Raw genomic sequence first — 72089 nt, forward strand, 5'->3', positions numbered from 1 at the left:
AACTTGTCAACCACCTTGAGCCATCTTACTTTTATGTACCAGGGTATTTCACCATCTTTAAACCTTTCAATGGCAGTAATTGAATCTGATTGAATGATTATCTTGGAGCATTCCATATAAGCAGCCCATTCAAGAGCACACAATACAACATATTCACCTGCAATGGAAGTGGGAGAAACACCAATGCCACCTATGAGGGTACCAAGTACCTGACTTTTGCAATCTCTGGCAATAACTCCAATACCAGCTTTTCCTGGATCTCCAAAGGATATTCCAGCACAACAAAACAGAATACAATCAGTTTCAGGAGCAGTCCAAGAAATCTCTTTGATGCAGTTATATCTTATTCTTCTATCACCAATTTTGAAGAATGACAAAACATGATTATCATAATCTTGACTCCATTTGTTGCCTTTCATTCTGTAGCTACCTTCTATTCTGTAGCTACCTTCTTGTATTGTTTTGTATATCCTGCACTTAAAGGCATTGTAATTTGGCTTAACTTCCTCAAAAAACTATTTATTTATTTGAAATCACAGATCTTTCATTGTTGCACAAGCTGCTGTCATCCAAATTTCTTTTATAATGGGGCTTTTATTTTTGGCAGCTACATGGATGTCTTCAAAAGATTTAGGATTTTTAAAACCAAAAATGGATCCAAGCCAAGACCATATCTCCAAATTGAATTTGCACTGTCAAAATGTATGAATCATATTATCCAGTTGTTCTTGACAGATGCAACATCTTGAAACCATGTCATAACCTATCTTCATCATTTCCTCATCATCCATATACACACCTTGCTGTAGCTTCCAGATGTTACTAGCTATACTAGGATGTAAAAAAGATTTCCAAATGTGATCAGGCCATGCTAGCTTTGGTTCTTTTTCTCTTACTCTCTCTACTGAAGCTGCAAGTACAAACTTTCCACTTTTGTGCCCAGTCCATATCATCTGATCTTCACCATTACCAATTTCAGGTAAACAAGAAGTGGGTAAGAGTTGTTGTAGCTCAGTAGGTATGCACCAAGTTTTTCCATTTAATAATTGTGCCACTTTCATCCTTGTATTATTCTGAACCAATTCAGAGAAACCAATTCGAACTTAGGTCATTTGTATTGTCACACAATGGCTTCTCCTTGTTTTTAATCGATTATCGTGGTTCCCTCTGAACATATTAACTGATGTGTCATTTATGATTCGTAGGTGTTCCTTAGTGACCCTTCATTTCGCAATTTGGTTTAAGTCCATCTACTATTTTTTTTTGCTTTTTCGTTTTAGTTTTGAAGTATGTGATTTATTTTTTTTGGTTACCCATGGAATCATAATTTGCAAAAAAATTTTGGAAGTTACTTATATTGAAACATGGCTTTTTAATAAAGTGGCCAACTTTTTGTGGTATAATTAAGAAAGTGGCCGTATTTTTGAATCATTGGCAGAGTTTGACATTTTTCATCCCGTTTTTTCCAAAAAACGGCTAACACCAGTTAAATGTGGCAGTTATCCTTCTTGGTAAAAGACTTTAAAGTCCCTCTAATCGACTAACTAGCTAAACTATTATCAGTGAAGATCCCTAATTAAAACACCCAGGTTCATCTTCTTCCCCAGTTATGAACTTCAATTGATAACACAAGAATAAAATAGAGACGCAAATTAACACCTGAGGTCAAATCCCTGCAGCAAATTAACACTTGAAATCAAACCTTACTGAAATCAACATACATAAATTCTAATCAATTCTTATTTCTACAGAAAAAAAAAGAAGAAAGAATGGCCATTGAAATCAAATCTATGCAACAACAATTACAATAGGAAAACCAATCATGGGAACAAATACCCAATTAAAAGCTTACCATACCAAATCCTCACTGATTCAAACCCAAATTCTTTTCTTATCTCAACTTCTAAAAACCCATTGTTCCCTCAAACCTTCTTAAACATTCACCATTAATCATTAGCTTTGTAATATTTGAGTTGTTAATTCCATAAAGTAGTGTGATTAAGGAAAACAAATATTTGGATAAAATTTGATATTTCAAATATGCATTTGAAGGGATTCTAAAGTTTCAGACACAATTGACACCTTCGCCAACCATCAATTGTTTTAATGGTTGGTAGGCTCTCTCCCGCTCCACCACGGAGATAGGAGTTCGAACCCCATAATTGCAAGAAAATAACTTCTTTAAGAGTAAAAAATGTAGTCCAAAGCCATTGTTCTACGCCTCCAAGGCCATTGTTCCACGCCATCAAAAAAGAATCACAACCGATCATTCAGAAATATAAACAGTATAATGCAAAAATGGTTGATTGTGATGCTCTTAGATAAAAAATAAAGGGCAGTCCTCTCCCGCACGGTCGAGCGTGGAGGCTTTATAAGCTAGCGGGTCAACAGCCGTTGGACGATGATCCATATATTCTCTTATCCGTTCAGATGAATATACAGCTGGATCATTTTTTGAAGTAACCATAGTGATGGAAATATTAACATGCATTGTATCAGCAGCAGCCGGCCGGGAGAAACCCCTCGCCTTTCTCAATCACTATGTGTATTAGTTTGGGATCTTGAACGGTTTAGGATACACTGTGGATAACTTCTGCTCTCAAATCTTGCCATAACTGTTCAAGTTCCTAACAGAACCAAAAAAAAGTCTGAAAATCTTGAACAACTCCACATGTATATTTGAAATCATATGAAGAAAAAATGGCTATTAACAAAAACCTGCGTCCCCAGACATTTTGATCAGTGAGTTGTTTTAGAGAAGAAAATAATGTTTTTGGAGAGGGAAGAAAGACTCATAGGCTACTTATAGGCTGCCGCGGCAATGATGGCATGATTTACCTAACATCTTAAACTATGAGGTGCGCTGTTTGCATGAACTACCATAATCTCTCTCGTTCTCCTTTCTCGATGATATTCGTTGGATGGGCAAGGGGTGTCGTGGAGCACGTTATAAGACGCCTACGATTTAGCGGATGAGAAGTTCAAGCTCGCCATGTCACTATGTAATGATAGACTGGAATTGATGGTGGGAAACTTATGTGCACTTCAGTATGTTGGAGGTGGAACAATCATAATTTGGGCATTCAAATACAAGGATATTGCGGCCGAGAGTAACAAAAACAAAGTACTGCGACTACAATTGGAGTTGGAGTAAGGAAATTAGTATAGCAATATCGCAGACCCATATAAGTATAAGTACAGGCCATTTGCAATTACAAAGAGCAATGAAGTTTTATTATGGCATGAAAATGAACATAGGAAACTATATTGCTACAACAAAGATACATCAACTCTAACTAAGCTTTGGGACAGCGAAGGTAAAAGAATGTCATGGGTTGAAGCAATTCCTCACATGAATACCCTTCGTTTCTTTAAAACATCTAGCAAAACGCTATGACAATAGTACCTCAAGTTTAACAAAGCTTGGAATGGTAATCGTTTTTCATGCCTTCAAGCAATTCCTCACATGAATACCCTTGTTTCCTTGGTATAGATCTGGCGCCTTTTGTTAATTAGTATAGATCGTCATTTTATGTGAATCCAATGTGATTTAGCTTTATTGTTCATCCGTTAAAGATTATAGTTTTTGTCTACTTTGTGTTCTTGAAAGGTCAGTGAATTTGTGATATCTTTGTTTGACTTGGGATAATGGTAAGAGTTCGGGGAGTAAGATATCATAACAGCGTAAAAAGAGGAAATGCCAACACCATACAGTGTTGAACAACCATTGAGCTATTTTGTTAGTACTGTATAAGATTGTCATTTACTACGTGTTTTTGTCTACTTTCTGTCTTATTGAAACGTCAAGAAAATGCTTATTCAGGACCACAACAGTAATACCGCTCTCTTCACTCTGCGGTTGTATATGGCTGGTTCTTGTAATTCTTTTTTTCCGGAGATGGCTATGGTTGCGGTGAAGGATGCGGAAATGAATGCCTATTGTGAAGGATGCGGAAATGGATGCGTGTTGTGGTGGTGGTGTACCGTACTGTTGATTATCCGTCAATTTTCCTTTCTGAATCCAACTTTACTTTACTTGCATCTTCAACCAATCGAAAATGTGGAGAGTCCAACTTTGTGCACCCCCTCAAAACCGGGGTGCACATTCCGTCCCTTGTCATTCGTCTGTTTTAGTCTTGTCTGGTTTTCTAAAACCAGCTTTGCTTATTATGTTCGTGTTTAAAATACCGTCGGGAATATAGGAAAATAAAAGCTGCGCACTTTTTTAGGATCCCATTAACTGCTCATTCTCCTTTTTTTCTCGGTCTTCCTATGAACAAAAAAGAATATGAAGAGTCGACTCAGGCAGGGATGAGAACTTAAACTCAAACAAGCAGCACTTAACTGTTGATAATGCTCGCTGATGCTGGAGGTTAGTTTGTCTTCTTAATAGGCTTCTTTTATTTTTGATTCTGCCAGTTTGCCGCGAACAACTACTGGTTTTGTGTAAATATCTAATTCAAATAGCTAGTTAATTTGTAGGCATTACTTTGGGCCACCCCAAAGGATTTAGGGGCCATCAATTTATACCCAGCCAAAGACTCTAGTTAAGGGGTACCCTATATGATATTGAAGTTACATAAATGCCCTTCTGGTAAAACTGTATAAAAACCAAATCAAAAATAATTCTACTCATTTCAACTCTTCTTCTTCCAGTTTCATATTATCTTCCGATTGTGGAAGAAAAAAAAATTTTCCTCGTTCAACCGAAACATCGCCGCGAATCGTAAAATCAAAACATCGTCGATTCGATTATAAAACAATGGATAAGAGAAATGAAACCCACAGACCTAGAACCAAAAATGTTGCTCGGGGTATCGATCCAAACATTGGAATTTTAGCAAGAAATAAAGAAATTCTTGCTGCAAATGAAGAAGAACGCGAAGAACAAGTACCCGACAATGTAGTCGGTGGTGGCGATTCCGAGACTCAAACACTTCGTCAACTTCAAATGGCCCCAATTAGGTAAGAATCTATCATTTTTGGGGTTTATTTCGCTTTAATTCGTCGAATCGAGAAAAAAAAAATTCTAGGGTTTTCGGTTATTTATCCAGATTCGGACGACATGCATGCTCATTTACTTCCGAATGTAGTCGTGTTCTTCATTTTTCAAGAACATCGACAGTATTTGGGAGAAAGATTTGATGATTATCTGCCGAATATTGGTGGCCATATCTTCCTGGATACAAACTGCTAATAATCGGTAGTTTAATGAATTTTTTGGCTACCGAATATATTTAAGTAGACACAAAGTATTCGGAAGAACACTCACTACCGAATGTATATATTGAAAAAATCTCAAAATTTATGATATAGGAAAAATCCCATTTTGGGGCCAGTATTTATTCGGAAGACAATATAATGTTTTATACCTCCGATTGTGTAGGATAAAATTTTAGAGTTTCTGAACTCCAGTTGATGAATATTCGGTTGTAAACGTGTTTAGTTATATTCCGATTGTTTTTCATTCGGAAAAAATATGTGTCTTCTTACTTCCGAATTTGCACATTCGGGTTATAGAGGTGCACTTTTTCTTCCGGTTGTGTAGGATGAAAAATTTACAGCTTCTGAACTCCAATTGATGTATATTCGGTTGCAAATATGTTTAGTTAGCTTCCGATTGTTTTGTATTCGGGAACAATATGTGTCTTCTTACGTCCGAATGTGTACATTCGGGTTATATTTCCATACTTTGTCTTCCGATTGTATAGTTTGTAAATATTGTTCCTTTCTTTGTTGTTTAGACAAAGTCGAGAAGGGAGGAAGAAAGTGACAGCTAGTGCTAGGAGGGAAAGGAGTGCCAAAGATAATTCAGGTGCTCAACAAAGCGAACAAGAACAAAGCAGTCAACAAGGAGTGCAACCAACTGTTGAACAACAAGGCAGTGAACAAGGGGTGCGACCAAGTGTTGAACAAGCCGCTCAACAAAGTGCAGGACCAAGTGTTGAACCAGTTGATCCAGTGGAAAGAGTAGAAGAAGAAGGACAACCAAGTGGTACCCAAAGACGGGTAAAAGAACTCGAGCTTCATCGAGCGCTGAAGCTGCTCCAACTGAAGCTGCTCAAACTGAAGGTGCTCAAACCCGTGGTCGTGCAGGACTGGGAGGTAGTCACGGTCGTAAAGTAAAGAAGAGCAGATAAATGACAATGATTTTTGTTGTACATTCGGAAATTTGTTTGGGTAACTAAGTTAGACAAGTTCAAATGACAATGATTTGTGTGGTATATTCGGAAGTTTTGGTAACTAATTTAACTTCCGATTATTTCAAAGACAAAATTTGAAAAGTATAAGTTTTTCCAAATTCTGATTTTTGGGCCATCGTACATTCGGAACTTTATAAAAAACCTATCCTCCGAATATCACAAGTTCAAAACAAACCACGCCATGGCTCCAGGTGGTTCCAAGGGCCAATATTGAAGGTTAGACATCCCATATTCGGAAGTTTTGGTAACTAATTTAACTTCCGATTATTTCAAAGACAAAATTTGAAAAGTATAAGTTTTTCCAAATTCTGATTTTTGGGCCATCGTACATTCGGAAATTTATAAAAAACCTATCCTCCGAATATCACAAGTTCAAAACAAACTGTTTCCTGGAACCAAACAACACCATAATCGGAAAGAAAGTTGACTCATAAAATAACCGAATATTACAATCGGTAGGTTGTTTAACAAAATAATCTACCGATTTCGTATAATCGGCTAGTTTTTATATTAATAATACTCCGATTACATCCATTACATAAAGTTCAAACGGCCTTAACCTTACAATTTCGTCAAAAGCACCTAAATCCATACTCCTAATTGACCATAAAAGTATTAAAACAGATCATAACTTCCAGTGACCATAGAAATTGTCCCTCTTGATTTTGTAGCATCCTTCATGTTCAAATCGTTTCCCGTAGAGGTCCACATACCGGCGATCCGCAAGATTTCTCTGAAATTACGAATGAGTAACAAGTTAGTACTAACTTTTGTTAATGTGAGTTGGAGTTACAGAGATACTTACTCGTTTTTCATACGTCCACCAAGGAAAAGCGTTCCTAACAAACCGTTCCTCATCTTCAAGTTTGTCAATCTCCTTATCGAGCGCATTCTTTCTCATCTTAATGTCATTGGATGATCTTCGAATTCGATTACCATCTAAGGCCTCAAATACCATTAAGATACGATTCCATATCTGCTCTTCGGATTCCGATTTGTGGAGCTTGTGAACACGATCATGAGCAGTTACCACAACCCACGCTCTATAAATAGCACAATCTTCTTCTTCGGCAAAAGCAATATCCATGTTTTTTGTTATGAAAATTAAAACTGAAGAGAGGAAAGAGTTTGGTGCAATTGGGGTGATAGATATGAGTTTCTTCATATAGTTTAGGGTCCAACGGCTCTTTTTGTTTTTCCCAAAAACTCCAACGGCTAATTTGACGAAAGTTGAATGTGGAGAAACCAATAATCGATAGGTATTGTATTTAGCATATCTACCGATTATGGTAGCTTTCAAAATTTGAATTTGGGGCAACTTATAATCGGTAGGTTTTGTAATATATTTAACTCCCGATTAACGCTGCATCCAAAACACGAACCAAGTGGTTATGGCTGGCTGTGTACACTCAAAACCTATGGAATATGGCAAGGGTTCGATCTGTGGCTCCTTATAATCGGTAGGTTGTTAAGTTGTATTCCCTTCCGATTATAACAGGTTTCAAAATTTAATACATGAAGGATTTTAGAAAAAACTCATTTTGGGGAAACTTATAATCGGTAGTCATATAAGTTGGATAACCTACTGATTATAAAAGGAATTATTAGCCGAAGAATCTATACTATAATCGTGGGTACAGTTTCAATTTAAGCTACCGATTCACCTCTAACCTACCGATTATGGTGTAGGCTCCCGATTATATAAGGGCATATCGGCCATTTCGAAAAATCAGAGATAAGGGGTAGCTTAGAATTATGTTTGGGTGACATTTTTTTATCTTTTAGTACGTGTCGTCCCTAATTCCTTTTGGGTCGTCCCTAAAAATGTGAGGATTTTTTTTTGAGATTGTTTGCCTAGCGTTTTTAGGGGCCATCCCAAAGGATTTAGGGGCCATCAATTTATACCCAGCCAAAGACTCTAGTTAAGGGGTACCCTATATGATATTGAAGTTACATAAATGCCCTTCTGGTAAAACTGTATAAAAACCAAATCAAAAACAATTCTACTCATTTCAACTCTTCTTCTTCCAGTTTCATATTATCTTCCGATTGTGGAAGAAATTTTTTTTTCCTCGTTCAACCGAAACATCGCCGCGAATCGTAAAATCAAAACATCGTCGATTCGATTATAAAACAATGGATAAGAGAAATGAAACCCACAGACCTAGAACCAAAAATGTTGCTCGGGGTATCGATCCAAACATTGGAATTTTAGCAAGAAATAAAGAAATTCTTGCTGCAAATGAAGAAGAACGCGAAGAACAAGTACCCGACAATGTAGTCGGTGGTGGCGATTCCGAGACTCAAACACTTCGTCAACTTCAAATGGCCCCAATTAGGTAAGAATCTATCATTTTTGGGGTTTATTTCGCTTTAATTCGTCGAATCGAGAAAAATATTTTCTAGGGTTTTCGGTTATTTATCCAGATTCGGACGATATGCATGCTCATTTACTTCTGAATGTAGTCGTGTTCTTCATTTTTCAAGAACATCGACAGTATTCGGGAGAAATATTTGATGATTATCTGCCGAATATTGGTGGCCATATCTTCCTGGATACAAACTCCTAATAATCGGTAGTTTAATGAATTTTTTGGCTACCGAATATATTTAAGTAGACACAAAGTATTTGAAAGAACACTCACTACCGAATGTATATATTGAAAAAATCTCAAAATTTCTGATATAGGAAAAATCCCATTTTGGGGCCAGTATTCATTCGGAAGACAATATAATGTTTTATACCTCCGATTGTGTAGGATAAAATTTTAGAGTTTCTGAACTCCAGTTGATGAATATTCGGTTGTAAACATGTTTAGTTATATTCCGATTGTTTTTCATTCGAAAAAAATATGTGTCTTCTTACTTCCGAATTTGTACATTCGGGTTATAGATGTGCACTTTGTCTTCCGATTGTGTAGGATGAAAAATTTACAGCTTCTGAACTCCAATTGATGTATATTCGGTTGCAAATATGTTTAGTTAGCTTCCGATTGTTGTGTATTCGGGAACAATATGTGTCTTCTTACGTCCGAATGTGTACATTCGGGTTATATTTCCATACTTTGTCTTCCGATTGTATAGTTTGTAAATATTGTTCCTTTCTTTGTTGTTTAGACAAAGTCGAGAAGGGAGGAAGAAAGTGACAGCTAGTGCTAGGAGGGAAAGGAGTGCCAAAGATAATTCAGGTGCTCAACAAAGCGAACAAGAACAAAGCAGTCAACAAGGAGTGCAACCAACTGTTGAACAACAAGGCAGTGAACAAGGGGTGCGACCAAGTGTTGAACAAGCCGCTCAACAAAGTGCAGGACCAAGTGTTGAACCAGTTGATCCATTGGCAAGAGTAGAAGAAGAAGGACAACCAAGTGGTACCCAAAAAGCCAAAAAAGGAAAAGATGTTGTAAGGAAGGATATTGCTAAGAAAGCATCACATCTTGTCCCTCAGCACTTGAAGAAGAAGGGTATTCCAGCAGGCACAATCCTTGGACTACCAGCGGATGGAGGAAAATTGCTATTTGGATACAAAAACTCATGGGCCAGAGGAATATATGAAACCGAGGTAATAAAATTACTATTTTTTATTAATGTATTTTCTATGTGTTATATCGTAATACTTGTATTAAGGATTTTTTTATGTACTTTAATAGGATCATCAAGATGCGGTCTGTCTACTCAAACCTACCGCCGCACCAACAAAAATGCTTGCGTGGCCTTTATCCGGTGAATGTGAAAGGTTCAAGACAATTGTTGCCAACTCGGGGTTAGCTAATGCCACCGAGAATTCATTGCTGGAACATGATCGTGTGGCCATATCGGCGTTCGTGGAGAGAATGTATCCTGAGACCGATACTTTCCATATGACGTTTGGGGAGATGACGATCACCCCGGATGATGTTGTGCAGATTCTTAACCTTCCCGACCAAGGCACAGCTATGAAGTTTAACTACACAAAGCAGTTAAGTTGGGCACAACTTTATTCTCTAACTAACAAATGCTTATGTTGGGATGAAGAGACAACAACAGAAGAGTTTAGGAGGCATGCCAGTTATAGAACAAGACAGATCAACATTACAGCTTTGATGAATATGTTCCGAGGCACCTTGGAGAAGGAAAAGAATGGAACGTTAACTGATGAGCAAGTGAACCACGCTGCCACTACATATCTCCTATGTGTATTGGGATGTGTCATATTCCCCAATACTTCTGGCAACCGGATCGACGCCAACCTTATACAACTTGTGGATCCTCTCCATGAAGTCGGTGACTATTCTTGGGGCACGACATGCCTAGCATTCTTGATGGAAGAGTTGAGAAAGGCGTCGAGGCTAGGAACCTGCCAAGTTGCCGGGAACGTGGCTCTATTGCAGGTTTTTTCTTTAACTCTATAACTCACTCTATAGTTATTCGGTAGACAATACATATGATGCATATTCATAACTCCAAAGGACGCATATTCATAACTCCAAAGGACGCATATTCGGTAGGAATTGATCCATCTTATTTTCCGAATGTTTGTTATTCGGTGGCTAGGTACTTAGTTTTATTTACGATTATATATAATCGGAAATATGTTTTTGATATTACTACCGAATATACAGGCCAGAAAAACTAGAGGTTACTGAACTCCAAAGGACGCATATTCGGTAGGAATTGATCCATCTTATTTTCCGAATGTTTGTTATTCGGTGGCTAGGTACTTAGTTGTATTTCCGATTATATATAATCGTAAATAAAGTTTGGAAATTACTACCGAATATACAGGCCAGAAAAACTATAGGTTACTGAACTCCAAATGACTCATATTCGGTAGGAAATGATCCATCTCTATTTCCGAACGTTTGGTATTCGGCGGATAGGTATTCAGTTTTATTTCCGATTATATATAATCGGAAATAAAGTTTGGAAATTACTACCGAATATACACAATCTATTTACTAAAACTTGGTTTCTTATGTATATAGGCATGGATCTATGACCACTTCCCTATCCTGAAGTTGGCCGGAGAGAACCCGGGGTGGTGCAAAGGTACTCCTAGAGGAACAAAGTATATATTTGAAGACAACCGTTATAGGACAAAATAGCAGCAGTTGATTCGCATGAGGGAGATTTTGGACCAATTGAAGGCCTCGGACGTATGCTTTGATCCATACAAGGAAGATCGATCCATTGGGAATATAAATGTTCGGTCGGACTTGTCCCTTTATTTTGGACCGTTGTGGCACCCCACAGGATATGTGATGTATAACCCCTCTAGGGTGATGCGACAACACGGGTATATACAACAACAACCTGTGGAGAAAATGGGGGATTACTACAAATTGGAGTTGGAGTTGTGCTCTTCTAGTGGTGATAATCTCACGATTGTTCACACAGGCCCACCTACTGTTCTTGATAACTGGGATAAGAGGAATGACTTCATTATCGACACTGGTAGACGAACCACCCGAGGTGATGAAAATTCTCCAGACTATATGAGTTGGTATAACAAGGTATCACATTCTTTGGTTATCCGTGAAATCAAATCCAACACTACTGCGGCGGGTTCAAGTTATAATTGTATCATCAAAGACAAACCAGCTGGTTATGATAGACTGGTGCGTGTTCTTATATTTTTGTTCATTTATATTATTCCTATAAATCTTAGGTAATTACCGTTTGATGTTATGTCATTACGTATAAAAAACAGGTGAATAGGTTCAAGCGTGTTTCCAAAATGTTAACTGCATGCCTGAAGAGCGGAGATCCCATGCCAGCTGAGAAGATCAAAGAGGCTAGAGATCTAGTTGATAATATGGAAAACGAAGATTATGCTTCCCAGTTTGGGGAGAAAGTCACGAAGAGGCATCAGCCTAAGGTGGCAGTATCAAAGACGGGTAAAAGAACTCGAGCTTCATCGAGCGCTGAAGCTCCTCCAACTGAAGCTGCTCCAACTGAAGGTGCTCAAACCCGTGGTCGTGCAGGACTGGGAGGTAGTCACGGTCGTAAAGTAAAGAAGAGCAGATAAATGACAATGATTTTTGTTGTACATTCGGAAATTTGTTTGGGTAACTAAGTTAGACAAGTTCAAATGACAATGATTTGTGTGGTATATTCGGAAGTTTTGGTAACTAATTTAACTTCCGATTATTTCAAAGACAAAATTTGAAAAGTATAAGTTTTTCCAAATTCTGATTTTTGGGCCATCGTACATTCGGAACTTTACAAAAAACCTATCCTCCGAATATCACAAGTTCAAAACAAACCACGCCATGGCTCCAGGTGGTTCTAAGGGCCAATATTGAAGGTTAGACAGCCCATATTCGGAATTTTTGGTAACTAATTTAACTTCCGATTATTTCAAAGACAAAATTTGAAAAGTATAAGTTTTTCCAAATTCTGATTTTTGGGCCATCGTACATTCAGAACTTTACAAAAAACCTATCCTCCGAATATCACAAGTTCAAAAAAAATTGTTTCCTGGAACCAAACAACGCCATAATCGGAAAGAAAGTTGACTCATAACATAACCGAATATTACAATCGATAGGTTGTTTAACAAAATATTCTTCCGATTTCGTATAATCGGCTAGTTTTTATATTAATAATACTCCGATTACATCCATTACATAAAGTTCAAACGGCCTTAACCTTACAATTTCGTCAAAAGCACCTAAATCCATACTCCTAATTGACCATAAAAATATTAAAACAGATCATAACTTCCAGTGACCATAGAAATTGTCCCTCTTGATTTTGTAGCATCCTTCATGTTCAAATCGTTTCCCGTAGAGGTCCACATACCGGCGATCCGCAAGATTTCTCTGAAATTACGAATGAGTAACAAGTTAGTACTAACTTTTGTTAATGTGAGTTGGAGTTACAGAGATACTTACTCGTTTTTCATACGTCCACCAAGGAAAAGCGTTCCTAACAAACCGTTCCTCATCTTCAAGTTTGTCAATCTCCTTATCGAGCGCATTCTTTCTCATCTTAATGTCATTGAATGATCTTCGAATTCGATTACCATCTAAGGCCTCAAATACCATTAAGATACGATTCCATATCTGCTCTTCGGATTCCGATTTGTGGAGCTTGTGAACACGATCATGAGCAGTTACCACAACCCACGCTCTATAAATAGCACAATCTTCTTCTTCGGCAAAAGCAATATCCATGTTTTTTGTTATGAAAATTAAAACTGAAGAGAGGAAAGAGTTTGGTGCAATTGGGGTGATAGATATGAGTTTCTTCATATAGGTTTAGGGTCCAACGGCTCTTTTTGTTTTTCCCAAAAACTCCAACGGCTAATTTGACGAAAGTTGAATGTGGAGAAACCAATAATCGGTAGGTATTGGATTTAGCATATCTACCGATTATGGTAGCTTTCAAAATTTGAATTTGCGGCAACTTGTAATCGGTAGGTTTTATAATATATTTAACTCCCGATTAACGCTGAATCCAAAACACGAACCAAGAAATACTGCACCGACTACAATCGGATGTATGGGAAATATTTTGGCTTCCGATTTCATTCGGAGGGTAACAATGTTATCATATCCTCCGAATATATAAGGGTAATTTCGCCATTACGAATTACGCGAGATAAGAACTGGCTACATTTTCCCTTTGGGTGACCTTTTTTGTTTTATTGTTGGCCCCTAAATCTTTTTGAGTGGCCCCTAAAAACGCGAGGTTTGTTAGCCTGTCTTGATGTGATATTTTGTTTTGTGTAGATGCATGATGACATTTTTGCATACTAAGTAAGAAGGTGTGCGGGGAGAAATTCTATGGCGACGCCGATAATGGTTAAAGGAATGCCTGCAGCTTTTCTTTTCCGGCACAATCAAGGATTATTTTGTATCCGCTGTTGCTGCTAACACTTCACGTCTCATTGTAGCCTTTTATTGCAGGTTTTTATTTTTATTTTTTTTTGTTCCAATTAGCTCTTTATCTAGTTTTTTTTGTCTTTGTTTAGTCATTTGTACCCTGTTAAATATTTACATAAGCTGAATATTCATACATGACTATGGGCAGTATTCACAGTGATACCACCACAATCTTTTCAAAGCAAACAAAAAGAAATGTGGAAGAAGATACAAAGATATCGACTAACTGAGTCTAGACATTGGCAATTGTTCAAAGATCATAAGTACTCGGTTCCATCACCAAGATTTTTTGTCTTCTTTAACAATCGAAAACCCATTCGTTATCGACTTTCATTATCATCTTTAGGTTTCCTAAGAGCTCCCCTTAATCCCAGCACAATGACTAGGAACTTGTTTGTTTGCAGCTGAGTCGGCGTCTGAATCTGAGTCAACCCCTGACTCGGACCGAGTCAGCAGTCAGACCGTTTGTTTTCCATTTTGAGTCAGATCTGACTCGCTCTCCGACTCAGACATAACCCCTGATTCGGACTCATTTGAGTCAGGTAACAAAATACCCCTGACTCATGGGACCAAACCACTGACTCACTTATTTCTGAGTCAGATGAGTCAGATCTGACTCAAAACAAACATATCGACTCAGATCCAGATGAGTCAGGTGATTTCACTCAGATCCAGATGATTCAGATCCAGACGACTCAGATGAGTCAGGAGTAAACAAACATGGTGTAAAACAGGAATGACGAAATGTGCACCCCGGACGGGAGGAAAAATCTTTATTTGAATATCGACCTCCTCAAAACTTTATTTGAATATCGACCTCCTCTTCCTTTGCTCAACGGATATTGTCATCGTTTTGAAGGTTCAGAGTTTGGATCTTTGATTGGCATCACCATCACCATCACCATCAATTGGAGGTGGAGAGTTCTGACACTATCAGTAATCTCAAACATATGGGATTTTGCTTTACCTTCATGTTCGTGTGTGGCAAACATATGGGATCTTGCTTATCAGAAAATTACTGTAACATAATTACATGATCCAACAACTCATGCATGACTAACCAGGATCCAAATATTCTATGATTAGCAAAAGAAAAATTGCATAAAGGTTCGACTCTGGCCTAGTAGCTTGTTTCCTGTCTGAGTTAAAAATGCGAAAAGTCCCGCTAGTTTTGCTAATACAGGATCTAATCTGATCTCATCTCATCTCATCTCATGGCGAAGAACAACTTTTTAAATAAATAAATAAAATTTTATTTTTGTGTGTCATCAAAGTATCTGGAAGTACAAGAAGCTAGAATTACACACTAATAAATTATTATGTTAGGTGAATTATTTTGCCAAAAGAGAAAAAGGAAAGGGAATTATCAATTTTTAGATGGATAGAGAGAGAGCATGTGAATTTGGGCAGCTTTAGTCATCTCTTTTTCTCACCCATGGAGGAAACATGACTAGCGTGAGAGAATGAGTGATAACTGAGGAAGATGGATATATAACCGAATCATCCCCCATCGCCATCCTTTTCTCTCTTTCTGTCCACATTATGGATGATGATTTTACCCAGAAGAAATTATAAAGACTGGCCCAACTTTTAGCAGGCAACAGGTCTTCCCCACACCATCTGCTTCTGACATAAGACTGGCCCAAGTTTTATTTCACTAGGAGAATTACATGACTACCCTTCAAGGCCAGGATTTGTTCTGTAGCACACAATCATAAAGACTGGCCCAACTTTTAGCAGGCAACAGGTCTTCCCCACACCATCTGCTTCTGACATAAGACTGGCCCAAGTTTTATTTCACTAGGAGAATTTTATTAGTAAATATACGAAATAGAGCCAAGAAAATGATTCTGCCAGTAAGAGTCCTAAAGTTATTTTGGAGTAACAGGAATTTGGGTCGAGAGTGGTTGAAACAAAAGGTTGTGGTGAGAGATTAGGAAACTAATCAATCACACAATAACAAATGATGGAGAGGCAAAGCAACTGCAACAACAGGAGCAGGAAGTTCCTGTCACAAACCATTTCTCTATATCTTATACTGGTACATGCAAAGAACTGGGAGGACACGATTTCACTTTAGCACATTCGGTTATGTTAGGACGTTTCTTATTGGCTACTCCACTCTACAGTTTCAATAGCAGATAACCAGGTGGTCCTTTGATGGAAATCAGTTATATCCACAACAGATTAACATGGAAGAAGAATGAGCAAAGAATCAAGAAAAACAGGAAACAAGCTACTAGGCCAGAGTTTGCAATAACTTGGTGGATAATAGCTATTTAAACAGGTAGAGTTTGCAATAACTTGGTGGACTGATGCAAAGCCGCCTGATTAGTCACATAGTCAAAGTTTTAATTCTTAAAGCTATCATAATTCAAAAGGTGTGTGGTTTAATGGTCTTGCCAGTAAGCCTTTGCCTGCCATCCCATTTGGTTGTTCTTCCATCGACTTCTTTAACAAGATCATTGCAGCTGTATCTATAACAATTTCTTGATTTGCAGTAGAAAGCCCCCAAACAAGTGCCTCCACCATTCCCAGCATCTCCACCTCGTCCTTACTTCCCTGCACAAGCACCAACAGTCCCTTAGGATTAGAGCTACGATCCCAATATTGGATTCCTTGCATAATTTTACAGCCATAATGAGTTTTAGAATGTTAGTGGGTGGAAGTTGCCAGTGAGTGTCAGCTGGTGCAGTCTACCTATTCTGCTTCTTTTCTTTTTTTTAGAATGTTCTAGACAGAAAGGTCTAGCCATAGGTTGGTTCTTTCTCGGGTCAGGACGTGTTTCCTTGAAAATATTCTGGCATCTAGCCTTCTTTATACCATCCTGAAAATGTGTCAGAGAACTGAAGCACAAAAGGCATTCAAGTCTCCTTCTTTATACCATCCTGCAGGGTTAGTATTCCAATCCAGAATCCAGTTTTTAACAGAAATGTGGATCAAACCTGAGGAGGAGTAAGCAGCTCCTAGCAAAAGGACATTGGAGAAAGAGATGCTCCATTGTCTTGCCATGGTAATTGAAAAAGTACAAGAGTTAACTATATTAGTGTATCTAGCGACAATAGAGGTAAGAGGGAGCATATTCTAGATACACTTGTAAATGAACAGTTGAACTCTAGGCGAAGTTTTGATATTCCAGACCCTACCCAAAATATGTTGCTATGATTGGAGAAAGGTTTGATTAAAGAATATGACATCTTAGAACTAAATACTCCAGACTTTTCAGGATTCCATCTGTCCATATCTAATTCTAATTATGGTTACAGCCGTAGCAATATCAGGAAGGAAAGTAGCAAAAGCTAACGAGACGATCCATGAGTGAGGTCACTGACCATAGTCAGACAAGAAGTTCTGGTATTAGTGATCGAGGGGAATCCAGGAACCCACCAATCTTCCCAGATGCTGACAGAAAGACCCTGGCCAACTTCCCAGAAACAGTAGGGTCGAATAACTTTCTACCCTTTATGGATACAAGTCAGTAACCATGTGCCAGTTTTTGCAATTTTTTGAGTCTAAAGGATGTCTACGATTTCTGTAATACTTGCCATTAAGTGTGTCCACCCAAGGAGAACCGAAACTAATCATTAAATTCCACGCTAATCTCCCTATTGTGCTAGGTTATTAGCCTCAATAACCCTAAACCCTAGACCCCCACCTTTGCTTAGTGCAGACAAGCCTCCGGAAAAAAGCCTTTCTTGTGGTCCATCTTTCCTCAGAAGTTCCACTGAAGAGAGGTAAGTAGGTAAGTGATTGCCTTTGGAATCAGAAAACAACCCATCTGGTAGATGGGCATAGATTCCAAAGTAGATTTCACTACCACTGATCTGGCCGCTGGAGAGAGATTTCCTGCCTTCCAATTTTGCATTTGAACATCATGGTTATACAATCAAAACACTTAATCTTAGAGCCAGAGATAAACATTGGTGTGCCTAAATAGTTATCTTCTATTATAATTTTGTTAACCTTCAGAATATTAATTATCATTTTACCAAACCTATTAGGCAGTTTAAGGTTAAAGAAAACACCTGATTTTTAAAAAATCTATTGGGCAGTCCTGAGCCACAACTAAAGATATTAATGATATCAAGAAGATTTCTAGCCTTCATTAACGTAGCCCATGAGAAGATGAGGCAGTCATCGGCGAATAAGAGGTGGTAGATACTATTTTCTCCTACTTTGATACCATGGATTTTCTTTCCCTCCTCTCCTTTCCTTAGGAGTCTAGTAAGCCCTTCCATACATAACAAGAATAGGTAGATAAGGATCTCCCTGCCTTAACCCCTCTTTTTGGCTTAACCATTTTTCCCTGTGAGCCATTACACATAACAACTATGGATGGGGTGCTACTGCACTGATTAATGAGCTGACACGACTCACCCGAGAAGTCCAACTTAGTCATAATTTCCATAAAATATCGCCACCTAACTCTATCAAAAGATTTACTCATATTCAATTTGAGACCCAAAAGACCTTTTTTAGATTTCGTTTTCTTCACTGTGTGAATAACCTCCTGAGCCATCACTATATTGTCAGTAATTCTCCTAAAAGGCAAGAAAGCAGATTGAAACGGAGAGAAGATTTTGGAAAGAAGCGGCCATAGTCTATTGGCCAGAACTTTTGGAGATAGACCATTTTTACATAGACCGATAGGTCTAAAGTCGCTAGGAGTAGTGGAGTGGTCCATTTTTGGGATGAGGGCTAGGAAGGTAGTTTTCATCTCCTTGAAAAATATGCCTGGTACTAAAGAAGTGCTGAACCAGAGATACAAAGAATGAAAGAATTCTGTATTTCTGTCCCCGAATAAGGTTATTTTCTTTGCATTTTCCTTCTAAAGTTTTTCTTAACATGTACTAAATCTACCACACTGCTGCTGAAATGAAACTAATTCAATAGAATATAACTAAATATATTACTACTCTAGGGAAACAGAAAGCTGGGAAACTAATCTCAAAAAATGAACTGCTAATTCAATTAAACTTGCATGAGAATTCAGTGAAAGTAAGCATCTAGGTGGGGAATAACAATTTTAGACATGATACTGCAAATTGAAAGAAGACAGGCATATCAATAAAAGCTTATGTGAAGATAAAAATGGCACAAGTCTAAAGTTTGTGAAAATGAAAAGATTAAGACCACGAGAATTCAGTGCAATTAAGCCTAAAGTCTAAAAATAGAAAAAGCTTCTGTAAAAATGAGAAGACCAAAAATTGTGAAAATGAATAGTTTACCTGGAGTTCCTTCACCGGAACTTCTTCTCGTACCGTTCCCTCAAGCTACCCTGTAGTTAAAAATTAAAAAAAATCAACAAAGAAAACAAAAAAATAAACAAGTTGTAAGCTGACATGTATAAGTGTATAACCTCATTAAATCATTACGCCCAAGCTGACATGTATAAGTGTATAACCTCATTAAATCATTACGCCCACTTACATGATGATCAAAGTAACTAGGAAGCAATCCTGGAGCTACAAGGTCAGTGCAGTTTGCAAAGTCTTCTGGATAATAGAAACGCCCATTAGCATTATCCTGTTATGAAAGCAACAAAATTATTATTACGTTATTTCATTGGTTCTTTTACCTAGTTAAAATTGTTGGAATGTCAGCTTCTTAATCATGCTTTATGCTTAAACAAGATTTAAGAACCCTTATGCTGAAAACAAACCATAACCCTAGTCTCATCATGCTCAACAACACCTTTAAGGCTACACAGAACAGTCAAGCAATAAATTTTAGCTGAACATAGTCACACTATCAGCACAGCAACATGAAACATAACAATGCAAGTTAAGAAGATAGAAATAAAAGCATATCAAACAGAAACATGAACCTGACTTAGCTTTTACTTCTATTTCCTCTTATTCCTTAACTTGAAACATGAACATGACTCACCAATGTATACATGTCGTTGACATGCTCATACGTGTCTCTAAGAAATATAATAATTCCCGACACTTGTGTCTTGTTATAGTTGTTATAGTTAATAGGTATCCCATTCCGATCCTTCAGTGCATTTGCTTTCATCTTTTTGACTCGGGCATAGAAAAATAGTGGAAGGTCACGCTGATTTATTAATTTATCCCAACTCTTACAAGAGGCACTTGAAGGCATGAGCTCCTTCATTTCTACTTTAAGGTCAATAGCTTTTTGCCCACGCACTCTATCCCTCATGCTGATCAATAAGGTAGCCTTTTCATCAGAAGTCATGAAAACGAGATGGCCAAGCAGGTACTTCCACTTCTTTTGCTGGAGCATAGTGATGCTATAAGGACTAAAAACAATAAATGTGGATCAGTGATAAAGCATTCATTAGCAACAGATTATTTAAACAACCGATTAATGTAAAATACCTTACGGAAGTTCTAATAAACAAGACTTATTTTTATTCAAGTTCAAATAAATATTATAGATCTAGCAAACCTACGTCTTTTCATTAAGACAATTGAGTAGACTTTTGACAGTTGGATCCAACAATTTTTCGTCAAAATTTATCGAAGATTGAATGAATGTAGCAAGAGATTTGAAGCGTGTATCTTCAGACTCGTCATCTGAAAAAGCAACACAAGTACAATTGCTTTTAAAACCTTATAGCAAAAATTCTACACATTTGTACACTATGTCGTGTCGTTGTAACATAGAAAAAATAAAACCAGCTTACCTGTTAGAATCAGACAATCCTTCAACTGTGGATACCTGTGATGAATATCATTTTTCTGGAAAACCACATTTTCTCCGTTTATACCCTTTATCCAACGACCTTGTTTCTTGAATCCAACAAGTGTCTTTAGTATCTCGCTGCATTATTTTCAAGCATAAATCCAAAATTTAAATACTTCAATAAACTTATGACATAATAATATAACGACTTTAACAAAAGTACTTGCAATATCAAAAAGAAAAATACTCACTATGTCATTGTAACCAACTTCTCAGCCATGCAATATGTACTCAAAGCGCCATGGATCCACAAGTCATCAGCTTCAAGGACAGTCTTTGCAGATATCCCCCAACCTTCATGCATGCACGGCATTTCCCCATTGCTTGGCATGTAGTTCTGAAGAACTCTAGATGGTCTAATACTGTGCCGTACTTTGTTTCCAATCAGAAGACCACAGCTTCGAACTGATTTCACATCTCCGTCTTCTATATGCATGCGAAACTGGTTTTTAACATCTGTAGGGAGGAACTGGAGATTCAGTGTCTGCCCAAAAGAAAATAAATGTTATTTAATTTGTAAACTTTAATATATTCATTATCAAAATTTATACTTGTATTTTCAGTTACCACCAACCTATCTAGGTGTAGTATTCACATAAGAAAAAAAACTCAGTTACATGGGGTGAATAACAAAGTGGCAGGATGAAAACTGAAGTCCTTGTCTCTTATGGGTAGACTCAATCTACTCAAACTAGCCTAGTAGAGGCCACCAATCACATTTTGCAATCAATTTTCCACACCACGCATGCGAAAAAAGAAAAGAAGAGATAATAAAAGGAGAGATACTTACAAAGACGATGCAGTTGATAAGTGCGATTTCTCCAAAACGTCGTATTGTTCGCCACCTTTTTTGTTTGATAATGTAAATATTCCACCAGTAATTAATGTTAATACAGCATCCCCGACTTGATACATATAACAATTTAGTTTCCCCTTGGTGCAAACATACAACACTAAGAGACGGTCTTTCTCAAAAACCAAGAGATGGATTTTCTCCTTGGCTTTTAGAGGAACTGGAAGCTCAATTCCTTCTAACCACTTATTCTTAAAAAGATGGAAGAACCAAAAATGATTGTTCAGCACTGAAACCATTTGGCCTGAAATTATAGGAGACTCAATGTTTTCTGGAGATCTAGCGAATATCTCTGAATATTTAGAAGTTTTACTCCATATCTGTTTTGCTACTCCGTAGGTAACATGTGTACCATCCTCACACCATATATAAATTTCAGCTAAAGATTTCCTGGACTTGGTATACGCAAACGAAGATACCCTTAGAGCAGTCAAACCATCATACTTATCTTTTGGAAAATGGCTAAGAAATGATTTACCAGTCAACGTAAAATGCTCTACCAGACTTGAACTACTGCCTCCCACAATAAAACAATCCGTAGTTGTTGTAGAGAATGAAACATGATTGTGTCTTGGTGTTTGGAGGTTAGCTGACTCGGTCCACTTTTTTGTTCTCAGGTTATAAGAAAAGATTTGATTACTTACTACACCGTCTTCTTTTCCTCCGCCATGACAGTGTAGTATTTCAGGGGAATTAAAAGTTGTTGATATACCCTGTAGCTTTTGATTGCATGGTTGAACGGTTTCTAAAACTAAACTATCGTTATCTACCTTAGATAAGATATACCAATTCCTTGTAAAACTATCATCCCAAGTAGATAACATGATTAAATTTTCCTTGACTAATTGTTTCCACGGCATTGCATCAGCAAGCTCCATCTCCTGCAAAAAGTAGTCACCCATCTTAGTATGACAGTGACCAGTTATAAACCCTAATAGGACAAAACTCAAAATTAAACAATCACAATTAGAAAAACTCAAAATTATACAAAACCTAATTCATAACACCACCACAATTCTCTATCTGTAGCCCTATTTTGAAAAAAAACCCCAAATTTCCCCTGAACCCTATGTAACATACATGGCAATTAAAGTGTTCATAAATTCAGAACAGAGAAAGTCGTCATGTTACAATCCTACAGGCCATAGTTAAAATGATGAAATAACCATATATCGTACACAGATTTCCACCAGGCACAACGAACGAATTCTGCCAACAGACAAGTTACCGTAGAACCAACACATGACAGAAGTCGCTAAAGATATATATATATATATATATATATATATAATTTACCAGCATCAAAGATATTGTTAGCAGACAACATTGTTCAAGAGAAGGCAACAGGAGGGACAACCAATGGTAAAGCATCACCGTCCTAGTTCATGATTTTCTATCAAAGCTGCAAATTAAATGTTTGTTGCATTCTGCCAACCATATTAAAACTATCATCAGTGGCTCTTCAACAAGAATTTAATCATCAACCAAAGAATAAACGGTTTCAAAATAGGTTGTTCAAATGACAACTAAGAGGCCTGGTCACGAAAAAGAATGCACCTTGTTACTAAGTCCACCGACTCTATCAGCGTGTCTTGAAACAAAAACTTACACCTTGTTTGTTTGCAGCTGACTCATCTGATTCATCTGGATCTGAGTCACTAAGGTCTGACTGAAATCACCTGACTCATCTGAATCTAAGTCACTAAGGTCTGACTCAGAAAATGTGTTTGTTTTTTGAGTCAGACCTGACTCAACTAACTGAATTTTATAAGACATAAAATACCCTTGTATAGATTTTTGACCATGAACATTTATCATTACTGAAACATCACAATGGTTTCATAGCCCTCTATCCAGCTTTATTTTTCACGGAGTTAAACATGTATGACGTCATGAAACAATAAATTTAAAGTAGATTTATGACCTATCCAATACCTTATGTTCCTGATATGGACATAAATATAACGAAATCACTTGCATAGAAAAGAAAACATTGCTGCAAAAACTTAATAGGTGTCAAAATATGGACACCATATGACCTAGTACTACAACTATCAATTGGCTTATGCAAGACAACATGCTACCATGGCCATTTCTTGGTTTTCAGACCTCACAATTTTGCGGACCATGAAAAACAAACCACAAGTGACAACAGATGAACATAATATGCACAAAGGCTAATAATTACAAAAACAGTACAATTTAGCTAGAAAAGTCGTGTCAAATATTTTTATTAAAACACTCAAGGTTGCAAGAAAAAAAAAAGGGAAAACTAATCAAGGGTCAATGAGTACTTGCCTGTATTTGAGTGCTTCCCTACTCTACATAAACTTTTAGCCTTCCCAATCTGCAATGAAATGGAAGAAAAATGTTACGCAAAAGAAAACAGAGAAATGACCACAAAGTTTCATTCCATGTGTATGCAACAGAAGATAATGAACAACTTGAGATAGCGGATACTATGTATATAATAATGTTAAATCAAATCCACAAATGCTGTACACATGCCCAGATTTTGCTAAGAAATGGGACCAACTTAAACTCATTTTCATGGAAAGTGGGGCTTCGAAGCATGTTCTCATTTTCATTCAGGTGGGAGGACACCATTACCACAAGAAAACAATGACTAAACTATACACATATATCACAGATCACTCAATAAAATTTATAAATGGGTCTAAATCCTCATCAAATTCCTTATGTGCAATTACATCTACAGATAAAATTACTTAAATCAGGAACCATTTCATGAATCAGTTGATTATTTCCAATAAAAACAATAATAATAAATGTGGGTTTGACTACAAGCTCCAACACAAGCAGAATAGAAAATGAATATAATCTAAACCCTAAAAGTTGACTAGATTTCACAACAAAGAAAACCCTAGAATTTCATTACAATCAAAACCAAGCACAAAAAAAACCCATGCAATAGAAGTTATACCTACAGTTGATTAAAACATGAAAGATATCAGGTGAAAGAGGTGGAGGAGATCTGGGGTTTTTAGTTTGGAAGAGATCAGGTGAAAGAGGTGGAGGAGATATGGGGTTTTTAGTTTTTCCGTTTTGCTATCGATCATGTCGAAGAGAAAGCAAAGGTAATGAGTTACGGGGGATGGAAGGGTAATGAGTTACGGGATGGAGGGGTATTACAGTTATTAGCCACGACTCAGAGAGTCAAAGGTAAGGACTAAGGACCATCGACTCTGCGGCATTTCTACGCCTGGCCAATTTGGTTTGGTATCTCGGCCGAGATGGCCGAGATACCGCCGACAATATCGGTTTCGGTGCGCGAAGTTCAGCTTTCAAGTCGTCTAACCCGACCTTGAGACTCTATCTTCACGACCTATATGAACTCCTACATTAGTTGGCGCTATCGAAATCTCATACGAAAGAAAGATACGAACTTGATAAATGGAAATTGAAGAAAGATCTTTCCATATCATCAAAATGAGAAGCTTTTTCTACATCCATTTTATCTACTAAAGTTTTATCCGAGATGGCGATATTTCCGATATTTTACCGATATTTGCCGATATTCACCGAAATATTGTATATCGAACCCCGGCCGATATTCACCGAAATCTAATATTGATTACATTGTACCTGACTCAATAATGCCCGAGTTAGGGATTGCCTCTGAATCAGATCGCGGGTCAAGGTCTGTCAAAAAAATGAAACTAAATGGTCTGACTACTGACTCAACATGATTCAGGATTTGACTCAGACCCAGACGTCGAGTCAGCTGCAAACAAACAAGGTCTTAGTAGAAACAACGATTAGAAGGGAAGAAAAAAACATATTACAGTAACCATAAAGAATGACAAAAGGCTTAATAAAGCAAGAAAAATCTAACCTAATAAACTTCATCGGTAAAACATCCACATCAGTTACCAAATAAAACCTTAAATCACTCATGAAGTTACTGTAGAACCTCAATTAAGGTTCAATGTGGATATGGGAAAATCCTAATCTTAAAATTCTCAATTTCATGTACCCGAATCTCTTTTATTTTCCTTAGCGTTGCTTTCCTACCTCTCTTTCAAAAGGCGATAAAACCCTAACTTCATAAGCCACAATTTTCAAAAACACTAACAAATTCAATTATATTAGCGTAGCATCATAATACTCACACTCAAGAGTTGAACCTCGAAACCAAATGTCTAATGATCCGGTGTCAACAAAAACGGACGAACTAAAGAAGTAGTAACATGGCCGTTCCTGAGAAAAAATTTCTCCGAAAAATTCCTTTTTTATGCCCCCAATTTTATTTTATTTTTGTTGCACCAAAATAATGAAAGATAACTATTTTGTTATAACAATATATAAACAAAATACTTACAAATTTTGTGGAAATATTTTTCTTAGGGGCAAACTCGGGAATTCAACAAATCACCCTAAATTAATCAATAACAAGATTACAATTACAACTAGATTTGTGCCCGGTCCTTTTTAACTTGGTGTGTGCAGGCTTCGCTCTTCCCCGTGGTTATGCATTTTTTATTTGCCCCGTCTCGTGGCGATGCATCTTTTATTTGGTGTGTGCGGGGCTTTGCCCCACCCTGTGGCGTTGCATTTTTGATGTGGTGTTGTACCGTGAATACATTATATAGGTGAAGAAAATATAGGAAATATATGTAGATTTTATTTACTTCATTATTTTATTTTCTCGGAAACTATGTGTGAAGTATGTCGGTCTTTTTTTCCTTTATATATTAATTTGGAAAAAGAGTCATAATATATATTCGACTTCCATGTTGAATTTGGTCTATAAAATTTTAAACACACAAAGTTAAGTCTTTCTTTTGACTTTGTAATTTTTAAATCAATTATATGTTGCCAAGTGTCTTCATCATTATTCTCATTAGCAAAAGGCTTATTTCGACCAACAAAAACCAAGAATCTCCTTACAGTTCAACGTAGGAATTTTATTTGTCCATGCCATTAAATTTTTCTTTAGATATATTTTCCACTTATTGTACTTTGTGTATTGTCTAATCAAGGTGTTCAAGTAGATAGCTAGATGGCCAAATATTCGATCTTTGGCGGCTAACATTTAATCATCTGCAGGTAAAGTGGTTAAGCGGTTGTGACATGTATCCCTACAGTGTTGGCTAGTTTGCTTTTTGCGGACTATCCAAAAGACATATATCACATTTATCCAGATACATTCTACTGTTGTCTAAAACAGGGTAGCAAAAGAGTGCGCATATTAATTATTTTTTTTTGTCTTATGGGAACTTACCAAATCAAAATCCAAATCCAAAGTCTTTTCCAGTAGCAAGTACCGGGTCGTTAGAGAGTAATCTCATAAATGTACGACATAGTTTTTACGCCGGTCTGTCGAGCCTTGCACAACCCGCATTATGGCAGGTCAAAATACTTGACGCTGCACACGCCGCGAATTGTTTTTGTTTTGGACCGGATGACAATTAATCCCCGTTTAAATGGGATCCATTAATATATGTGGGCATACTTACATCATGTCCTTGTTACAAAAGCTACTGGGTGTCCCCTTCACGATTTTGCATACTGAAGCGTTACAGGGGGATTCCCCCCTTTCACAATCTGCAGGTTTCATTTACGTGTTCGCGGGTTTAGGGACAAAGGAAACAAATGAAATCGACATGCAGAAAAGAAGTGGGTTGTTAGTCAGCGTTCATGAAACCTACCTCTTCCACGTGGATCGCCGCTCTCCATGCTTGTCTGTCCAACGCCTGTTCCGGTGATAAGTTTTCTCATGTCTTTCTTTACCGAGTCATTAGTTTCGGCCGGCTCTCCGTTTTCGTTTACGGGAACTTACCATCATGTGATAATTTGGAAAGGATACAAAACCATTGAATTATTTATTGAACAACAAATATAATCCATAGTGGGTCACTGGTATAATAATGAACATGTATATAGAAAAATCCTGTTATAGGTGCGGCAAGTTTTATTAGAGGGACGGCATGTCATAGGACAAAAAGGATCATTACATGGTAATTTCAAGTGCCCCTTATAAAAAAAATTGAAAAATGACTAATTAACGCTTACATTGTTTAGTGTTGATAATCTAGTTTAGTGTTAATGATTAAGTTTTACTTCAATCTATTTTATTAGGGAAAACGGTGTTTTTCTATATTCACGGTCATCTACAATTTGGATATATAAAGGACGGTGATTAGGTGTGTTTTTCCATGGACTGATCTACATTTTGGGCATATAATGAACGGTCCAAATTAACCCGTTTATTGACGGTGACTCTAGTTACTCGCATTTCTCAACGTAATATGTTTCTCTTCCCATTATTTTTCTTCACATTACTTCGCAGTGGATTCCCCTCCATAGGCGTTACGGTTCGGCAATTAATGTAAGATTAAATCTCCTTTTATGAATGAAAAAAAGATTTTTAGAGCGTTATGATGCAGGCTGTTTTCAAACAAAAGGTGTGTTCCATTCTTTTATACTGATAGAAAGTGCAGATTTATAAAGGTATGTTTCATTTTGATTTTGGTATATTCAAAGTTAGGGTTCTTCGTTCCCCATTTTTTATACTGATAGAAAGTGCAGATTTTTTTTTTGAGATGCTGTCATTTTTATTAATTCATAGATAGATGGGTATATATGTATAATAAAGCTTTTATTGGTGACGATTTTTGTTTAGGTAAGAATTTTTGGGAAGGTAATCTTTTGATTGTGCTGATGAGTTTTTCTTTTTTCTCTTTTAATCTATGCAGTAACAATCTGAGCAACAGTTTTAAAGACTACAATTCTAACCTGAGCAACATTTTTCTGACGGGCTGGTCATGTAAACTACCTATCCTAATAACTAAGACAATTGTTGATTGGTGTGCTCCATATAGAAGCTAAGATTTGAACATTGTGTGATTTTTAAATAGTAGCAAACGCTTTAAACATGAGACAAATTTTGTAATGCTTGCACCTAATTTAAATTCCGAGGTGCGTGCAATCGTAGAGACTTTTTTGGCGAGATAGATAAGCGAAAGCCAACACAGGATGTTTTCAACAGTTTTGGATAGGCAATAAAAATACTCGGAGAATAATTATTTTGTGCAGGTGTAGTACTCACGGCTACGTCAGGCGTCAGCCATTGTAGCAGAAGATGGAGGGAAAATGTGATCTTGCTCAAGACGTGTGTCACCAAGTTTCTGATACAAGGTTTGTGGATAATTTATTTCGCAGGGGGTTGGTCTGGCAGAATTTGATAAGGCAATAGAGTCGAGAACTTTGAGATGGCTTGGTAGATGGACCGACTACACTACTGCGAAAAAATAATTAAAAAGTGAGATGGCTAACAAGAAGCAAAGGGTAAGTTAGTGCTAAATCGTTTATAAATTTCTTTGATTTTTTATTTGTATGACATGTAGTCTTGTTTTATGTGGAGTGAAGAAATTCATATCTCACATAAGATTTTGTTCTCATACGATGTCTACTTATACACCATATCACGTGGAAACCAACTTAGAATAGAAGCAGTAAAAGTGATATTTCATTATGTGATATATTTAACTTCAGAGGAATGTCAATCCTAGAAAATTAAAGAAACAACTTACTTGTTGTTTACGCTAAGGCAGAATTCGTGTCTGCAGTATTGTTGACTATGGCAGTTAGATGAATTCCCCTAGGCGTCAGTTCACTGTCATGAACTAAAGGTTCCTTTGGTTTTGGGACTTTTGGCTAACTATACCATAATATTTCAAACATTATGCCTATAAACATTTAACATGTTGTTGCTTTGCTGCGGTAAATAAGTTATTGAACCTAACAAGAAGCGTCCTTGCAGATGTGTTAAAGCTCTATAGGTGAGTTTCCTTCTATATGTCTTAGAGTTGTGATATATATATATATATATATATATATATATATATATTTATATGCTTAGAGTAATTAACATTTCTAATCTATTAGGTACTCTAGGTGCTCCTATTAAAGCGCAATTTAGATCATAAATGGTTAGACGTTGCCTAATCTATTAGGTCGGCCACTGAATGCTTAGTCTATAAATGGCTGAAATGCCATTCGGTACTGATTTAGCGTATCTTCTGCCGCGTCCCTTGAAAACGTTAATGCCTCTACTGACACCCACCTTTACTCGATAGATTAGTAGTCGTTACTTCATGAATGTACAAAATGTTTCCCATAACTCTGAGAATGTTAATGCGTCTTAGATTGTTGTAGATGATTATAAATGCAACTTTCCACGCACAATGATACTCAATATAGTTTACATTGTCAAAATAGCAGTAGTATATGGGTACCTTTTCTATATCGGGCAATAATATGGGTACCTTTTATATTGCACAACTTCCACATTTCGTATTATCATTTTTGTAATAAATGAATGGTTGGGTAATCTGAGTAATGAATTGACTTTGGTTGATTATTTTATTAATGAGATCGTCACAGTTATTAGGGGTTGTTAATACCATAGAAGTGGTTCCTCACACACTTTGCAAGCTTGTTCGAAATACCTTAGCAGATTTGATCAGGGAAGATGCAATTACTCTTGCTCCGATGAAAACTGGGCGGCATGATTCTGATGCATTCTATGTATGGGCCATGGACCCTACTGATTAAGAAAAATGATTAAAATAGTAAAATGATTAAAATAAGAAAAATGATTAAAATAGTAAAGCGGAGCCATGGACCCCTAATGAGCATAATTGAAGCAAGAGTAGAGCCCTAAATTAAATTTGAAATGATTCAAATGAATATTTTTGGATAAAGCGTGTCTTATACTTTGTTTTATTGGCTGACCAAACTTTTTGTTTTTTTCATGGCTCATAGGTATCGACTGTGTCAGATCAACTTGGGATGCAAGATATCGGTGCTCTTGCTGGTGATTTTAGTGGAGAATTGGTTTTTTATGATTAACTTTTCTGTTTGCATATTAATTTGTTCCGTAAAGTTAAGCTTATTAATGTGCTGCCTAAAGGTGTATTACTTAAACTTGTGGAGTCTTCGCCATATGATGCAGTGTATAGTCTTATTAGGATTATTGATTTAGGTAATGTCGGGTATTGAATTGTGTCCTTCCAAATATTTCAACATTTATATATAGTTTCATAGTTATGACCTGCTTTTCGAAGGATGGTTGTTGCTTTTTTATTGTTGTTACATTTGTAGACCATGAATAGTCTATAATACATATTATGTACTGGGCAACATATATAAATGAAACAAATTTTTAAATTTTGTGAAGTAATGACAATAGTAATGTTTCTCTACACTGATCTACAGAACAAATCAGAATTTGTTCTAATAGGAAATATGTCGAAAGACGTTGAGAAGACACCCGTCGAGAGCCAAGGTTTCACAATAACAGACCAAAGCCCGTGCTCTAATTAACTCTAAATCAAAACAAAATCATATTTTAGAGTTTTTTAAAAATAAAAAAAATTTAGAGATGGTAGAGATGTTTTAACCCAAAGTGAAGGCCAATCTCAATCAATTGAAGAAATCATTAGTACAAAACAAAGCTAGGATAAGTTTACCTTTGTTAGTGGTGGTCAGGATTTGTGGCGTTAATTCCAATATTATGAGTGAAAAAAATTATGACAGGGAGGTTCAAACTCATGACCTATTTTGTCATAAGAGTGGCCTCTAACCACTGTTCCACCTTGGTTGGAATTAATAGAAAAGATAAATCAACGGTGGTGGTTTGTTCAACTTAAATATCATAATTGCTTTATTAATTAGTGTTTCACTAATTGCACATAATAAATAATCTATTCATTATAAAGTGTTTTATTAATTAGTGTTTCACTAATTGCTCATAATTCTTTAGTGTTTTCTTGATGTGGGATTTCTCGAAATTTGCTTCGAACTCATCTCCATAGTAGAGGTGTACTTTTGTTTATGATTCAGCTCGGAGATTATAATTATAGTCTGCAAACGCAAACAGGAGACCGATTTTATTATTGCCGACGAGCTTTCTCCATGTTCTGCATACTCGTTTGCTCTGTAAGGTGGGTTCAATGGGTGACTGAGAAAGTATGTTGTCTATGATATTTGTGGGAAGTTTCTCCATGAAGATGATTTTGGTTCAAAAGCTGCGCGATATTATTTCTCAACTTAAAAACCCTAATGTTGTTAAACCCTTGGGTACATACTATAGTCCCTTGGACCCTTTATATACAGGAAGAAAACGGTTCAGTCCAAAACCCCCCGAAAATTAACAGATTAGTCCATCTCGTTCCAACTAGGAACAGATTAGTCTAGAAAATGTACAAAGACACTGCTAACCTCCACACGTGTTTTATAAACACACGTGCAACGAGTGGAAACTGTTTTGTAACTGACACATTCAACGTGGATGTGACACGTTTGCTCAAAAAAAGAAATTGTACGACAAACTTTTAAATAATATAAAAATAATTAAAAACAATTTATCTTTTAAACTGCTCGTCCAAAATCGACAAACTTTATATATTTGGAAAGTATTTTCCGAGAGCTACAAAAAGAGTACACATATGACTATATAATTTTAATTTTAAAAAAATTAATTTACATTTGTGTGTACAATTATGTACACCGCTGCAAAGATCCAAAAAAAATCCAATTATGCCAAACTGCCATCCTAGTCCACACAGACAAAAAACTATCAACCATGCCAAGCTCCAGTTGGATAACAACTAGATTTGTAGAGGTAAGTTTAGCAGATAACCTGCATCGAGGAAAAAACAATGAACATAAGAAATCGCAGCTTGAAAAGAAAGTGATTATCCTTTCACCAACATCCACATAAGAAATAAAGCAAAAAATGATCAAAATAAAAAGTTAGTCGGTTTATGGTTAGAGACATAATCCATGTGGGCATTACTACACAAACTTAATATTGCTTCGAAATATCCTAGTACAGTGGTCCATTGCACTTTACTGAAAAGGAGATTACTAACATGCACAACATTAATCATACTCACACCCATACCTACTTTTTCATGAGAAGTATATTGGTGCATCAATATATTCATCCATGTGAAACATTCCTAAAACCAATCCTTCGTAGCCACAAACAAACCTACTTTTTCATTGAAAATACACCAGTGCACCAATGTGTACACCCCTGCAAACACATGCATAAAATCGATCATTCATATTCACACTCGGGCACACTTTTTCATGGGAATTATACAGGTGAAACAATGTGTACACCCCTGTAAAACATGCAGAAAAACGATCATTCATAACCACACACAAACCTACTTTTACATGGGAATGACAGAGGTGCACCAATACGTACACCGCTTCAAAACATGCATAAAGATTATCATTCACATCCACACACAAACCTATTTTTCATGGGAATTACTTCCCACGGGTGCACCAATATGTACACCGTTGTAAAACAAGGGAAACCTACTTTTTCATAAGATTTACACAGGTGCACCAATATGTACACCCCTGTAAAACATGCACAACCCCAATCATTCATATTAACAATCAACAAGTGTACAACTATATACACATTAACTATCTACATGTGTATAATTATGTACACATGAGGAATCAATATGTTATTTCATTAAACGAAGGTTGTACTTATCAAATTTAACTAAGAAAGCCTAAAGCACACAATCATGTTATTAGTTAGGACCAATATTGACGTAGGAATCATCAAGGGAACCAAAGTATACAACTAGAATAAATACCTTGCACCGCGTTGCATCATCTTGTACAATTATATACACGCCTACAAAATGATCCGGTCTTTCCATGTCTCCCCCTGAGTAAACACCACATATCATATTAAAGATGTAAACAGAAAATAACAATTAAATCTAAAATAAAAGATTCTTGTATAGTAATAAGCATGTTTACAATTATGTACACATCAACAATTAACACATATATGATTATGTACACATTAATAATCAATAGGTGTACAACTATGTACACATATTGTCTACACGTCTATCCAAAACATATATACCCAAATGATCCTATCTTTCCATGTCTCTCCCAACTATCATTAATGTCCAAAGAGAACTTACTGCTAATGTTCCTGCGGACATAATAACAATAAATTGAAGGGATGAATAGTAAAAAGCTTAAGGACAAGTAACAAAGAGTTTTAAATGGAGTTGATGTTAATGTGTACACACTGTTCGTTTATGAACATAACTGAAAAGTGGTCAAAACATAGAGATTTATTAACACAAACCTAAATGTAACAAAGAAAAATAGCCACCCAAGATCTAGGTTTTACTCACATCAAAAGATAGAAGTTGGAGCCACACCAGAAATGCAAGGTTAAAGTGATAGTACATGGGACACCTGAAAACAAATAAAATTTTACATAAGCCCTATTGTTAAAAATTTATCATCTTAAAAATCCCCTATTGTTAATAAGATAATTTACTTCTGTCACTCACGTAAAGCACCAATACTATCACTTGTCCTTGCAGAAGTAGCATCCGAAATTACTTGAGCTAAACAATTTGACAAAATTTCCTTAACCAAAGACCCTATTTCTAAATCCACCATGAATCTTTCACATTAATGACAAGAAGTCATGGATCTCCACATGTGTACCAGTTTGTACACCCCAATTATTTACGCAAGCATAAGCTTATGAAGTCGTTTCTTTCACATGTACACCCTAATTATTTTGTGTACCAGTTTATACACCCCATTAATATACCCCAAACATAAACTTATAGTCATTTTACGAAAAATGATATTGCAGGAACCGTAAAATTCAATAAAAATCTAGATTTGATAGGATCCATAAAAATCAAATACCTACATACTAAACTCACCAGCTTATAACCTGGTGTGATCTTGAGCTTGTGTCATTTAAGGAAGTTACACCCACTTTCCTTTTAGCTGCAAATAAAAATAGTGGTAAATACGACAAACTCGTATATTGCCAGATTATTACAAGTGTAAGTGTAATGCAAGTTGAGCTTATATACCTACACAAAATATTAATTAAGCTCCTTAAATGATCACTGTCCCTCACTACTTCTTCAATCATCTATTCAACGATAGTCCCTTTCTACATTCAGAATAAAGGATAGAAAATGGTCATGTACAAAAAGAAATAGTGTTTTAAACTTTCTCAGATAGTATCCTAAAATTGGTACAAATCCATATTTGGTATCACAATCATGAACAAGCAGGTACACAAGTTTTAATTAGTACTTGAAACATTCTAAGAACTACTAAATCTTGTAATAACAGTAACAATAAGAAACTTCAAAATGAACCATCGTATACCTCAACATCTCCGGTTTTGATTGTAGCGGAAAAAATAATCCATATAACCCAACTTTCCTGAAATTTCAAGTACTCATTTATAACTTTACCCGAAAATTCATAACATAATATATATATATAGAAGAAAAAAAATCCGAGGACTTTAATTCCATTCTACAGAAGGAAAAAAAAGATGATTCTTATTTTCCGATCGAGAGCTAGAATTAAGAATGAAAATCTACTGTATAATTTGAGGAAGAAGAAAAAACCTTCTAATGCTTCTTCTCAATCTCCTTTACGTCTATGTTTTATTTAATTTCTCCTTCAAAATTTCGAAGACCCAATCCAATAGTTCCTTTTTGCGAAATCTCCAATGAAATTGTTGAACTGATATATTTGGTTACGCTATCTATTGGATCATATTTTTTATGATCAATTGTAATAGAAGCAGACGAAGGGAAGGAGGTAGAATAACAAGAAAACCTAGATCTATTTTCTCTGCAACTGATTTGTTTCTCTCTCTACAAAACATCAAAAACATTAAAAGGATATTTAGGGTAATAACAATAACTGAATTTTTCTGGATCTGTAATATTTTGGAATAACTCGTATAAAAATGGATTAAAATGTCACCGTATTTACAAATTTGGATTAACGAATACCAGGCCTGAGATGGTAGGACTAAAGCATCCAAAGCCCACCAACTTTGAGACTAAACGTCAATTTCTACTTCTATATATATAGAGAGGTAACTTAGTGTTATACGTAGAAAGATCAACTTGCCATATATGGACCGATCCACGTAGGGGCCAAGAGCCATAGTCGGACATGCATGTTATTTCATTATAGCTTTATGCTTTACCATCGGGATGTCCCGAAGTTTCAATTTTGCAAAAGTATTCCATAAATACTTTGACATAGAGAGGAACAATATGTACGTACATATGAAGGTGATGTTGTGTAAAAGCTTTTGTTAGTGTAATACTGTAAAACATTAGATGTCTAGTACAAGAACTCGGTATGCGTTGTATGCACCCCTCCAGTCCAGGTGACAAACAAACACAATGTTCATGTGTACATGCAGAAAACTGATTAACAGCAGTTAGTTGCGAATCTTGCAGTAACTGAAGACCCATAAGAAATGTAAAACTGATCAAGGCCAGTTGCAAAATTACGAGAGCTGTTATAATCATATTAGCACATTTGGCAACCCCTACAACTTATTAAAGGCGATCCTATGAAGGCATAATAAGGTCAATAAAAAGGTTTAAATAAAATTAGCATTCCAATTAAAAATTCCTTCAAGCACGAAAAACAAGTAGACGTCTAATAATAAGAAATTATATGTTTCTGGACCAACGAGCTAACTTTGAAGCTTAATGGATGGATATTTAAGCAAAATCACATAGAAGTCTAGTAAATGAAACTAATTAACAAAGGCGCAACCGCTTTTCTACCCTCCTCCTTTTACTTCGTACAGTTAAGCTATTATGTCTTAAATCTTCTAGCGAAACAAGCGTGTTCATGTGAGGAATTGCCTGAAGGCATGATAAAACAGTACCATTGCCATCCCAAAGCTTAGTTAAAGTTGATGTATTATTATCATAGCAGTATAGCTTCTCTCTTTTGTGCCACAATAGAACTTCATTGCTCTTTGTAATTGTGAATGGCTTGTAATCGTAGATCCCCTCCGACTGTTTAATTTTTATACTAAAGTCTCTACTCCAACTCCAACTGTGGCCGTAGTACTCTCCTCGTGTCACTTTGGCTCGCAGTATCCTTATATGCCTTCCTGTATCCGTGATCCTTTTCTTTAACGCCCATATATCTAGGGTTCGAACACAAACTCTATAATGAATGACACACAAATTCACACCTAACAACATAAGTCTAAAACTGTCAGGTCCCTTGGCATAATCAAAAGGAGGTAATGAGACGTACTTGATATTCTCATTTACCAGATCGAAGGCGACAATCTGATACATATGTTGTGCTTGCCGGCCTTTCTCGCCAACCCAGTGAATTTCTCCATTAGCAAAGATGCCAGACGAAAAGAATTCGTAAGGGATTTTTTCTTTTGCTCACCACCTACTTTAAAAGCATAGAGTATATACCTCCACCTGTCCGTGTAGTGCATACATCCCAGGCGAACTGATTCTGACAACTTTATACTCATTGGTCAAAGGAATCCACGCGGGATATGTTGGTTCAGTTAAGCCCGGAAGAGAAAGAAATTCTCCTGTCAATGGATTACAAATACCAGAAGGAATAGTTTCGTCTCGGTACGATTGAAGACAAACCAAACTGTTACATGAACCAACCATGTTGTCACCCCCTTCGCAATTGTAGTTTACACGGTCTAACTTTTCAAGTGTTTGGTTGGAGTAGGATTTCTCAAGACCTACTTCATATTGATCTCCATAGTAGAGTTGTACTTCCGTTTTTGATCCAAGTTAGAAGAGAGTTTTTGGTGAATGCTTCCACACTTGCTATGTGCAGAGAGCAGTTCAATTTATATTAAACACTTTCAATAATCTGTTACATATTTTGGTAAAGAATCAAAGACCGAGCATGCCAATAATGTAGGCTTTAGAATCTGAAACAATACTAGGTTAAGAGACTTGGTGTACAGTCTTTCCAGCAGAGTCTTCAGGAGTTGGCTTAACACCTCCCCTCAAGTTGTACTGCAGCTGGCGAAGTTGCAACTTGCTACGTAAAATATGAAATCTTGGTGATGGAAGCCCCTTAGTAAAGATGTCAGCAACTTGATCCCGTGAACTGATGAACCTGACATGAAGTAGACCAGCAGCCACACGTTCACGGACAAAATGATAGTCAATTTCAATGTGCTTTGTGCGGGCATGGAAAATGGGATTTGAAGTTAAGTACGTGGCTCCTAAATTATCACACCAGAGTAATGGAGGTGAAATTTTGAAACCAAGCTCCTGCAGCAAGGATTGGATCCAGATTATCTCTGAAGTAGCTATTGCAATTCCACGATATTCTGCTTCAGTACTGGACTTTGATATTGTCTTCTGCTTGCGTGCACTCCATGAGATCAAGTTGCCTCCGAAATATATACAATATCCACTAGTTGAGCGTCTGTCATCCAAACTACCAGCCCAGTCTGCATCGGAGTATGCCTGCAAAGAGAAGTCTGAGGAAGAACGAATATGCAGACCATAGTTTACTGTATTTTTTAGATAACGAATAATCCTTTTGACTAGTTCCCAATGTTCTTCAAATGGGTCATGCATGTATTGACATACCTTGTTAATTGCCACATAGATATCAGGTCGCGTTAAGTGCAGATATTGCAGTGCACCCACAACACTGCGATACAATGTCGAATCATGAAACCTTTTTGTACCTTGCTTCTGAATTTTCACATTTACTTCCAGAGGTGTGTTTACCGGCTTTACCCCATCTAGCTTTGTCTTGCGCAGAAGGTCTGCAACATACTTACGCTGTGATAGAATCAGTTCTGAACCCTGTCTTAGGACTTCAACCCCCAAAAAGAAAGAAAGATCACCTAAATCCTTTAGTGCAAACACAGCACTGAGATCTTCAATCAAGCCAGAGATCTCAACTGGATGTGAACCGGTCACTATTATGTCATCAACGTAAACTAAAACGTACAATGTGGACCTTGTGTTTGACGAATGAAGAGAGAACTGTCAGCTATTGAACCCTTAAACCCCAACTGGACCAGGTAGTTGCTCAGTTTTGAAAACCACGCTCTAGGCGCCTTTTTAAGGCCATAGAGTGATTTGTGCAGCTTGCAGACATGGGTTGGATGCAGCTCATCTACATACCCCTGAGGCTGCTGCATATACACATCCTCTTCCAGGTCTCCATGAAGAAAGGCGTTCTCCACATCCAGTTGTTTGATATTCTAGTTGCGCATTACATCAATTGACAGCACAAGGAGAATAGTGCATGGCTTAACCACTGGTGAAAAGGTTTCACCATAGTCACTTCCCAGCTGTTGGTTATATCCCTTGGCAACTAGACGTTCCTTTCTCTTGTTGATTGAACCATCTGGATTCTATTTAACTCGATACAACCATTTGGATCCCACCACATTCATACCTTTTTCATATTTCACCAGAGAGTATGTGACATTCTTAATTAATGCATTGATCTGAACATCCATTGCATCCCGCCATTCTGGAATTTTCCTTGCCGCCGAGAAACAAGTTGGCTCCATGAAATCTTCATCATGTAGAAGATGCTTGGACGCAGTCAAGCACAATTTTTGAATAGGCTTGTGTATACCGGATTTTGCTCTTGTGACCATTGGATGTGATAAAGTTGTACTCTAGACTTCGTCATGTATAGATGCAGATGAAGCTGGCAGAGTTGAAGTAGTTGCAGAAGCCGAAGTTGCTGGACTTTCCGTAGGGGAGATGGTTGCATCAGAGTAAGCCAAACTTTCTGAGGCCGATGCTGAAAGATCCACGTTGTCTGATGTATGTGTGGTAGGAGGCTGTGAAGCGATACCCTGAATTACGGAAGCATTTCCTATTCCAAATGGATTCTTAGAGAAAATACTTGTGCTGGATTGTACAATACTTGGATTTGGCACTGGGGATTGATGCTTGAGAGGCAAGAATGGGAATGTAGCTTCCTCAAAGCGCACATGTCTAGAGATATAGATTCTATTTGTTTCTCTGTGTAAACACATGTACCCCTTATGTGCGTTTTTGTAGCCTATAAAAACACATTGAATTGACCTAGGTTCAAGTTTATCTTTATTATATTGCCTTAAGCAAGGATATGCAAGACATCCAAAAACCTTCAAGAAGGAATAGTCTGGTAGTTTGTGGAACAACAGTTCTAATGGTGTTTTTGAGTTTGACACATAATTTGGTAGCCGGTTTATAAGATAACATGCATTAACAAAAGCATCTGCCCAAAAAGACCTAGGCATATGAGCATGAAACAGTAAGGCCAAACCAAACTCTGTCACATGTCTGATTCGTCGCTCTGCCAAACCATTCTGAGGTGACGTGTGAGGACATGAAAAACGATGTTGAATGTCAGACTCATTTAAATAGGAAGTAAATTTTTGATATTCAAGAGAATTATCAGATTGGAAAATTTTTATTTTATGACCAGTGAGATTCTCAACTTGTTTGCGAAAGAGAATAAAAGTCTGTAATGCATCAGACCGTAGAACTAGGGGAAAGATCCATGTATAGTGGGAATAGACATCCATAAACAAAATGTAATATCGAAAACTTGTTCTTGATAAGGAGGGTGAGACCCATATATCTGAAACAACTAAGCTCAATGGCTTATTATAAACTGTTTTACTTAGAGAAAAAGATAACTTCTTGCTTTTACTCACATGGCAAGAATGACAGAAGCCAAAGTTTTTATTTGTTACTGGAAGTGAAAATTGATGACAGATTTTGGACACAGTGCTAAGCATTGGATGTCCTAGTCGCTGGTGCCAAAGAGGAAGTGTATAGGTCACCATAGCTTCAGGTTTTATTGAATGCTGAATCAATCTACCCCTTCAAACATATAAATGCCATTCTTGTTAAACCCTCTAAGCAGCATTATCCCCGTGCGCTTGTCCTTTACAACAAAGAAACCAGCATGAAACTCAAAATAAACATTATTGTCTCTACAGAATTGTGATACAGATAACAAGTTTGTCTTGATTTTAGGAACATGATATATATGATTCATTGCAAAAGTGCGGGAATTAAACGTAAAAGATGCATTACCAAGATTCAAGATTTCCAGTGCATTACCATTGCCTACATGAACCTGCTCAGTGCCATTGTATTCATGAGGAATGGACAGATTTCTCATGTCAGAAGTGAGATGGTGAGTTGCACCCGTGTCTGTCACCCACTGATTCCCAAACTGGCCTCCAGGTAAAGCAATATAGGCCTGCGCTGAACGCTGGTTGTTGGTTGTGGGTTTGTCGTAGCGAAACCAACATCTGTCTCCAAGATGGCCCTTCTTCTTACAGATCTGGCACTTTTCAATGAACTGAGGAGGTCTCTGATTCTGCTGCTGACGATCATTCATATGATTGTTGGAATATGGATATTTTTGTTGGACTTGATTCTTCCGTTGATCACCTCTGCTTGTAGAGGGAAAGTTTGTGACAGCTACATTTGCTATTGGAGACTGCAGTGACGACAACTGAGACTCTTGGCGCATGTCATAGGTGATCAGATGAGAGTAAAAGGTATCGATAGGCATATCCTCAACAGTGCTTAAAGCAGTGACAATAGGATCATAGCTTTGGTTAAGGCCATTACTAATGGCTTGTTTCTTTTCATTTGTTGTTACAGCACAGCCAGATTCTGCCAATTGAGCAAACAAAGCTTTAGCATCATTCAAATAGGTTTTGAGAGTTTTGTTACCTTTTGACATGCTGTGCAGCTGCTTTTTCAGATTCATCTGATGATGAAAGGTTTTTGGTGCATATTCGGATTCTAGTTTATCCCATACATCCTTTGCAGTTGTTAGGTGAGATACATTGCTCAAGACTTCAGGTGTCAGAGTTGAATTGAGCCATCCAACTATGAGAGAATCCTGATGCTCATATGATGTAAACGCAGGATTTATATCTTCACTTTCAGGTAACGTCTTTGCAGGAACTTGTTTTGTTCCATCTACAAATCCATTGAGATCATAGCCTTTTAAGATTGGTTTGAACTGTGCCTTCCAGAGGATATGATTTGTTTCTGTGTGTTTTAACGTGACAAGGTGATGAATCTGCACCTGTCTTAGGGTATTTGTTGTCTCTGCCATGAAGTTGTTTTTTTGTTGTTGTTTTGGGCGGAAGATGGCTTGGATCAGGCTGATAGCAAGTTAGAAGAGAGTTTTTGGTGAATGCTTCCACACTTGCTATGTGCAGAGAGCAGTTCAATTTATATTAAACACTTGCTTCCACACTTGCTATGTTCTAGATGACCTATTATTATTAAGGTTTGCATATACGAACAGAAAACCAGTTTTGTTTTTACCGATGATGTCTCTCCATGTTCTGCATACTCGTTTGCTCTGTAGGGTGTCTAAACGATCTAAACGAGAAAGTATGTTGTCTATGATATCTCTGGGAAGGTTCTCCATGAAGATGATGGTGGTTCAAAAGCTGCGGATTCGGTCTTGGTTTTAACTCTCGAACCCTAATGAGTTGTTAATGAACTCCTCCTTGGATACAGCACTGCAACGGGCATTGTACTTATTTTTATAGATAGAGACGAAAATGGGCCGGCCCAGTAAAGGTACATAGGGACCCAAGCCCGCGTTACTTTCACTGCAAAAATTTGAACGCACGACAGAGAAAGAATTGGAACGATTTTTTGAGGACCATGGTTTTTTTTTGGGACCATGGTTTTATTTTGGGTAAAGACATTAGAAGTAAATCTAGGTCACCCCTTATCTAGATATTTATATTAATACCTAAATTACCCTCCTGATTAATTTTGGGTGATGATTAGTTAGTGTTAATAATAGTTAGTGTAATGATTAGTGAGATGATTAAGTTAAAGATAATTAGTGAGATTAAAAAATCATATGTAAAGAAGTAGAATTATTGAGAGAGTAAAGTTAGAGAAGATGAAGAAGGAAAACATGAAAAACGATGGATTTTACCAACCACAACCGGAGGAAGGGTATTTGGCTACCTAGGTATGCTTCAAACTTAGATAATGTTGGTTGAATTGCTCCAAACTTTCAAAAAAATGAAATTTTTTATGTAGATTTGGGCCAGTTCGGTTACCATATGTCAAGAACATGTAACCGAACACACCTGAAAGTATATTTCGGTTACGTTTTCCAAACACGCAGGTTACCGAACTCGCTCGTTAATGGAGGTTTTGGTCGTACAGTGTAATGTTCGGTTACCTAGGATAAAATGGTAGGTAACCGAACTTTGAACTTAACAATTTATTTGGGTACATCTTGTGTGTTCGATTAGTTCGCAAACTTCAACGCAACCAAATTTCCAAATGAACTGCAGGTTAAAAGTAACCTAGTGTTAGAAGTTCGGTTGGTTCGCAAACTTCAACATATTTTGCGAATCAACCGAACTGGGCTTATATATGAATATATGCAATTAGGCAAACGTTCGGTTACTACGAAATTTATTTCTTGGCGAATTAGGTAGAGTTCGGTTACGAAGTTTCAAAGGTAGAGTTCGGTTACAAACAAAACTTAACATTTTTGCGAGCGAACCGAACTTGTGGACTTCTCATTATTTTCGTAAACTAAAGTTCGGTGATATCCTTATTTTGCGAAGGATCCGAACTTATGGACTTGTGTTGTTCTAATACAAGGAGTTCGGTTAAACGTATTTTTTTGCGAATCAACCGAACTCTGAGTTCGGTTAAGAAAAAGTTAATTCGTGATAACCGAACTTGTCTCTGAAAAAAAAACCTCCATTAAACCTCTCTGCAACTTCCATTTTTAACTCACTTTAATGATTACTTCTCATTTATTCAACCAAAAACGAATGACAAGTAATGGGTTTGTGAGAATATATTTGTTAATGTTTTAAATTAAGCTATATATATATATATATATATATATATATATATATATATATATATATATATAGTGGTGGTGGTAATCGGCGGTGGTGGGCGGTGGTGGTGGTGGTAATCGGTGGTTGGTGGTAACCGGCAATGGTGGGAGGTGGTGGTGGGAGGCGGTGGTGGTTATATACATAGATGGTTATTGGGTTGGTTTTAAATTAAATTAGATTAAGAGTAGGTTAGTCATTTCAATGATTTAAGACACCCCTTATAATTATAGGGAAGGTGGCCTAATAAAATTATGGTCCCCTCAAAAAAATCATGGTTCCTAAAAAATCGTTCAAGAATTGTTCATTCTCCTACTAATTACAAGTGCAATAAACATTAGATTCCAGGTTGGAAAACAAAAAAAGAACAAGAACAAGATTCGTGTAACTACCAAATTCTTATGATCTTAAAAATACTTAAGCACTATCTTATAAGATAGGGAAGAAGTGTTTTTAAATGATCATGCCACGATCGAAGTACGCAGTACTGATAACGTGTTCTTTCCGTACGGCTGCGGTTGTCTTTTGAAATGTGGAAACCCTCGATTTTACCAGATACCTCGTCCAATTTAAGGCATCTTCTATTTCTTGATTTTCTCTACAAAACCATCCACTTGTAAAAGCATGCCTCAATCTGTCAAGGAAATTTCCAATATAAATGCAAAATAATTGAACGTTTATGATCTTTAAACCTCTTGAAAATAATATAGCATGCAAATAGCAATATTGATTATCTAAACCCTAAGTTTTCATGTCAAACTCGTCATAGTGGATTCAACAATCATTATATCATTGTTCAAACTATCAATTATTTTTTTTTAAATCGTGAAGAAAAATAAATAAATAAAGGTGAACATAAAATAACTTACCTATCTTTGGATGATCAATGAAAACAAGAATTGAAGTATGCAGCAATTCCTTATCAACCAAAGAACAAACCCTTTAAAGCAGTTGAATTGATTAGACTCATGATGATGACAAATCAAAAGGAGAAAAATTATGGGGGTTTTGTTCTTAGAGAAGAGGAAGAGGTAAAGAAGCGAGTGTTTGAGATTTTTACAAGAGATATGTATAGGAGAGTTTGTCGGTTTATGTGTAGACAACCAAAAGAACGCTATTCAGATTAGTGTTGCACACTATTCACAATTGAAATGACGATGGTATCAAGTACACTACAATCTTATCGATATCAATCTATATCTGATACCTTGTGTGATCTAATGTAGACAAAGACTATCAATAAGATGACAACAACAAGGTATACTTGGTATGTGCCGAAACCAAACCTAACTATAGGGCTCAACCGAAGTGTTTGATTAACATACAAATGCAATTATAATGCAGAAATTAAAGTAAAGGCACTCAACAAGATTTTGTTAACGAGGAAACCGCAAATGCAGAAAAACCTTGTGACCTAGTCTAGTTTTGAATACTCTCAGAGTTAAGCCGCTATACAAATACTACTACCAACTTCGTATAGTTGAGACCAAGTAAACTACCCCAGTTACCTAGTTTCCTCAGTATTGTTAGAGCACTGCTTGGTCGAACTCACAAGCATTGTTATCTCAAGCTTATTTGTCAAGTTTAGTTGATCAAAACTATATACTTGACTTGTAGTCTACTTATAGCTATGTCTCGGATTAGGATATAAGTGTGTAGTTGAGCTTTAGAATTCACGACGTTCACCAATTGAAGTAGAATCTACTGAAGAGCTTGGAGGAACTTCATCAACAAAAGGTATGTGGATACTTAAACTTATCTACCACTCAGAAGTATATTCTATTTTATCTTCTAAAGATACTTAGTCGTATATCTATATAGACTTTTACATTATACACATTTGATATGTCAAGCCGAGTTTATCTCGCTTATCTATTTCTCAAAATACGTGTTGGAAGTTTTTTCTTTAGATATGTTCATCATATTCTTGAAGAGTTTGATTGGAAAACATTCATTTGTTGCAAATTGAATATTAATCTAAAAGATGATCATGTGAAAACTACATTGAACATCTTACATAATTTGTATGAGACGGTCATTTGATGTAATCTTGGGAAGTTTCGTATTGATCATTCGATCACTTGATAATTACTTGAAGCTAATGGTATGTGTGAGATTAACATTGTCGTCTTCTAAGGATGTTTCAATGATTAAAATAAGAGTTTAGAATGATTACTCATGTCTGGATACAACACGGTATGCATACCCTGTATGCGAATTGTATTGTGATGATTTAGGTCCGGAACTTTGGTTTGCATACCTAGTATGTGAATGAATTTACCTGAGAAGATCCGAAACTCTTGTTTGCGTACCTAGTATGTGAATGGGTTTACCTGAGTTGGGTCCAGAACGGTTGTTCGCGAACCGGGTTTGTGAACGGCTTGACTAGGCCAAGGACTGGAGTTGTTGTTCACGTACCCAGTTTGCGAAAACAGCGATTAAGTGTTAAAATCGGTAATGTATGATTCTCATACTCATTAACTAAAGCATTTATGATTTAAGGAATGTGAAAAGACGAGGGTACCCAAATATACCACAATCTTTTAAATATCTACCTATAAGTCCTCTTACCGACAGTAATCGTCTATGGACAAAGTCGAGACAATACAACAAATCGGTATTCACACTTCATGTGATTGTCTATGGATACGAGATCCAGATAATACGAGGCTATGGTGAAGATTTTGGGTGATTTCCCTTGATAGGGGTTGAGATGGTTACTGCCTGTGGAGCAAACGGAGATATGTTAACTATAAAACATGGAACTGCGGAATATGAACAGTCGCTGTTTGAGCTGGTGGTGATGCTGATTATTCAGAACAGAGAATGTAGGAGTGCAGTGAGATATGGAGAACTAGAAATCGACAGGAAATAATGGGTGTTGTTGGTAGTCGATGGACAGAAAGGAGGAATGGTTATTGACGATGATTGGAAGATAAGTGGAGATGAAAGTTGGATGTGGAGTGGGTAAGATGCTTAAGACCCGATAAGTTGTTGTTGGCTGGCGATGGAAGATGGCAATGATGCTCGGTGATGAGATAGTGATGGTTTGTTGCCATTGACTGACGAGCTCGAGAATGGAGAGAACAGGTTGCTGCATACGGAGTCGAGGTTAGCTGTAGTTATAGAGAAGATAGATGATGCCACTTCAAGAAGGGAGGAACTATAGAGTACTGAGCTAGATGATCAACTGAGAACGAGGAATAACAGGATATGAGATGGACAGTTCGAGCTTGGTTGTTGAGATTGAGCTCGAGTCTGTAATGGTTGGTGAACTGATGATGCCTATGCTCATCAGTAATGAAGAATGATGGAGTTGAACTCGGTCTTTGTTGTGGCTTGTGATGGCAGTAATGGAGTTTGAGTTAGGAAAGGAGAAAAAGAAGAAAGTAATTCTCACGGAGGGCCTGGTATACGTGAGATGATGAAGAGAAAAGTGAAAGTTCAGGGAGTTTGAAAACTCACGGAGGGAGAAGTGTCCGTGGAAGGTTTTGCTCGGTCATTGGCAATAAAGATGAATTATGGAGATTGGCGAAGGCAGAATATGGCTGTTGCGATCTGACTTAGTTGGCTGAGAAGCTAGAGAAGACATGGAAGGCGATGGAGTAAGACAAGAATATGGTGGAAATATATTACTGAAACAAGAAGAAGTTAAGACGGCGGTAATGATGGTCAACGAGAATGGAGCTGCAGTCATGGAATTCGAGTTTATAGGGAATTATCGTGATCAGATAGAAATAGACAGCTCAAGAAAACAGGGAGAATGGATGAAGATGGTGTCGGTGAGGAGAACTTCGAGAGAACACAGGAAAGAAAGGTTTTGTAGATGATAAACCTAATAATTAAAAACCTAATAAGAAAAACTAATCATATTGCAGCGGAGGAAAGATCCAGCGGACGATAGCATTGAAGGCTACCGCCGCCGGTTATAAAAGAAAACGAGGTGGGCAACAGGTCCGGATCGGCCTTCTGATACCAAGACAGAACTACTAGATATTATGATAAAAGAGAATTGTATTATCGAATGAGATAATTTACATTGAGAACCCATAAGGTATATATAGCGACATCATAACTTGGTAAGCAAGACTAATACTTGTAAATCAATTCATACTAAATATATCAAACGCTAAATATAACTCTACATACTAAAACTTTCCATATAATATTTGTATACTCTAACACTCAAAGGGCCTTGTTTCCACAAGTCATCAGCTTCAAGGACAGTTTTTCCAGATATCCCCCAACCTTCATGCATGCACGGCATTTCCCCATTGCTTGGCATGTAGTTCTGAAGAACTCTAGATGGTCTAATACTGTGCCGTACTTTGTTTCCAATCAGAAGACCACAGCTTCGAACTGATTTCACATCTCCGTCTTCTATATGCATGCGAAACTGGTTTTTAACATCTGTAGGGAGGAACTGGAGATTCAGTGTCTGCCCAAAAGAAAATAAATGTTATTTAATTTGTACTTCATCTAAAAGATGGAAAGTAAATACAAATATTTGTAAGATACAACTAAACATGATTACGTACTAAAAAAAATGGAAAGCAAATAAAGCACCTTGGTTTGTGCTTTTTCATCTAATTGCTGTTGCGTCTTTGTTACAAATCTTGAGGAGAACAAAAAAAGAAACAAAAAAATCAGTTACAACAGAAAAGTTAAAGTTAATACTTATATATTCATTATTCAATTATATAAGGGGAAATATGAGAAAACGGAGTGGCGGAATGGAAACTTTAATATATTCATTATCAAAATTTATACTTGTATTTTCAGTTACCACCAACCTATCTAGGTGTAGTATTCACATAAGAAAAAAAAACTCAGTTACATGGGGTGAATAACGAAGTGGCAGGATGAAAACTGAAGTCCTTGCCTCTTATGGGTAGACTCACTCTACTCAAACTAGCCTAGTAGAGGCCACCAATCACATTTTGCAATCAATTTTCCACACCACGCATGCGAAAAAAGAAAAGAAGAGATAATAAAAGGAGAGATACTTACAAAGACGATGCAGTTGATAAGTGCGATTTCTCCAAAACGTCGTATTGTTCGCCACCTTTTTTGTTTGATAATGTAAATATTCCACCAGTAATTAATGTTAATACAGCATCCCCGACTTGATACATATAACAATTTAGTTTCCCCTTGGTGCAAACATACAACACTAAGAGACGGTCTTTCTCAAAAACCAAGAGATGGATTTTCTCCTTGGCTTTTAGAGGAACTGGAAGCTCAATTCCTTCTAACCACTTATTCTTAGAAAGATGGAAGAACCAAAAATGATTGTTCAGCACTGAAACCATTTGGCCTGAAATTATAGGAGACTCAATGTTTTCTGGAGATCTAGCAAATATCTCTGAATATTTAGAAGTTTTACTCCATATCTGTTTTGCTACTCCGTAGGTAACATGTGTACCATCCTCACACCATATATAAATTTCAGCTAAAGATTTCCTGGACTTGGTATACGCAAACGAAGATACCCTTAGAGCAGTCAAACCATCATACTTATCTTTTGGAAAATGGCTAAGAAATGATTTACCAGTCAACGTAAAATGCTCTACCAGACTTGAATTACTGCCTCCCACAATAAAACAATCCGTAGTTGTTGTAGAGAATGAAACATGATTGTATCTTGGTGTTTGGAGGTTAGCTGACTCGGTCCACTTTTTTGTTCTCAGGTTACAAGAAAAGATCTGATTACTTACTACACCGTCTTCTTTTCTTCCGCCATGACAGTGTAGTATTTTAGGGGAATTAAAAGTTGTAGATATACCCTGTAGCTTTTGATTGCATGGTTGAACGGTTTCTAAAACTAAACTATCGTTATTTACCTTAAATAAGATATGCCAATTCCTTGTAAGACTATCATCCCAAGTGGATAACATGATTAAATTTTCCTTGACTAATTGTTTCCACGGCATTGCATCAGCAAGCTCCATCTCCTGCAAAAAGTAGTCACCCATCTTAGTATGACAGTGACCAGTTATAAACCCTAATAGGACAAAACTCAAAATTAAACAATCACAATTAGAAAAACTCAAAATTATACAAAACCTAATTCATAACACCACCACAATTCTCTAACTGTAGCCCTATTTTGAAAAAACCCCAAAATTTCCCCTGAACCCTATGTAACATACATGGCAATTAAAGTGTTCATAAATTCAGAACAGAGAAAGTCGTCATGTTACAATCCTACAGGCCATAGTTAAAATGATGATGTTAAGCATACAACAGGGAGTCTTCCTCAAGACTCTCAGCTCAGTTAGTCAGTCAGTCAACACTAGTCTATAGGCTACTTAGTCGTTCCTTTTGTTAGCTATAAACTCGTTCTCAGAGTCAGTAACAATATTTTTGTTTTACCAACAACTCTGTAACTATATCTCTTCATATAAATAAGAGTTCAATCTCCACAAGATTTTAGTGGAAGACATTAAACCAAAAACCTTGTTCTAACTTGGTATCAACTTTTGATCCAAGCCACCTTCCGCTTATCAAAAACAAAACACAATCAAAAAAAAAATTTGATCCATCAAAAATGGAAGATACTACAAACACCCTTCGCCAAGTACAAATTCAATATCTTGTAACCTTGAAACATACCAAAACAAATCATCTGCTCTGGAAGGCTCAATTTAAACCTATTCTTAAGGGTCATGATCTCACAGGTTTCATAGATGGAACAAAACAAAAACCTGCAAGAACACTTCCAGATGGTGAAACAATAAATCCCGATTTTACTGCGTATGAATCTCAGGATTCACTGATAGTTGGCTGGCTGAATTCAACCTTAACACCTGAAGTCTTAAGCACGGTAGCAAGACTTGACACAGCTAAGGAAATATGGGACAAGTTGGAATCAGAATATGCACCCAAAACCTTTGTTCATCAGATGAACCTCAAGAAGCAGCTTCACAACCTATCAAAAGGTAATAAGACTCTGAAATCTTATTTGACTGATGTTAAAGCTCTTTTTGCTCAATTAGCAGAATCAGGATATATATAGTATCTGCTGATGAAAAGAAGCAAGCCATCTGCAATGGCTTAAATCAAAGCTATGATCCGATTGTCACTGCTCTCACTACAATCGAGGGTATGAACATCGATCTCTTTTACTCTCATCTTTTAACATTTGATATGAGGCTAGAACAACAACTAGTCTTGCTGCATTCACCGTTAGCCAATGTAGCTGTGTCTACCACAGCAACATCTGGTAATAGACAGGACCAAAGGAGATATACTGGTCAAGGTTCTCAGTATCAGCAAAACACAAATCAGTCTTTCAGTAGGAAGAACAACAACAATTCTTCTCAGCGCAATAACCAGCAGCAATCACAGAATGATACCGGCGCATGACCAAAGTGCCAAATCTGCAAGAAAAGAAACCATCTTGCAGATAGATGTTGGTTTCGTTATGAGAAACCTAATAACAATCAACAGCGCCAACCAGCTTCTTACATAGCTCTACCTGGAGGCCACCAAGACACCCAATGGGTTACAGACACAGGAGCCACGAATCATCTGACAGCAGACATGAGAAATTTAACTATTCCTCATGAGTATGATGGCACTGAACAAGTGCAAGTGGGTAATGGTAATTCATTGAATATTTCTCATATTGGTAAAAGTTCATTTACCAAAAATTCCAGATATTTTTGCTTGAGTAATGTTTATCATGTACCTGAGATCAAGTGTAATTTGCTGTCAGTGTCTCAATTCTGTAAAGACAATGCCGTTTTCTTTGAATTTCACACATCCTTTTTTGTTGTGAAGGACAAGCACACGGGGCTACCACTGCTGAGAGGACTTGAAAGGAATGGTCTGTATGTCTTGGATGGAGTTAGTGAGCTGGATCATCCAATAAAACCACAGGCAAATGTTGCTTCTAGTTTACCATTGTGGCACCAACGATTAGGACATCCCATGTTGCGCACAGTCTCAAGAATCTGTTTTCAATTTTCCCTTCCTGTTGCTAATAAAACCTTTGATTATTGTAATTCTTGCCACATCAGTAAGAGAAAGAAATTGTCTTTCTCTCTTAGTACTACTGTTTATGACAAGCCTTTGAGCTTGGTTGTTTCTGATATTTGGGTCTCTCCGCATTTGTCAAGATCAAGTTTTTGTTATTTCCTTTTGATAATGGATGTCTTTTCTCATTATACCTGGGTTTTCCCAATTGTGCAAAGGTCAAATACTCTAAAAACTTTCATTATGTTTCACAAACAGGTTGAAAATCTAACTGACCATAAAATCAAAATATTTCAGTCAGACAATGCTTTAGAGTTTAAGAAGTTCACGTCTTATCTGAATGAAACATGTATTCAGCATATATTTTCGTGTCCACACACATCACCTCAAAATGGCCTGGCAGAACGTAGAATTCGTCATGTAACCGAGTCTGGTTTAGCTCTTTTGTTTCATGCAAACATGCCTCGTTCCTTCTGGGCTGATGCCTTTACAACAACCTATTTTTTGATCAACAGGCTTCCAAAATACAACTCAGAGTCAAAAACTCCACTATAACTTCTTTTTCAAAAATCTCCAGACTATTCATTCTTACGGGTTTTTGGTTGTCTAGCTTATCCCTGCCTTCGGCCGTATAATGCAAATAAACTTGAACCTAGATCTCTTCCTTGTGTCTTCATAGGGTACAGTAGCGCACACAAGGGTTATCTGTGTTTGCATCAGGAAACCAACAGGCTATATGTATCGCGTCATGTTCGGTTTGAAGAACAATCATTCCCATTCCAGTCTTCTTGGCAGCAACAAACTCCATTGTCTTGTTCAGGTAATGTACCATCCAGTACAAGTGTTTTATTTTCTCATCCTTTTAACCAATGTAACTCACAAATCAATCAGGAAGATGCTCAATTAGCTCCAGATAATAATGTACCATCACCAGCTGTATCATATGCTCCAGATTCTCCAGATCTCAATGACTCTCCTGCACCAGTGATGCATGTAATAGAACCTGTTTCAGCAAATGATTCTGTGTCGTCTAACACTAGCGCAGCTTCGGCAGGTCGTCATACTGATCAACAAGCAGTTGTGGTCCATCCTATGAGAACTCGTGCAAAATCTGGCATTACAAAACCCATTTAGAATCTATGTTTGACTGCCACTAAGCATCCACTCTTGGGAGAAGACTTCATGGAACCGACTTGCTACTCTATAGCCTGCAAACATCCTAAGTGGAGAAAAGCTATGGATGTTCAGATCAATGCACTGATTCGAAATGGTACATACTCATTGGTACCTTTTGAGGAAGGAATGAATGTTGTCGGGTCGAAATGGGTCTTTCGTGTTAAACAAAATCCAGATGGAAGCATAAGTCAGCATAAAGCACGTCTGGTTGCAAAAGGGTTCAACCAACAAGCAGGAGTTGATTATGGTGAGACATTCAGCCCCGTGATAAAACCGTGTACTATACGTCTTGTATTATCTATTGTTGTAATGCATCATTGTCCATTGAAGCAATCAGACGTTGAAAATGCATTCCTCCATGGAAACTTTGAGGAGGAGGTATACATGTAGCATCCTGCTGGGTACGTTGATCCTAACTATCCGAATCATGTCTGTAGGATGCATAAATCGTTATATGACCTCAAACAGGCTCCGCGTGCTTGGTTTTAGAGGCTAAAAAGCTATCTGGTTAAGCTTGGTTTCGCAGGTTCTATATCTGATAGCTCATTGTTTATTTTAAAAAATCATGACTATGTCACTTAAGTTCTCATCTATGTGGATGACATAATTGTCACGGGTTCTAATGCATCAATGATTCAACAGCTGATAGAGTCTCTTGGTTCAGAGTTTGCTCTTAAGGATATGGGGGATTTATCATTCTTCTTGGGTGTTGAGGTCATCAGGAGTGACAATACACTTGTTCTAACTCAGAGAAAGTATGTAACTGATCTCTTGAAACGTACAAAAATGGATGGTGTGAAGCCTGTATCAGACAACATTGTTAGCAACAATATATATATAATTTACCAGCATCAAAGATATTGTTAGAAGACAACATTGTTCAAGAGAAGGCAACAGGAGATACAACCAATGGTAAAGCATCACCGTCCTAGTTCATGATCTTCTAACAAAGCTGCAAATTAAATGTTTGTTGCATTCTGCCAACCATATTAAAACTATCATCAGTGGCTCTTCAACAAGAATTTAATCATCAACCAAAGAATAAACGGTTTCAAAATAGGTTGTTCAAATGACAACTAAGAGGCCTGGTCACGAAAAAGAATGCACCTTGTTACTAAGTCCACCGAATTTATCAGCGTGTCTTGAAACAAAAACTTACACCTTGTTTATCTGCAGCTGACTCATCTGATTCATCTGGATCTGAGTCACTAAGGTCTGACTGAAATCACCTGACTCATCTGGATCTAAGTCACTAAGGTCTGACTGAGAAAATGTGTTTGTTTTTTGAGTCAGACCTGACTCAACTAACTGAATTTTATAAGACATAAAATACCCTTGTATAGATTTTTGACCATGAACATTTATCATTACTGAAACATCACAATGGTTTCATAGCCCTCTATCCAGCTTTATTTTTCACGGAGTTAAACATGTATGACATCATGAAACAATAAATTTAAAGTAGATTTATGACCTATCCAATACCTTATGTTCCTGATATGGACATAAATATAACGAAATCACTTACATAGAAAAGAAAACATTGCTGCACAAACTTAATAGGTGTCAAAATATGGACACCATATGACCTAGTACTACAACTATCAATTGGCTTATGCAAGACAACATGCTACCATGGCCATTTCTTGGTTTTCAGACCTCGACAATTTTGCGGACCATGAAAAACAAACCACAAGCGACAACAGATGAACATAATATGCACAATGGCTAACAATTACAAAAACAGTACAATGTAGCTAGAAAAGTCGTGTCAAATATTTTTATTAAAACACTCAAGGTTGCAAGAAAAAAAACAAGGGAAAACTAATCAAGGGTCAATGAGTACTTGCCTGTATTTCAGTGCTTCCCTACTCTACATAAACTTTTAGCCTTCCCAATCTGCAATGAAATGGAAGAAAAATGTTACGCAAAAGAAAACAGAGAAATGACCACAAAGTTTCATTCCATGTGTATGCAACAGAAGATAATGAACAACTTGAGATAACGGATACTATGTATATAATAATGTTAAATCAAATCCACAAATGCTGTACACATGCCCATATTTTGCTAAGAAATGGGACCAACTTAAACTCCAAGAATGATAGCATTCACAAATGAACAAACCAGAAGCAACTTCAGCAAAGTGTAAGCAAAGATTGAGACATACAACAGCTAGAGAAGACTATTAATAATGTCAAAAAGAAAAAAGAAAAAAAGGAGAAGACGATCAATGTACTTGTTAAACTACTTATCCAAATCTATCATATTCAATGATGTCTATATTACTTATCCAGAGCTGAAGTATCCAGTCAAGTGTTATAGAAACATAATATGGCATACATGTAGAAAGACAAAGTTTTCTTCACTTGTAGAACGGAGTTTATAAAAGGGCAAGTACATGGAAAGTGGGGCTTCGAAGCATGTTCTCATTTTCATTCAGGTGGGAGGACACCATTACCACAAGAAAACAATGACTAAACTAAGCAGTATAAACGCAAGGAAAACTATACACATATATCACAGATCACTCAATAAAATTTATAAATGGGTCTAAATCCTCATCAAATTACATCTACGGATAAAATTACTTAAATCAGGAACCATTTCATGAATCAGTTGATTATTTCCAATAAAAACAATAATAATAAATGTGGGTTTGACTACAGGCTCCAACACAAGCAGAATAGAAAATGAATATAATCTAAACCCTAAAAATTGACTAGCAGGGTCAAGGGAGTTGGGTGTAGTTGTGTTTTTTCTCGTTAGTCGTGAGGGAGTTCGAGTGAGTCTCTCAAAATTCCCGTTAATCGTGGGAGAGTTTAGAAGAGTCTCCCCAACTCCCTAGAAAACCCCGTTAGTCGTGGTGGAGTTTGAAAAAACTCTTAAACTCCCTGTTAGTGGTAAAAATTAGAATGATAGGGAGTTTGTTTTTTCTGGGGAGTTCTAGGGAGTTTATAGTGTATTTTTTCCTCACTCCAAATCTCTCAAAAAAGTAGAGATTTTGGGAGAGTCTCTCAAACTCCCTACACTCAACACACCAAACTCTCTCAAACTCCCTATACTCTCTTACACTCCCTCAAAATCCCCAAGATTCAAAATACATTAAACTCCCTCCAACTCACTCGTGGACTAACCCCCTGTAGATTTCACAACAAAGAAAACCCTAGAATTTCATTACAATCAAAACCAAGCACAAAAAAACCCATGCAATAAAAGTTATACCTACAGTTGATTAAAACATGAAAGAGATCAAGTGAAAGAGGCGGAGGAGATCTGGGGTTTTTAGTTTGGAAGAGATCAGGTGAAAGAGGTGGAGGAGATATGGGGTTTTTAGTTTTTCCATTTTGCTATCGATCATGTCGAAGAGAAAGCAACGGTAATGAGTTACGGGGGATGGAAGGGTAATGAGTTACGGGATGAAGGGGTATTACAGTTATTAGCCACGACTCAGAGAGTCAAAGGTAAGGACTATCGACTCTGCGGCATTTCTACGCCTGGCAAATTTGGTTTGGCATCCCGGCCGAGATGGCCGAGATACCGCCGACAATATCGGTTTCGGTGCGCGAAGTTCAGCTTTCAAGTCGTCTAACCCGACCTTGAGACTCTATCTTCCCGACCTATATGAACTCCTATATTAGTTGGCGCTATCGAAATCTCATACGAAAGAAAGATACGAACTTGATAAATGGATATTGAAGAAAGATCTTTCTATATCATCAAAATGAGAAGCTTTTTCTACATCCATTTTATCTACTAAAGTTTTATCCGAGATGGCGATATTTTCGATATTTTACTGATATTTGCCAATATTCACCTAAATATTGTATATCGAACTCCGACCGATATTCACCGAAATCTAATATTGATTACATTGTACCTGACTCAATAATGCCCGAGTTAGGGATTTCCTCTGAGTCAGATCGCGGGTCAAGGTATGTCAAAAAATGAAATTAAATGGTCTGACTACTGACTCAACATGATTCAGGAGTTGACTCAGACCCAGACGTCGAGTCAGCTGCAAACAAACAAGGTCTTAGTAGAAACAACGATTAGAAGGGAAGAAAAAAACATATTACAGTAACCATAAAGAATGACAAAAGGCTTAATAAAGCAAGAAAAACCTAACCTAATAAACTTCATCGGTAAAACATCCACATCAGTTACCAAATAAAACCTTAAATCACTCATGAAGTTACCGTAGAACCTCAATTAAGGTTCAATGTGGATTTGGGAAAACCCTAATCTTAAAATTCTCAATTTCATGTACCCGAATCTCTTTTATCTTCCTTAGCGTTGCTTCCCTACCTCTCTTTCAAAAGGCGATAAAACCCTAACTTCATAAGCCACAACTTTCAAAAACACTAACAAATTAAATTATATTAGCGTAGCATCATAATACTCACACTCAAGAGTTGAACCTCGAAACCAAATGTCGAATGATCCGGTGTCAACAAAAACGGACGAACTAAAGAAGTAGTAACAGGGACGTTCCTGAGAAAAAATTTCTCCGCAAAAATCCTTTTTTATGCCCCCAATTTTATTTTATTTTTGTTGCACCACTATATAATAATGAAAGATAACTATTTTGTTATAACAATATATAAACAAAATACTTACAAATTTTGTGGAAATATTTTTCTTAGGGGAAAACTCGGGAATGCAACAAATCACCCTAAATTAATCAATAACAAGATTACAATTACAACTAGATTTGTGCCCGGTCCTTTTTAACTTGGTGTGTTCAGGCTTCGCTCTTCCCCGTGGTTATGCATTTTTTATTTGCCCCGTCTCGTGGCGATGCATCTTTTATTTGGTGCGTGTGGGGCTTTGCCCCACCCTGTGGCGTTGCATTTTTGATGTGGTGTCGCACCGTGAATACATTATATAGGTGAAGAAAAGATAGGAAATATATGTAGATTTTATTTACTTCATCCTTTTATTTTCTCGGAAACTATGTGTGAAGTATGTCGGTCTTTTTTTTCTTTATATATTAATTTGGAAAAAGAGTCATAATATATATTCGACTTCCGTGTTGAATTTGGTCTATAAAATTTCAAACACACAAAGTTAAGTCTTTCTTTTAACTTTATAATTTTTAAATCAATTATATGTTGCCAAGTGTCTTCATCATTATTCTCATTAGCAAAAGGCTTATTTCGACCAACAAAAACCAAGAATCTCCTTACCAGGAATTTTATTTGTTCATGCCATTAAATTTTTCTTTAGATATATTTTCCACTTATTGTACTTTGTGTATTGTCTAATCAAGGTGTTCAAGTAGATAGCTAGATGGCCAAATATTCGATCTTTGGCGGCTAACATTTAATCATCTGCAGGTAAAGTGGTTAAGCGGTTGTGTTTGTTGACATGTATTCCTACAGTGTTGGCTAGTTTGATTTTTGCGGACCATCCAAAAGACATATATCGCATTTATCCAGATACATTCTACTGTCGTCTAAAACAAGGTAGCAAAAAAGTGCCCATATTAATTATTTTTTTTGTCTTATGGGAACTTACCAAATCCAAATCCAAAGTCTTTTTCAGTAGTAAGTACCGGGTTGTTAGAGAGTAATCTCATAAATGTACGACATAGTTTTTACGCCGGTCTGTCGACCCTTGCACAACCCGCATTATGGCAGGTGAAAATACTTGACGCTGCACACGCCGCGAATTGTTTTTGTTTTGGACCGGATGACAATTAATCCCCGTTTAAATGGGATCCATTAATATATGTGGACATACTTACATCATGTCCTTGTTACAGAAGCTACTGGGTGTCCCCTTCACAATTTTACCTACTGCAGCGTTATAGGAGGATTCCCCCCTTTCACAATCTGCAGGTTTCATTTACGTGTTCGCGGGTTTAGGGGCAAAGGAAACAAATGAAATCGACAGGCAGAAAAGAAGTGGGTTGTTAGTCAGCGTTCCTGAAACCTACCTCTTCCACGTGGATCACCGCTCTCCATGCTTGTCTGTCCAACGCCTGCTCCGGTGATAAGTTTTCTCATGTCTTTCTTTACCAAGTCATCCCACGTTAGTTTCGGCCGGCTCTCCGTTTTCGTTTACGAAAACTTACCATCATGTGATAATTTGGAAAGGATACAAAACCATTGAATTATTTATTGAACAACAAATATAATCCATAGTGGGTCACTGATATAATAATGAACATGTATATAGAACAACCCTGTTATAGGTGCGACAAGTTTTATTAGAGGGACGACATGTCATGGGATAAAAAGGATCATTACATGGTAATTTCAAGTGCCCCTTATAAAAAAATTTGAAAAATGACTAATTAACGCTTACATTGTTTAGTGTTGATAATCTAGTTTAGTGTTAATGATTAAGTTTTACTTCAATCTATTTTATTAGGGAAAACGGTGTTTTTCTACATTCACGGTCATCTACAATTTGGATATATAAAGGACGGTGATTAGGTGTGTTTTTCCATGGACTGATCTACATTTTGGGCATATAATGAACGGTCCAAATTAACCCGTTTATTGACGGTGACTCTATTTACTCGCATTTCTCAACGTAATATGTTTCTCTTCCCATTATTTTTCTTCACATTACTTCGCAGTGGATTCCCCTCCATAGGCGTTACGGTTCGGCAATTAATGTAAGATTAAATCTCCTTTTATGAATGAAAAAAATATTTTTAGAGCGTTATGATGCAGGCTGTTTTCAAACAAAAGGTGTGTTCCATTCTTTTATACTGATAGAAAGTGCAGATTTATAAAGGTATGTTCCATTCTGATTTTGGTATATTCAAAGTTAGGGTTCTTCGTTCCCCATTTTTTATACTGATAGAAAGTGCAGTTTTTTTTTTGAGATGCTGTCATTTTTATTAATTCATAGATAGATGGGTATATATGTATAATAAAGCTTTTATTGGTGACGATTTTTGTTTAGGTAAGAATTTTTGGGAAGGTAATCTTTTGATTGTGCTGATGAGTTTTTCTTTTTTCTCTTTTAATCTATGTAGTAACAATCTGAGCAACAGTTTTAAAGACTACAATTCTAACCTGAGCAACATTTTTCTGACGGGCTGGTCATGTAAACTACCTATCCTAATAACTAAGACAATTGTTGATTGGTGTGCTCCATATAACAACTAAGATTTGAACATTGTGTGAGTTTTAAATAGTAGCAAACGCTTTAAACATGAGACAAATTTTGTAATGCTTGCACCTAATTTAAATTCCGAGGTGCGTGAAATCGTAGAGACTTTTTTGGCGAGATAGATAAGCGAAAGCCAACACAGGATGTTTTCAACAGTTTTGGATAGGCAATAAATATACTCGGAGAATAATTATTTTGTGCAGGTGTAATACTCACGGCTACGTCAGGCGTCAGCCATTGTAGCAGAAGATGGAGGGAAAATTTGATCTTGCTCAGGACGTGTGTCACCAAGTTTCTGATACAAGGTTTGTGGATAATTTATTTCGGAGGGGGTTGGTCTGGCAGAATTTGATAAGGCAATGGAGTCGAGAACTTTGAGATGGCTTGCTAGATGGACCGACTACACTACTGCGAAAAAATAATTAAAAAGTGAGATGGCTAACAAGAAGCAAAGGGTAAGTTAGTGCTAAATCGTTTATAAATTTCTTTGATTTTTTATTTGTATGACATGTAGTCTTGTTTTATGTGCAGTGAAGAAATTCATATCTCACATAAGATTTTGTTCTCATACGATGTCTACTCATACACCATATCACGTGGAAACCAACTTAGAATAGAAGCAGTAAAAGTGATATTTCATTATGTGATATATTTAACTTCAGAGGAATGTCAATCCTAGAAAATTAAAGAACAACTTACTTGTTGTTTACGCTAAGGCAGAATTCGTGTCTGCAGTATTGTTGACTATGGCAGTTAGATGAATTCCCCTAGGCATCAGTTCACTGTCATGAACTAAAGGTTCCTTTGGTTTTGGGACTTTTGGCTAACTATACCATAATATTTCAAACATTATGCCTATAAACATTTAACATGTTGTTGCTTTGCTGCGGTAAATAAGTTATTGAACCTAACAAGAAGCGTCCTTGCAGATGTGTTAAAGCTCTATAGGTGAGTTTCCTTCTATATGTCTTAGAGTTGTGATATATATATATATATATATATATATATATATATGCTTAGAGTAATTAACATTTCTAATCTATTAGGTACTCTAGGTGCTCATATTAAAGCGCAATTTAGATCATAAATGGTCTAGACGTTGCCTAATCTATTAGGTCGGCCACTGAATGCTTAGTCTATAAATGGCTGAAATGCCATCCGGTACTGATTTAGCGTATCTTCTGCCGCGTCCCTTGAAAACGTTAATGCCTCTACTGACACCCACCTTTACTCGATAGATTAGTAGTCGTTACTTCATGAATGTACAAAATGTTTCCCATAACTCTGAGAATGTTAATGCGTCTTAGATTGTTGTAGATGATCATAAATGCAACTTTCCACGCACAATGATACTCAATATAGTTTACATTGTCAAAATAGCAGTAGTATATGGGTACCTTTTCTATATCGGACAATAATATGGGTACCTTTTATATTGCACAACTTCCACATTTCGTATTATCATTTTTGTAATAAGTGAATGGTTGGGTATTCTGAGTAATGAATTGAGTTTGGTTGATTATTTTATTAATGAGATCGTCACAGTTATTAGGGGTTGTTAATACCATAGAAGTGGTTCCTCACACATTTTGCAAGCTTGTTCGAAATACCTTAGCAGATTTGATCAGGGAAGATGCAATTACTCTTGCTCCGATGAAAACTGGGCGGCATGATTCTGATGCATTCTATGCATGCATTGCAGGGGCCATGGACCCTACTGATTAAGAAAAATGATTAAAATAGTAAAATGATTAAAATAAGAAAAATGATTAAAATAGTAAAGCGGAGCCATGGACCCCTAATGAGCATAATTGAAGCAAGAGTAGAGCCCTAAATTAAATTTGAAATGATTCAAATGAATATTTTTGGATAAAGCGTGTCTTATACTGTGTTTTATTGGCTGACCAAATTTTTTGTTTTTTTCATGGCTCATAGGTATCGACTGTGTCAGATCAACTTGGGATGCAAGATATCGGTGCTCTTGCTGGTGATTTTAGTGGAGACTTGGTTTTTTATGATTAACTTTTCTGTTTGCATATTAATTTGTTCCGTAAAGTTAAGCTTATTAATGTGCTGCCTAAAGGTATATTACTTAAAATTGTGGAGTCTTCGCCATATGATGCAGTGTATAGTCTTATTAGGATTATTGATTTAGGTAATATCTGGTATTGAATTGTGTCCTTCCAAATATTTCAACATTTATATATAGTTTCATAGTTATGACCTGCTTTTCGAAGGATGGTTGTCGCTTTTTTATTGTTGTTACATTTATAGACCCTGAATAGTTTATAGTACATATTATGAACTGGGCAACATATATAAATGAAACAAATTTTTAAATTTTGTGAAGTAATGACAATAGCAATGTTTCTCTACACTGATCTACAGAACAAATCAGAATTTGTTCTAATAGGAAATATGTCGAAAGACGTTGAGAAGACACCCGTCGAGAGCCAAGGTTTCACAATAACAGACCAAAGCCCGTGCTCTAATTAACTCTAAATCAAAACAAAATCATATTTTAGAGTTTCTTAAAAATAAAAAAAATTTAGAGATGGTAGAGATGTTTTAAGCCAAAGTGAAGGCCAATCTCAATCAATTGAAGAAATCATTAGTACAAAACAAAGCTAGGATAAGTTTACCTTTGTTAGTGGTGGTCAGGATTTGTGGCGTTAATTCCAATATTATAAATGAAAAAAATTATGACAGGGAGGTTCAAACTCATGACCTATTTTGTCATAAGAGTGGCCTCTAACCACTGTTCCACCTTGGTTGGAATTAATAAAAAAGATAAATCAACGGTGGTGGTTTGTTCAACTTAAATATCATAATTGCTTTATTAATTAGTGTTTCACTAATTGCACATAATAAATAATATATTCATTATAAAGTGTTTTATTAATTAGTGTTTCACTAATTGCTCATAATTCTTTAGTGTTTTCTTGATGTGGGATTTCTCGAAATTTGCTTCGAACTCATCTCCATAGTAGAGGTGTACTTTTGTTTCTGATTCAGCTCGGAGATTATAATTATAGTCTGCAAACGCAAACAGGAGACCGATTTTATTATTGCCGACGAGCTTTCTCCATGTTCTGCATACTCGTTTGCTCTGTAAGGTGGGTTCAATGGGTGACCGAGAAAGTATGTTGTCTATGATATTTGTGGGAAGTTTCTCCATGAAGATGATTTTGGTTCAAAAGCTGCGCGATATTATTTCTCAACTTAAAAACCCTAATGTTGTTAAACCCTTGGGTACATACTATAGTCCCTTGGACCCTTTATATACAGGAAAAAAACGGTTCAGTCCAAAACCCCCCGAAAATTAACAGATTAGTCCATCTCGTTCCAACTAGGAACAGATTAGTCTAGAAAATGTATAAAGACACTGCTAACCTCCACACGTGTTTTATAAACACACGTGCAACGAGTGGAAACTGTTTTGTAACTGACACATTCAACGTGGATGTGACACGTTTGCTCAAAAAAAGAAATTGTACGACAAACTTTTAAATAATATAAAAATAATTAAAAACAATTTATCTTTTAAACTGCTCGTCCAAAATCGACAAACTTTATATATTTGGAAAGTATTTTCCGAGAGCTACAAAAAGAGTACACATATGACTATATAATTTTAATTTTAAAAAAATTAATTTACATTTGTGTGTACAATTATGTACACCGCTGCAAAGATCCAAAAAAAAATCCAATTATGCCAAACTGCCATCCTAGTCCGCACAGACAAAAAACTATCAACCATGCCAAGCTCCAGTTGGATAACAGCTAGATTTGTAGAGGTAAGTTTAGCAGATAACCTGCATCGAGGAAAAAACAATGAACATAAGAAATCGCAGCTTGAAAAGAAAGTGATTATCCTTTCACCAACATCCACATAAGAAATAAAACAAAAAATGATCAAAATAAAAAGTTAGTCGGTTTATGGTTAGAGACATAATCCATGTGGGCATTACTACACAAACTTAATATTGCTTCGAAATATCCCAGTAAAGTGGTTCATTGCACTTTACTGAAAAGGAGATTACTAACATGCACAACATTAATCATACTCACACCCATACCTACTTTTTCATGAGAAGTATATTGGTGCATCAATATATTCATCCATGTGAAACATTCCTAAAACCAATCCTTCGTAGCCACAAACAAACCTACTTTTTCATTGAAAATACACTGGTGCACCAATGTGTACACCCCTGCAAAACATGCATAAAATCGATCATTCATATTCACACTCGGGCACACTTTTTCATGGGAATTATACAGGTGAAACAATGTGTACACCCCTGTAAAACATGCAGAAAAACGATCATTCATAACCACACACAAACCTACTTTTACATGGGAATGACAGAGGTGCACCAATACGTACACCGCTTCATAACATGCATAAAGATTATCATTCACATCCACACACAAACCTATTTTTCATGGGAATTACTTCCCACGGGTGCACCAATATGTACACCGTTGTAAAACAAGGGAAACCTACTTTTTCATAAGATTTACACAGGTGCACCAATATGTACACCCCTGTAAAACATGCACAACCCCAATCATTCATATTAACAATCAACAAGTGTACAACTATATACACATTAACTATCTACATGTGTATAATTATGTACACATTAGGAATCAATATGTTATTTCATTAAACGAAGGTTGTACTTATCAAATTTAACTAAGAAAGCCTAAAGCACACAATCATGTTATTAGTTAGGACCAATATTGACGTAGGAATCATCAAGGGAACCAAAGTATACAACTAGAATAAATACCTTGCACCGCGTTGCATCATCTTGTACAATTATATACACGCCTACAAAATGATCCGGTCTTTCCATGTCTCCCCCTGAGTAAACACCACATATCATATTAAAGATGTAAACAGAAAATAACAATTAAATCTAAAATAAAAGATTCTTGTATAGTAATAAGCATGTTTACAATTATGTACACATCAACAATTAACACATATATGATTATGTACACATTAATAATCAATAGGTATACAACTATGTACACATATTGTCTACACGTCTATCCAAAACATATATACCCAAATGATCCTATCTTTCCATGTCTCTCCCAACTATCATTAATGGCCAAAGAGAACTTACTGCTAATGTTCCTGCGGACATAATAACAATAAATTGAAGGGATGAACAGTAAAAAGCTTCAGGACAAGTAACAAAGAGTTTTAAATGGAGTTGATGTTAATGTGTACACACTGTTCGTTTATGAACATAACTGAAAAGTGGTCAAAACATAGAGATTTATTAACACAAACCTAAATGTAACAAAGAAAAATAGCCACCCAAGAGCTAGGTTTTACTCACATCAAAAGATAGAAGTTGGAGCCACACCATAAATGCAAGGTTAAAGTGATAATACATGGGACACCTGAAAACAAATAAAATTTTACATAAGCCCTATTGTTAAAAATTTATCATCTTAAAAATCCCCTATTGTTAATAAGATAATTTACTTCTGTCACTCACGTCAAGCACCAATACTATCACTTGTCCTTGCAGAAGTAGCATCCGAAATTGCTTGAGCTAAACAATTTGACAAAATTTCCTTAACCAAGGACCCTATTTCTAAATCCACCATGAATCTTTCACATTAATGACAAGAAGTCATGGATCTCCACATGTGTACCAGTTTGTACACCCCAATTATTTACGCAAGCATAAGCTTATGAAGTCGTTTCTTTCACATGTACACCCTAATTATTTTGTGTACCAGTTTATACACCCCATTAATATACCCCAAACATAAACTTATAGTCATTTTACGAAAAATGATATTGCAGGAACCGTAAAATTCAATAAAAATCTAGATTTGATAGGATCCATAAAAATCAAATACCTACATACTAAACTCACCAGCTTATAACCTGGTGTGATCTTGAGCTTGTGTCATTTAAGGAAGTTACACCCACTTTCCTTTTAGCTGCAAATAAAAATAGTGGTAAATACGACAAACTCGTATATTGCCAGATTATTACAAGTGTAAGTGTAATGCAAGTTGAGCTTATATACCTACACAAAATATTAATTAAGCTCCTTAAATGATCACTGTCCCTCACTACTTCTTCAATCATCTATTCAACGATAGTCCCTTTCTACATTCAGAATAAAGGATAGAAAATGGTCATGTACAAAAAGAAATAGTGTTTTAAACTTTCTCAGATAGTATCCTAAAATTGGTACAAATCCATATTTGGTATCACAATCATGAACAAGCAGGTACACAAGTTTTAATTAGTACTTGAAACATTCTAAGAACTACTCAATCTTGTAACAACAGTAACAATAAGAAACTTCAAAATGAACCATCGTATACCTCAACATCTCCGGTTTTGATTGTAGCGGAAAAAATAATCCATATAACCCAACTTTCCTGAAATTTCAAGTACTCATTTATAACTTTACCCGAAAATTCATAACATAATATATATATATATAGAAGAAAAAAAATCCGAGGACTTTAATTCCATTCTACAGAAGGAAAAAAAAGATGATTCTTATTTTCCGATCGAGAGCTAGAATTAAGAATGAAAATCTACTGTATAATTTGAGGAAGAAGAAAAAACCTTCTAATGCTTCTTCTCAATCTCCTTTACGTCTATGTTTTATTTAATTTCTCCTTCAAAATTTCGAAGACCCAATCCAATAGTTCATTTTTGCGAAATCTCCAATGAAATTGTTGAACTGATATATTCGGTTACGCTACCTATTGGATCATATTTTTTATGATCAATTGTAATAGAAGCAAACGAAGGGAAGGAGGTAGAATGACAAGAAAACCTAGATCTATTTTCTCTGCAACTGATTTGTTTCTCTCTCTACAAAACATCAAAAACATTAAAAGGATATTTAGGGTAATAACAATAACTGAATTTTTCTGGATCTGTAATATTTGGACTAACTCGTAAAAAATGGATTAAAATGTCACCGTATTTACAAATTTGGATTAACGAGTACCAGGCCTGAGATGGTAGGACTAAAGCGTCCAAAGCGCACCAACTTTGAGACTAAACGTCAATTTCTACTTCTATATATATAGAGAGAGGTAACTTAGTGTTATACGTAGAAAGATCAACTTGCCATATATGGACCGATCCACGTAGGGGCCAAGAGCCATAGTCGGACATGCATGTTATTTCATTATAGCTTTATGCTTTACCATCGGGATGTCCCGAAGTTTCAATTTTGCAAAAGTATTCCATAAATACTTTGACATAGAGAGGAACAATATGTACGTACATATGAAGGTGATGTTGTGTAAAAGCTTTTGTTAGTGTAATACTGTAAAACATTAGATGTCTAGTACAAGAACTCGGTATGCATTGTCTGCACCCCTCCAGTCCAGGCGACAAACAAACACAGTGTTCATGTGTACATGCAGAAAACTGATTAACAGCAGTTAGTTGCGAATCTTGCAGTAACTGAAGACCCATAAGAAATGTAAAACTGATCAAGGCCAGTTGCAAAATTACGAGAGATGTTATAATCATATTAGCACATTTGCCAACCCCTACAACTTATTAAAGGCGATCCTATGAAGGCATAATAAGGTCAATAAAAAGGTTTAAATAAAATTAGCATTCCAATTAGAAATTCCTTCAAGCACGAAAAACAAGTAGACGTCTAATAATAAGAAATTATATGTTTCTGGACCAACGAGCTAACTTTGAAGCTTAATGGATGGATATTGAAGCAAAATCACATAGAAGGATAGTAAATGAAACTAATTAACAAAGGCGCAACCGCTTTTCTACCCTCCTCCTTTTACTCCGTACAGTTAAGCTATTATGTCTTAGATCTTCTAGCGAAACAAGCGTGTTCATGTGAGGAATTGCCTGAAGGCATGATAAAACAGTACCATTGCCATCCCAAAGCTTAGTTAAAGTAGATGTATTATTGTCATAGCAGTATAGCTTCTCTCTTTTGTGCCACAATAGAACTTCATTGCTCTTTGTAATTTTGAATGGCTTGTAATCGTAGATCCCCTCCGACTGTTTAATTTTTATATTAAAGTCTCTACTCCAACTCCAACTGTGGCCGTAGTACTCTCCTCATGTCACTCTGGCTCGCAGTATCCTTATATGCCTTCCTGTATCCGTGATCCTTTTCTTTAACGCCCATATATCTAGGGTTCGAACACAAACTCTATAATGAATGACACACAAATTCACCCCTAACAACATAAGTCTAAAACTGTCAGGTCTCTTGGCATAATCAAAAGGAGGTAATGAGACGTACTTGTTCTTCTCATTTACCAGATCGAAGGCGACAATCTGATACATATGTTGTGCTTGCCGGCCTTTCTCGCCAACCCAGTGAATTGCTCCATTAGCAAAGATGCCAGACGAAAAGAATTCGTAAGGGATTTTTTCTTTTGCTCACCACCTACTTTAAAAACATAGAGTATATTGTTGGGTGCAATAATTAAAATAAAGAAAAAATCAAATAAGCAAAAGTTATTGATACTTATCTCCTTTATAATGGAATTGATCGACGAAACGAACAAGCTTCTCATATCTCCACAACAGCAAAAAGGCAAAACTTTGGAAAAAACAGAGTGAGTCATGTGTTCAACACGTTGCCCTTAAGACATTAGCGCCCTACTACACCTACTACTAGCATATGTAGTAGATGCTCAACTTGAGCTTGGCAACTCCGAAAAAACCGTTCAGGAAAATCGCGAACTCTTAAGAAACGCTATAAAAATATTTTCCTTAGGGGTCCCTCTAAAATATAGAGCAACCCCTTTCCCCTAGATTTTACAAAAATAGTGAATTTGTTTATATAATTGACAAATACAACTTAAGAAGAAAAACTCCCCGATGTGGGACTAAAAGGTTTATACAGTTTCTTAAAACTACTAAAAATTGGAAACTCCACGATGTGGGACAAAAAATTTTCATTCACAAAATAAAATAATAAATTAAAATTTTTTATTAAAACTTTAAAAAATTATTTTTTTATTAATTGTTTTCCAACAATCCCCCACATGAATGAAAACTCAATAAAACATGAAAACACAGATAGATCTTGGTAAATCAACATCCCAACCTCACGATCCAAACAGACTGATCGTGCAAGTGTTGAAATCATACTAGTCATTTCTACGTCCTCTCCCTCACACAAAAGTGTGTTGACCCCGGGGTCATACTATGGATTGCATAAATCATAATAGTATTGAGAGCTTTCATATTTAGTTCTCACATGGTGAGACTATAGGTATCTTTCACCAAAGTGAAAAAACATGAATTAGTGAACCCTTAGTGACCTTTAGGTCCTAAGTTCCAGTAATACCAAAACCATCAAAACTAAAATCACATAAAAAGCGCAGGAAATACCATTTTAGGCAGAGGTGTCCATGAGGTCTTGAACCTTTGCGTAGTGAGATATTACCGGAATTACTTGCTAGAGACAGTGAACTATGTCTTGAACTGCTAGCATTTGATGTAATTCGTGATAACAACCACGAGTGATATCTCCAAGATTGCTGCCAAGCTCGTGCCGTTTTGTCCAATTTGGCCCTGGACATTGGTGGGCCCGGGAAAGCGTATAAGATTGAAGCGAAATGAAACGGGCCTACAGTAATACCGCAAGTGCACGGTCGTCAGTTGTATCTCGTGCAAGTACGGGTCGATCCACAGATATTGGGAGTGTTTGGAGTTTCTAGCTATTTGGGCTCTAAATTGCTATTGGGCTTCTAATTGTGCTTTGGGCTTAGTGGGTTTTTGTAACAATGAAATGGTTTTGGGCTCAGTGGGCTTTTGGATTGACTGTGAACTTATGGGCTTTTGGTCTTTTGATGTGAACTGGGCTTGGTAACAGTGAACTGGGCCTTAGGCCTTAACCTGAACTGTGGCTGGGCCTTGAACTAAACTTTGGTCTTAGCTGAGCCAAGCTCAGTTGCAGCAGCAGCAGTGCAAAGGGCAGGTGCTCAGCAGGGAAAGGGAGAGCAGGAGCTGTGCAGGCAGACAAGGTAAAGCAGGCTCTAGGCAGACAGGGCACTAAATCACACAGGGCCAAGGATGGCATTTACAATGACATGTACAAAGAAAAAGTGACAATGGTATATACATGGAAGCAACACAGGGCAAAAGGATGCAAATTTACAATGGCAATGAAGATGGTAGTGAAATAATGAGACAATGGATGATAAAAAAATAAACACAAGAAAACAGATACAAATACAAAACACAAAACAGGTGACAGTGGCAGTGGAGAGTGATAGTGAAGAAAAGCAAAGGAAATGGTGAAAATGGCAGTGAGGATGGCAATGGAAATGAAGCAAAGAGAAAGACCAAGGCAGTGAAGTAAATGTGACAGTGAAGTAGAATAAAGACAATGAAGCAAAGGTAACAGTGGCAGTTAACAGGAAACAAAGCCAAATAAACCAAGGCTGTTAGCCAAGGGCAGGGAGGAGTTTGCAGTTGTGGCTAAGCTAAGGCTTAGAATCCACCTTGTGTCCTAGCTAAACAATGCAATTCTAGATTTAAAAACTTAAGCATCCAACTAGAATGGGAAGAAAATCATCTTGCTCACTGATTTGCCCCTAGCATTGACTGTCTTTTGAAAGCACAGTCAATCACAGGCATATCAGAGCACCAACTTCTTCCCATTACTCAAGCAAAACAGGCCTTCCTAGCAATTCATCATTCAATAGTGCACTAAGGTTTCATCTGAGCCTCAGAAGTGAACTCAGAACATACTTAACATTAAAATGGAACTAAACATGATCATGTGAAATAACATAGCATTTAAACAACTAAACAGTGAATGAAAATTGCAAATGAAGAACCCTAAAAATTAACAGTGAAATCAAATTGACATTGAGATTTAAATTAACCCAATTAGGGGGTTTCTCGGATGACCCAAGAACCCCTTTTAACATCCTACATCAGTTCCTATTTATAGTTTACAACAAAATCCCTAATTTCACCAAACCCTAAAATTTGCAAACCCTAACTTTTGGGGAAAAATCAAATTCGACATACCCATGTGTGAATTCTGCTCGACCCATGCCCTGTTGATGTTCTACTGCTCCTCCTCTAGCTCTTGTTGCGCTGTTGGCCTAGCCCTAGACTTCTGTGAACCCTAGATTCTCTCACTGTCGAGTTTGTAGCATCAGGACTCGATGCTACAGACGAGAAAGGAAGAGACAAGGGTGGTGATTGAATCCTGAGTTTGTCGGGGGAAGGTGGTAGTGGTGGTGTTCGAGGTGGAGATGGAAGAGATGGTGGTGATGGAAGAGATGGTGGTGATGGAGATGGCAGAGTTGCAGAGAATTTGGGAAGAAGAGAGGAAGAACCCGATGGAGAAGAAGGGTCCGTTTGGTTGGGTAATAGGGTTCGGTGACTAGGGTGTGAAGCAGGGATAGCGAACTTTGATGAACATCGAGTAAAGAGCGTTGGATGATCCCATATAGATTGAATCGAACGGCTACGATGGAGAGGTATGTGGCGACCGTTGGATTATGAGATACAACAAAATTGACGACTTCAGATGGAGTTAGGTACTATGGTGTTTGACAGGAGCTTCGGATTTTGATGCACAATGATGAGGCGACCGTTGGATGACAAGATGGATCCAATCTGACGGATCTCATGGAAATGGGTGTGGATAATGGAAATGGATTTGGGTAAGGGTTTTGGGCCTTGGGTATGCCAAGCCCATATCTTCTTTAAGAACAATTCTTCCTCTTCAAGCCCACTTCTCGTTGATCCGGCTCTTGCAAACATCATTCTTCGCTTCCTCCTAGCGAGAGTCTTTGCCGTTCCTTTGCTCTTTTCGCTCCGTGAGATAACCATGCTTTATTTAGTACCTAAAAATGCAAAATTAATTAAGAAAAGTATTTATTCTTGAAAACAACGAAAATACAGAATATGGGATAAAATGTAGAATTAATGCACAAAATATGAGTTAAATGCCAAGAAAAATATATAGAAATATGCACTTTTTAGCACTCATCAAATACCCCCAAACCTGAATTTTACTTGTCCTCAAGTAAAACAAAACTAAGGAAATCCTACCTATACCACTGTCGCTGGTCTCTCGAATGCATTTAGCGTATGCACTAAGCCTTTTAAACCACTAAGTGTCCCTAGTGGACGAGTTGAAGTCTCGTGAAGGTTTTCTTAGAACGTACCTACAAAGTTCTAGGTCAAAATATAAGCTCAGATTCCATCAAATGTGACATGTGCAAGTCAGTTAAGCTCACAGCAAAATGGAGATGTCAATCTAGCTATCGAAGGCACAATCCTAGCACTGATAACAAATAAAGACATGTGATAAGAGTGTAAAGTGTATCTACACATGTGTAAAGAAAGATCGGATGTTATGACTACTAATCACCAAGAGATAGTT

The 72089-nt window shown here is 36.8% G+C and overlaps 2 protein-coding genes and 4 long non-coding RNA genes across 8 annotated transcripts in view; 2 read left to right on the top strand and 4 right to left on the bottom strand.

Annotated features, from left to right (window-relative positions):
• LOC113340768 overlaps positions 1 to 528 on the top strand; it is an 8631-nt gene extending 8103 nt beyond the window's left edge. Inside the window, exon 9 of one of the 2 annotated variants that reach the window (XM_026585845.1) lies at positions 43 to 528. The gene's annotated coding sequence lies outside the window, so the exon portion shown is untranslated. The remainder of the gene's footprint in view (positions 1 to 42) is intronic. The other variant, XM_026585846.1, reaches the window with a different exon arrangement.
• Positions 529 to 16338: 15810 nt separating this feature from the next.
• LOC113340755 lies at positions 16339 to 20545 on the bottom strand. The gene is made up of 5 exons (XM_026585829.1): positions 20490 to 20545; positions 19958 to 20336; positions 19499 to 19594; positions 19297 to 19346; positions 16339 to 16630 (listed from the first exon to the last, which is right to left on the bottom strand). The coding sequence occupies exons 2-4, from the start codon at positions 20318 to 20320 to the stop codon at positions 19308 to 19310; spliced, it is 498 nt and encodes a 165-aa protein (XP_026441614.1). The 5' UTR covers positions 20321 to 20336; positions 20490 to 20545; the 3' UTR covers positions 16339 to 16630; positions 19297 to 19307.
• Positions 20546 to 20555: 10 nt separating this feature from the next.
• On the bottom strand, positions 20556 to 21022 carry LOC113340756. The gene is made up of 3 exons (XR_003355633.1): positions 20974 to 21022; positions 20724 to 20860; positions 20556 to 20613 (listed from the first exon to the last, which is right to left on the bottom strand). It is a non-coding gene; the product is annotated as an uncharacterized LOC113340756 (long non-coding RNA).
• Positions 21023 to 32090: 11068 nt separating this feature from the next.
• On the bottom strand, positions 32091 to 35531 carry LOC113340746. 2 transcript variants are annotated; one of them, XR_003355631.1, is made up of 8 exons: positions 35108 to 35531; positions 34860 to 34916; positions 34556 to 34638; positions 34400 to 34466; positions 33851 to 33914; positions 33290 to 33363; positions 32573 to 32703; positions 32091 to 32304 (listed from the first exon to the last, which is right to left on the bottom strand). It is a non-coding gene; the product is annotated as an uncharacterized LOC113340746 (long non-coding RNA). The 2 variants fall into 2 exon arrangements; XR_003355630.1 differs by lacking the exon at positions 32573 to 32703.
• Positions 35532 to 59182: 23651 nt separating this feature from the next.
• LOC113340770 lies at positions 59183 to 61681 on the top strand. The gene is made up of 3 exons (XR_003355635.1): positions 59183 to 59298; positions 59883 to 60134; positions 61615 to 61681. It is a non-coding gene; the product is annotated as an uncharacterized LOC113340770 (long non-coding RNA).
• Positions 61682 to 63279: 1598 nt separating this feature from the next.
• LOC113340751 lies at positions 63280 to 66575 on the bottom strand. Its single transcript, XR_003355632.1, has 7 exons — positions 66299 to 66575; positions 66049 to 66105; positions 65745 to 65827; positions 65589 to 65655; positions 65040 to 65103; positions 64479 to 64552; positions 63280 to 63494 (listed from the first exon to the last, which is right to left on the bottom strand). It is a non-coding gene; the product is annotated as an uncharacterized LOC113340751 (long non-coding RNA).
• Between the last annotated feature and the right edge of the window lie 5514 nt (positions 66576 to 72089).

The sequence above is a fragment of the Papaver somniferum genome, unplaced genomic scaffold (assembly GCF_003573695.1).
Source record: "Papaver somniferum cultivar HN1 unplaced genomic scaffold, ASM357369v1 unplaced-scaffold_23, whole genome shotgun sequence".
NCBI lineage: Eukaryota > Viridiplantae > Streptophyta > Magnoliopsida > Ranunculales > Papaveraceae > Papaver > Papaver somniferum.

What these genes read in the sequence shown, in the direction of transcription:
- LOC113340755 (XM_026585829.1), bottom strand. Translation starts at nt 20,320, where the DNA reads ATGCTCCAGCAAAAGAAGTGGAAGTACCTGCTTGGCCATCTCGTTTTC. An exon ending in TCAACGACATGTATACATTG is followed by an intron (nt 19,595 to 19,957) that starts GTGAGTCATGTT and finishes CTTTCATAACAG; the next exon opens with GATAATGCTAATGGGCGTTT. An exon ending in CTAGTTACTTTGATCATCAT is followed by an intron (nt 19,347 to 19,498) that starts GTAAGTGGGCGT and finishes TTTTAACTACAG; the next exon opens with GGTAGCTTGAGGGAACGGTA.